This window comes from Nansenia antarctica (assembly GCF_963989245.1).
Source record: "Nansenia antarctica genome assembly, contig: SUPER_18_unloc_1, whole genome shotgun sequence".
Lineage (NCBI taxonomy): Eukaryota > Metazoa > Chordata > Actinopteri > Argentiniformes > Microstomatidae > Nansenia > Nansenia antarctica.
Window position 1 is genome coordinate 1,684,448 of NW_027663467.1, and position 72,089 is coordinate 1,756,536.

The window sequence follows — 72,089 nt, forward strand, 5'->3', positions numbered from 1 at the left end:
TAATCGCAATTCGATTTTTTTCCCCAAATCGTGCAGCCCTAGTCGCGGCTCAACGAGATAGGCTCTGGTGAGTGGAGGGAGGCGCTCCTGGCCCAGATAAGTTTTCAAAAAACCGTCCTGAACTCTGCGGGGGAGAGGCATCTCTTCCAGGAAACAAGGGAGAAGAGGAAATACTCTGTGGAAGAACAAAAAAAAAAACTCATGTCCATCTTGGAGGCTAATGTCAGTGTCCCTCAGATCATTCAGCCTGGTGGTCTTGTATATAGGTCCAGGGAAGAGCAGCAAATCACAATTAGCGACTGCAGAGCCAAAATGCTCTTTAAATTAAAAGAGGCAGAGCAGAAGGGGAAAATACAGCAGGCTATGTCATGGCTGGAGGAGTTCGGTAGAAGGCCTGAGCTGTTGGTTGGCAGGAGGGTCATGCACCTGTGCAAGGAGGATGGGAAGGTAGAGTGGTTTCCAGCAACAGTCTGTGGACTTAAAGAGCCTCAAGCAGAGGAAGTCATTAACACTCTGTTCAACATCAAGTATGATGTTTGTGAGGAACACTGGTGTTTTCCTCTTTTAAAGGATATTAAAAACCACGATTTGTACTTTCTCTGATCACTCCCCACCCTCCAACACCCCGTCCCATTGAATACATGTTTTGTTACCTACCTTTAGTGCCTGGACCTGGATTATTTATGCAATTTCTTGGTCATAACTATTCCTCTCTTTTTGAATTATGCATAGTTGTATGCATAGCATTTATACACAAAAACCTAACACAGCATTTACAAAAGACAACAAAAACATTACGGGGGCCATGTTAGATTTAGTCTGCCCTCTTGGATATGAATTGTGTGATAAATGTTTATATTTGCTATTAATATTGGTCTTAAAATTCTCAAAAACATGATATATAGGTTTATTTAATAAAAATGAACAGTTTAAAAGATACATTTGAATTTCATAATTGGTGTATCCAGTGTCTTAACGACAGCCATATTGGATTTAATCCGCCATCTTGGATATTAATTGTGCGATAAAAAATGTCATTTGCTATTAATATTGGTCTTAAAATTCTGATATATAGGTTTGTGTAATAAAAATTAATAGTTTAAAAGATAAAGTTGAATTTCATAATTTGTGTGTTCCATTACTGCACAGCAGTGACCACTTGTTAGGTCAAGATTCTATTGAGATAAATTCCTGGAATTCACATGTGTATGTAAAGAGGTAAACCTTGATAACTTTTGAACCGTACATGATAGACATGGGGTTTGGACCATTGTTTTTCTCATGAAATTCTCTGTGAGATGGACATATTTATTTTAATCTAAAGTGAAAGCAAAATTATATGTGTGAACACCCTACATTTGGACAATAAGAGACACAACGGAGCTGTGGTCGCGTGGTCTAATTACCAGGCAATATGCACGGGGCAAAAATAATCTATTGCCTCCCAAATCACCACGAACAGAACGGCGGAGGTACGGGTAAACAGGGCACATATTTTTTTTAATGTTGCCACCCTCTATTTTTCGGTGAAATTACGTCTTTGTATTGAGCGCCAGTGCGTGTTGCATACGCTACACGCGCGAAAAAAGAACACTCCGCCACTAATGTGAAAAATCCTGGAGGAAACACTGAACAATGCAATGCAAGACTTGGCTACGAACACGTTTTACTTACATTTCTGCGTTTTCACCAATGTGGAGATACCGGCGCTGCTCCAAACGGCCCTGTCGGACGTCTTATCATCCAGAAATCACATCTCATTCCTACAAGCGAGCTGCCTCGACGGACTAGAATGAAAGTTGTTATCAACACGGTGTCGTCTTTTGATGACGTCATCACCGGGTCCTTCCGGAGCTGTGTTCTGGAACTCCGCCCACTTAAAAGCGCCCACGTTAAACTTGTTTAAGCATTTAGAAATAATACTACATTATGGATGAAGTCACCCAAATTATATGCTACTACATCTGGAAATAAACATGTAGGTAATCCTACTCTATGACTGTATTATTTGTGCATTCATTCATTCATTCATTCATTCATTCATTCATTCATTGAAGGGTTTATAATTCTTCTAGTATCCTAATGACCATGATGAAAGACTGCTGCACTGCATAGGGGACATATCATGGATTGTAAACCTATAATCTTCCAAGGCTAAACATGGTTGTAGTAATCATGTTAGAATATGTGTTAGAATACTTCGTATGACACCCCTCAAGTTTGAAAATCACTTGACTCATATTCTAGAAGTGTTTCTGAGTACTGAGTCATATGAATCAAGTGTTTATGAATCAAGTGTTTATGAATCAAGTCAATATGAATCAAGTCAATATGAATCAAGTGGATATGAATCAAGTCAATATGAATCAAGTGGATATGAATCAAGTGCATATGAATCAAGTCAATATGAATCAAGTAGACATGAATCAAGTGTTTATGAATCAAGTCAATATGAATCAAGTCAATATGAATCAAGTGGATATAAATCAAGTGGATATGAATCAAGTCAATATGAATCAAGTCAATATGAATCAAGTGGATATGAATCAAGTCAACATGAATCAAGTGGATATGAATCAAGTCAATATGAATCAAGTCAATATGAATCAAGTGTTTATGAATCAAGTGGATATGAATCAAGTCAATATGAATCAAGTCGATATGAATCAAGTGGATATGAATCAAGTCAATATGAATCAAGTGGATATGAATCAAGTGGATATGAATCAAGTGCATATGAATCAAGTCAATATGAATCAAGTAGACATGAATCAAGTCAATATGAATCAAGTGGATATGAATCAAGTCAATATGAATCAAGTGGATATGAATCAAGTAGATATGAATCAAGTCAATATGAATCAAGTGGATATGAATCAAGTGGATATGAATCAAGTGGATATGAATCAAGTGGATATGAATCAAGTCAATATGAATCAAGTGGATATGAATCAAGTGGATATGAATCAATTGAATATGAATCAAGTCAATATTAATCAAGTGGATATGAATCAAGTGGACATGAATCAAGTGAGTTTCAACCTTGAGGGGTGTGATACAAAGTATTCTTGGTCCTTTCCTGCGTCCCAACAGTTAAAAGTGCCACCTCTAGATTGCATAGGGAACCCATAATGGACTGTACACCAACATATTTCCAAGGCTATAAACATGATTACTACCACTGTACTCAGCAACACTTGTAGAATATGGATCAAGTGAGTTTCAGCCATGAGGGGTGACACACAGCTGTGTCTTGTCATGTCAATTCTACTAATTAACCACTAATAAAGACACACGTGAGTTGCTAGGCTCACAAGCATTGACCCCTAAGGACACACAATGTGATGAAACTAAGTCTCCTCAGGTTATTAACACTAGAACAGCCATGAGGGGTCATGACCCCCCTGTGAGGAAAGAAAAATGTGATATCTTTGCACTTTGATCACATTTCAGGACCCTCCTTTCATGACTTGTCCGAGATATGTGCGTTCTACCACCCAGTATCCTTACATTTTCAAAATCACATCAGGATAAGCTAGTATAAAGCTATTTTGCAGTTTTTCTGTGTAGGAGGCAGGCTAGTTTACAAGCGGCCAACTAGTGGTGGTTGTGTGAAAGTAGCAGGTTAGCATTGTAAAGAGGGGGTCATTTAGGAGGTAAAAAGGCACGGCTGTTCTAGAAGCTGGTAGAGGAGCAAGAGAAGCGAGACCCAAAGCAAAGCTCTGGCTCAGTTCTGAGGGGGGCTGAGTTGTCACTTCCCCAGCAGACAGCATCTGGTACTAATAACACAACAAGGAAGACAACAGGTTAGCACTTCTGGACATTGGGGATTTGATTTGATTTGTATTTGTCCCAAACACAATAAACATATCAAAACATAACAACATTTCTGTCTCAAAGCTATGTATCTGTGTATTTTTTCAGTTTTTTTGTGCCATCCCACCGTTTTGCTCCATGGATATGATTTTGTTTGTGGTTGCTCTGATCTTATTGACATAAAGCAGTGACAAGTGAATGCAGTATAGTATAAAAGGTTCAAACAACATCACTTTATTAGCACACAACACACGTGTCAAATATGTCACCTAATGGCTAGATATTTGGGGAATTGTAGTCCTAGATTTAGTGGACTACAAAAACACGTACACAGCTGAACTGAACAGAAATACAAACATAACACTGAGACTACAAACTATGAGTAAAAAAGTAAGTTATGTTAAAACTATTGTTTGTTACATTGAGGCTCTTCAACCTTTACACTTTCATAACATCAAAAATAAGAAAATCACATTTAAAAAAAAACATCATTAATGAATGAATGAATGAATGGTCTTTATTGTCATTGCTATAGTACAGGTACCAAACAACGACATTTGGGAGGGGGGGCTCCCCTGGTGCTAGGAAAGAAAAAAAGAACAAAAAAAACAAGAAGGGAAAGGAGCTGGTTTACATAAATAAAGGCTATGTACACTAACCACTATACTATACTGTACAGATAAAACACTGTGCTGTACTCTATGCTATGCTATACCTATTCTAACATTTCCTATTTCTCTGCAACCTTATGTACCCTAGGGTTGTCATATTGCACATAGTGTTATTGCACATTCATTTAAAGTGTTGCAGTTTGCAGGCTTGAAATGTACACATTTGTGCCTCAGCACTACACCTGATTTTTCAATCCAGCAGCTGCCATCAATCCGTCCAGACTGTCCAGGGCCCAGAACCTAGGTCTTTGCTGTGTTCAGGGCCTGGATGGCCCTGGGGTAGAAGCTGAGCTTCAGTCTGTTTGTCCTTGCGGCCATGGTCCTGTACCGCCTGTTCGACGGGCAGCCGGGCAAAGTGTTCGTACCCAGGGTGGGTACGAATGTGTGTGTGTGTGTGGAGGGGGGGATAAATCTGTGCTATGTACAGGCTAATTATTAATTATTAAGTAACCGTGAAGGGTTGGGCTTCTACTCTGCCTTTCAAAGAACATTTAACTATACTGTGCGTACGTAATCAGGTACCGATCCGGTCGAACCCCAAGGGTAACAACATAATGAAGGAGATGAAACGTTTAAACCCAGTAGTGTCATTTTATATTCAACACTTTACACGTACATGGACATTAGGCCTACAGGGGAGGCTCGTGGAGGTAGAAATCGGAAGGACGGGCTCATTGTATAAATGCATGGATTACAATGAGCCGGACCTCCACCAGCCTCCCCTGGTGCATCAGATGATCACAATATATGTCAAGACAACACGTCACCCTGAGATTCTCTCTCACAGTATTTACAATAAGATGCGACAGAAGATTCTCAAATGACAAATACGCAGCAGTTGCAGTATACACAGAATGGCTTGAAATCCTCAAATATAACCGCAGCTCGTCCACACATAAAAAAATAGATTGAAGGTTTATTTTTAGTAGTATTTATTTCATTCAATGATAGGTCTATACTAAAAAAGAAACCTTAAAACTCTTGGGGGTTTTGCATGGAGCAGCTTCGTTATTTTGGAGTTCTATTAGCCTAGATTTTGGTCGACACCTGTTCTGAGCTGGTCAGCGGTCACACACACTTTCATTGAAGACCTCAGATAGTGTGACACACATCCAGGCTGATTTCATAATTCACTCTTCGGATTGAAGATACACATAAAAACACATTACAGGGAGACCTTAAATGGCCTTTCTATTCAGAATGTCATGTGAAAAACCTACGCTAAGCTAACACTGTCAACTACAGTGTGTAAGTGTGTAAACATGCATTTCATGTGAAGTATGTCGACTGCAGTGCGTGACTTTATACAAAGGTCTCGTTAACCCAGATGAGTTGACCTGTACAACAGGGCCGGTTCTAGGCATAGGCGAAATATGCGTTCGCCTAGGGCGCCAAATGCCTGGCTAAGGAACACCCGGCTACTACAGCCTGCAGACACCCCATCAACAACAACAAGCACAACTCTACAGCCTGCAGACATCCTATCAACATCAACTGGAATATATCCTGAGGTATGTGAGTCTATCATGGCAGCACCTACAGATCCTGCTGCTACAGATCCTGTAATTTTAATTTATAAAAATACATATTTTTGTCTTGAAACCATTGTTGTCCATATTTTTACTGTTTAATGTGTGGGTGGTGATGAGGCAGTAGCCTACTGGTGGGTTAATGTGATGGTGGCGCCCCTAAAATGTTGCCGGGGGGGCATCAAATCATACTCTCACCTAGAGCCGGACCTGGTTGTGAGAGACGCCACTGCAGTCTTCCCAAGGTAAAATAGACACTTAAAGTACAGTAGCCTACCCAGCAAGCACCGACGGACCTGGACGAATTCGGACCAGCCCGATAACGGCCAGACCACGTAATATCACAACTAGTTAGTATCTGGCCCAGAATATCACCCTATTTCAACTAAAATATATTTTTATTTTTTTATATTTGTCGGGAGAAAATACCCAAATGTGAAATCCCAGCAACAACCCGTCAACTCTGGTGTGGTCATCTCTGTTGTGACAGACAGACATCAAAGTGGTTTTGATTTTTTAAAAAAGGGCCGATTGCGTCACAGTGATGAGCGTGACGTCACGGGAAAAGCACCCTGGCCTTACCCCCTCCGTCCACTCTCCCCTCCATAAGGGGAATGATTTTCTCTCATTTTGCGTGTCTGTCTGTACGCACAGAGCCACACAATAAAACCCGCTATCAATTGGAGATCACCTGCTCTTGTCTTCACTGGTAACATAAGCAGTTATGGAACTAAGTAGGAATTAGAAGGGTAAAAGAGAACTGATAAAATATGAATAAAACATTAATAGAATGTAATAAAGATAATTAAAAAAAATATATAATAATACATTATGACATCACAAAGACATGTGACAGGTATCTTGAGCATGATTTGTCCAAAACAAACCCAACCAATTGTAACTCTGTCAATGACAATAAAGTTCAATCTAATCTAATGTAATCTAATCTAAATGAAAGAGCGGATGAATAGATGAGAGAGGAAGTACGAAACAATTAGGAGGTTATTCTGTGTGGGTTATACTGAGTGGTTAGTCGAATGTATCGATTGCAAGTCGCTTTGGAATAAGGCGTCTGCTACATTGTGACATAAAACCAGTAGTGAGATTAACTGTAGTGTTTTCTTTAATTAAATGAATTACACGTCAGCATATTGTGTTACATGAAACACGTAGTTGGTTAATATAATGTGATGTACAACATCTCAGTCTTCCAGCTGAAACGTTAGGAGGATTTATTGCAAACATAACAACATACCAGTATTCAGTCACACTCGGCTTCTAAACACCAAGGCCACATCTGGGTGGAAGGGGCGGTGACATGATGCAGGAGGGGACAAGGACATCTCAACTCCTACGACCTCGATTCCTCCTTCACTCTCCAGGAGGGAGAGGATGGGAGGAGAGGAGGGGAGGAGAGGAAAGGAGGAGACTCCTGTCTCCTTTAAACACCTCCCACACTGGGAGCAGTCGTGTTAACTAGTGTGTGTATTCTCTGGTGTCTCTTTAGGTGTCCTGCCTGACTGAAACTCTTCCCACACTGGGAGCAGAGATATGGCTTCTCTCCTGTGTGTATTCTCTGATGTCTCTTTAGGGATCCTGCCTGACTGAAACTCTTCCCACACTGGGAGCAGTCGTGTTAACTAGTGTGTATTCTCTGGTGTCTCTTTAGGTTTCCTGCCTGACTGAAACTCTGCCCACACTGGGAGCAGTAGAACGGCTTCTCTCCTGTGTGTATTCTCTGGTGTCTCTTTAGTTCATCTGCCCGACTGAAACTCTTCCCACACTGGGAGCAGGAATATGGCCTCTCTCCTGTGTGTATTCTCTGGTGTGTCTTTAGGTTTCTTGCCTCACTGAAACTCTTCCCACACTGGGAGCAGCAGAACAGCTTCTCTCCTGTGTGTATTCTCTGGTGTGTCTTTAGGTTTCCTGCCACACTGAAACTCTGCCCACACTGGGAGCAGCAGAACGGCTTCTCTCCTGTGTGTATTCTCTGGTGTGTCTTTAGGTTTCCTGCCACACTGAAACTCTTCCCACACTGGGAGCAGCAGAACGGCTTCTCTCCTGTGTGTATTCTCTGGTGTCTCTTTAGGGATCCTGCCTCACTGAAACTCTTCCCACACTGGGAGCAGCAGAACGGCTTCTCTCCTGTGTGTATTCTCTGGTGTCTCTTTAGATCGCTCATATGACCAAATCTCTTTCCACACTGAAGACAAGAGTGAGTCTTCTGTCCTCCTTGAGTCTGTGGTTGTGATTTAAGGTGAGTTGGACAAATGAAACTCTCACTGCAATCTAAACAGTGGTGATTCTTCTGTCTTGAGCTCCTCCTCCTCCGTCTGTGTTGTTTATGGCTTCCTGATGCGGTGGAGCTGGGCTCCATGTCTGAGTCTGGGTTGGAGCTCTCTCCTGTAAGAATAGGAACATATACAGGATTACAAACAACATGAGAACAAGTGCTGCTTCCATAGACTCAGCAGTGCCAGAAGTAACACCACATCTCTGGAGTCTGCACACGCTGTGGGAACATGAAGTGTTCAGAGAGTTACAGAGATATTACAACAAATGGATACCGTATCAATGTTTTATCATTAACAATTGATTTAAAGTAGTGGTCACCAACCCGTCGATCGCGATCGACTGGTAGATCTTTGAGACTTTCCCTGTAGATCTTTGATTTGAAAAAAAAAAAAAAAAAAAAAAAAAAAACGTTTTTATTTTTTATTTTTTATAAATACACAAAGAGCCTATGTTTTGCACGCGCCTCTCTCTCTCTCTCTCTCTCCCTCTCTCTCTCTCTCTCTCTCTCTCTCTCTCTAGCAAACTGTTGTGTCGCAAATGCTGCATGAAAGTGACCAATCAGATAAGAGAATAGTACTGCTACGTGACTCGCAAAAAAAACATTTGTCAAAATGGTTTTCCAGGATTCTACAACAACGGTGGATTTCTTCACTCTTTTGCACTTAAAGGAGAAAACGAGGGGTGTGGATATTTACAATGAGTTAAAAAAATATGTCGGTGAAAATGACATACCCATTCATAAACTAGTGGCGATTACTACTGACGGGGCCCCAGCAATGCGCGGTGCGCGCAATGGATTTATTGGACTGTGTCGTAATGACCCTGATTTTCCCTCCTTCGTCAATTATCACTGTGTGATCCATCAGCAGGCCTTGGCTGGTAAGGTGTTGGACTTTTCCCATGTAATGACACTGGTGGTGAAATTAGTCAACTCGATTCGAGCGAAAGCGCTTCAGCACCGCTTATTCAAAGCGTTATTGGACGAGCCCGACGCTGCTTACGGAGACCTGCTTCTCCATTGCTGATGTGCGGTGGTTGAGTCGCGGCAAAGTGCTGCAGCGATTTGTCGACTCCCCGAGATCAAGACGTTCCTGTCGACAAGGCAAGTGGTAGTAAATATTTTCATAGGCAAAGGACTTAAATTGGTGTGGAAAGTCAGATCTTTACCTTTTCTTTTTACTGTTTCCCCCTGCTTTTATATTCATTCTGTGCATGTATATGTTTTTATATATGTTTTTATTCACTTTATGTTCTTATTCCTGTTGTAAAGCACTTTGAGCTGCATTTCTTGTATGAAAGGTGCTATATAAATAAAGCTTTACTTACTTAGGCCTACTTACTTACAAGGAACGAGGAGCACAAGGAACTGGCAGATGATGCGTGGCTACTGGACCTGGGGTTCCTGACAGACATAACCGCAAAACTGAACGCACTCAACTACGAGCTGCAGGGGAAAGACCGACACCTTCCCCACATGATAAGCACAGTAAATGGGTTCAAGGCCAAGCTCGGTGTTTGGACCACACACACCTAAAGAATGGGAGGCTGACACACTTTCCCAACCTGGAGAAAATGGCACAGGCCTTGGAAGACAATGATGCTTTTCACCCTGAGCAGTACTGTGCTCCCCTGGACAAACTGGCAACAGAGTTCAATCGGCGTTTTGGTGAGTTAGATGTCATGGGAGATATTGCTGCATTTGTCTCAAACCCATTTGTGCCCATTGATATAGAGCAGGTAGCAGCCAAATTCCAGCAAGTATTTACTTTGCCAAGTGGAGTTGACATGGAGATGGTTGATTTACAAAATGACATAGAGCTGAAAGCCTGGTCAAGGGACAGTGACTTTTGGGGACTTGTCAGCAGAGAGAAGTTTCCTCTTCTCACTGCATGTGCACTAAGAGTGAGTGCCTACTTTGGATCCACATATCTCTGTGAAATGTCATTTTCACAGATGAAAATAATCAAATCAAAGTACAGGAGCCGCCTTACTGACAGACACCTCACAGACTGTCTCAGACTGGCAGTCAGTAGCTATGAGCCAAACTACAAAGCACTTGTAGACAGTATCCAGTCACAACCATCACACTGACTTGACTGAGTAACATGACTGTTTCGAAGTGATGCTGCATAAGATGACTGCACTTAGCACTGACTGAGACACAAGTACACATTACAGTTCTACTTTATAAAATGCTATACTTGTAAATATGTTTGTCAATGTTAATAATATGAGAAAGTACACATTAGTTTTACTTTTGTTTTGATGTGAAAAGTGATGCTGCATAAGATGACTGCACTTAGCACTGACTGAGAAAGTACACATTACAGTTCTACTTTATAAAATGCTAATTGTAAATATGTTTGTCAATGTTAATAAGTAAGAATAATAATTAAGTTAGTCAAGTGTCAAAATGTCAAGAATGTCAGCTAACGTTACTATGAACAAAATGATTTTATCATACATTCCTCCATTCCATCATTCCATGCCTTTATTTTTTTGTGTTGTAATGAAATGACATAATCAAACTTTGAATTGAATTTCAGTTATGTACAATTCTTAAAGCAAGACAGCTGCCTGATATGCTTGATACAGTCTTTTTTGTTGTTGTTGCATCAATTTTAATGTTGGACCAATGCATTGCATCTAATTAAAATACAGGCAAATAAACGTCATTAAGTTTAAAGTACTATCTTGGCTGTCTTTTTCTCTCAACGCTTCAATAGGTAGATCTTGCCTTCACCAAGGCCGAGGTCAGGGATCTTGGGCTTAAAAAGGTTGGTGACCACTGATTTAAAGCATATTCTCTCAAACGGAGACAGAATCCAAGTTTAACGTTTCAGTTTAAGAGTATTCACGTTGTACCTAGTTTAACTGTCACTCACTGTCTTGCTCAACAGTTGTAATTCCATGATCAGTCATAGAAGTTAGAGAAATTGTAACAACTTTAGTTTGACTGAATCAACAACTGCTATGGAGGAAATCGTGGGGAAAATAAAAATGAAAACAAATGTCTGATTGCATACACCGCTAAATATCTGCCAGCGCCCTTTGAACTATTCATTAATCTGGTCTGGCTTTCACCAAATACTAGGGATGTCCCGATCCCACTTTTTCACTACCGATACCGATACCGATACCTGGGCTTCGGGTATCTGCGATACCGATACCGATCCGATATTTGTATTATTTTTTTTACCCCTGAATAATAACAAATACCTCCCCAGTATATAGTCCACACCAACAACAGTTAAATTAAAGACTGCCAGCCTTTATTAAAGCAACAAATGCGACGTGTTGTGGATTGGAACTACGGATCATAAGCTTTCAAATGATGTGTCATACATTGAAATCCGAAAAATATGAAGTTAGAGTCATTTGAATGTTGTTAGACGTCAGGCACATATAGGGTTAACCTCTTTGTAATGAAACCGGAGCTGTAACCATTATGCGCATTTTAAGCGCATATAGGACTCACGTGAAGCATTTCTGCGACACGCGTTTCTGTTCACTGTTTTCATTCCCTCATCGCTTATACACATAAGTTTGACTGCGCATGACAGTAGTTCAGCAGTAGTCGCACTGGTGCGATTGAATGTATTTCCAAGTCGCACAGAAATATATTCACTCGCAAATGCGACCAAAACAGTCGCCCTGGTCATGCACGTGAGTGACACACCAGATCGGGCACGCGGATCGGAGCCTTTTTTTTTCTGGTGCGATCCGCGATCCAGCATTCAGGACCAATATCGCGGCGATATCCGATATCAGTAGCGGATCGGGACATCCCTACCAAATACAGAACATGAACTCACCATCCTCACCATCTGTGTCCACCAATCCATCTTCTCCTTGCTCTTCTTTCATCATGACATCTTCATCCTCCACTTCCTCTTCTTCTTCTCCTTCCTCTCCTTTCACAACTTCATATTCTCTTCCCTCTTCTTTCACCATCACATCTTTAATCTCTTCCTCCTCTTCTTCTTCTTTCACCATCACATCTTTCTTTTCTTCCTCCTCTCCTCTAACCTCCTCCTCCTCTTTCACCATCACATCTACCATCTCTTCATCCTCTCCTCCTTCTTCCTCTACTTCTTCTTTCACCATCACTTCTTTCTCCTCCACTCCCTCCCCTCCTTCCTCCTCTTTCACGACCACGTTGACTTCCAGTGTTTGACTGCAGTATTCCAGCTTCACGGCCACCATCTTTGGACCCCACGTTGTGCTTTTCTGGACTGAAGAACCACAGCAGGAACTCTGTGGACTTGGGTTCAGAAACAGTAGCTGTGAGGTGGAGCTGTGTATAGAAAACAAATGAAGCACAAACAGTCACAGATACATTTCAAATTTTGTTGAGTAATTTCACCAATATAGATACAAATATATAGATATACATTATACCTATATACAGTAAAACTAACAAACGTATATATTTATATATTTGTGCCCATTTACACTAATCAAGAAGCTGAAGAACAAATAATAAAATAGAGCGTTTTCCATCGTGCACATACCTATTCAGATAGGGCCACTCTATTGGTTTAATTGATTAATCAGCTGTGCACTGTGTGTTCCAACAGTTTACCGCACAGCTGATTAATCAATTAAACCAATAGAGTGAGACAGGATATGTTCATGCAAGGTGCCTTTCAGGAAGTAGTGGAGATCGTGCACCTAGCCTATTCAAAGCTTCACACACCAATGCCACGGTGTCATTATCACTCTGCCTGCTAGACATTTATTGTCCACTTGATGGCGCAGTGGAGCAAATGAAGCAACACGAAGCTTCGGCCCATGTGTGAAGCAATTAGGCGGTGGGCCGAAGCTGTCTATCTGCTTTCGTTTGTGAAATGATCGATCTACAACTACAGACTAGTTGATTTTTTCATATAAGCTAAATAGTTTTTTTTTTGGAACATGTTTCCGTCAGTTGGTAGACGTTGGTCGATCAACGTTTTATGAAAAGTAAACTTACGATCCATAAGTTAATAAGGAGAATGATTGGGGCTACTATGCCGCTAACCAATCAAAACCCGTTAAAGCGTCACCTGACTTGACGTCTGCCAATGATATTCCTTCAAAATACGGAACTAGGAAGTAAACAACGTATTATCTGGAAAGACGAGAAGACTGAGTTGTTTCGGATAACTTTACTGTCAAGTAATGTTTCAGGTAAGATTTGCACGTCATACTAATTCATATCACATATTAATGAACAAGTCCATGTCATGTTGTGTCAATACAAACATGTTCTAATATGCTATTTTAGTGGAAAATCCAACCAAACGTCACCCGCGATTGTGAAGCTAATGAATTAACAAGCTATCTAACTTTAAAGGGTACAATAGCTAAGTTAACAATGTCAACTATGTCTATTCTCAATCATTTCAGTAATAATTGTGCCAAATTGGGACCAGTAACATTAACTTGTGTGTGAGTATGTTACAGTATATGTGTGTGCAAGCATGTTTTTGATATTGTCAATCGTCTCACTTTTACGAGGTGAGCTGGTAAGACAAAACCCAAGACTAAATGTATCTTCACTTGCCTTGCCTATAATTGACGAGACTAGACAAAGATTCAAGTGTTTAGAGAACATTTATAACACTAGTGTGTTTTCGCAGTGCAAACATGGTAGGTTGTTAGATTTGCATGTGCATCTCCCTTTCACACATTTTGTTTTTTTGTAGGAGCAGTATACAAGCTCTAAAACTGAAATATTTGTCCCGTCTGCATATTATGCACTGGGCGGGAAGAAGATGTGGTTTTTTATTTAGGCTGAACGTAGTGGTAGTCTTTGAGCGGAGAAGTCTAGGCTTTGGTGGTGTATCATTTTCAGTTTGACCTTCTGCTTCTACTACATTGTAAGGGAGGGGGGGGGGAAGGGAGAGAGAGGGAGACATATGATACTCTATGCATTGTAATAGTAATGCTTCCAAAGTTATAGCCTAGTTTATTTACAACTCTCCTAATCTGTTTCCCCAGGTAACCCCAGATGCTCAGCCCTGGACTGCACTGCACATCTTCTGGACCTGACCTGACAGGACTGACCCTGACCCATTGATGCCTTGTTCATATCTTGTTCATGTCATATCTTAGCTTGTTTATATCATATTGTTAATAATGTTCATGTCATATCATGTCATATTAATCTTAGCTTGTTTATATCATATTGTTCTTATAAATAACTTATATTGCTATAAAACACACCTGCAGCCTCCTGTACTGATTTTTCCCTTCTCTTGCGGGCTCTTTCAATGTTTCGTATGTTGGCATACTGCATATAGCATTATGGTAGCCAATATTGTGGTTATAGTGGTTCTCCAGCTGCAAAGCCACAGAGAGTCGTGAGATCGGCCCAGAAGATCATCGGCGCCCCCCTCCCCTCTCTGGAAGAGCTGTACAACACACGCTGCCTCAGGAAGGCCTCCAAGATCTCCAGAGACCCATCCCACCCTGGGAACGAACACTTTGTTCGGCTGCCCTCGGGCAGGCGGTTCAGGACCATGTCCGCAAGGACAAATAGACTGAAGCTCAGCTTCTACCCTGAACACAGCAAATACCTAGGTTCTAGGCCCTGGACAATCTAGACAATTTGATGGCAGCTACTAGATTGTAATCAAGTGCAATACTGAAACACAACTGTGAACATTTCAAACCTGCAAACTGCGACATTTTAAATGAATGTGCAATAATACTATGTGCAATATGACAACCCTCGGGTACATAAGGTTCAGAGATAGGAAATGTTAGGATATGTATAGCATAGCATAGAGTACAGCACAGTGTTTTATTTGTATAGTATAGTATAGTGGATAGTGTATATAGCCTTTATTTATGTAAACCAGCTCTTTTCCCTTCTTGTTTTTAGTATTTTTTTTCCTAGCACCAGGGGAGCCCCCCCTCCCAAATATATATAATACCTATAGTTATATTTAAAAAAAATACAGCCCTTTCTGCAATTTGGCTTTCTGCAGTGTGAAGATTCACCCACTGTAGAGAACAATGTACACATTTGGTCCAACTTGCATCTGAAAATGCTATAATATTGTCCGTTCGGTTTGTTAAATGCATACAACACTCCATAATTCATCACATCTCGTTATTTCCCCGCGGTTGCTAGGGTTAACATCCAGTCAGTTGCTAGGGTTAACAGCCATTGTTTACATTTCGGGGTCCTAATGAAGCCGTACTCGAATTCTGATTGGTTTATCAACTAGAGCGACCAGCGATGTGCCTGAACAGACAGACTATTAAAAAATAAGTTTGTGAAAATCTCCGACATAATACAGCTGCAAACAAAATTGTTATAGACTTAAGAGAATTACTTAGTATCGTATGTAAGAGATCGTTTACTCTGTAGATGGAAAAAGATAAACTTCGCGAAAAACGCATTCGGCCCACCACCTAAATTGGATGGAAAGCTTCAACAGTTCATGAAGCTTCATCTCGCCATCACTAGAAACAATGCAATGCAAGACTAGGCTACGAACACGTGTTACTTACATTTCTGCGTTTTCACCAATGTGGAGATACCGGCGCTGCTCCAAACGGCCCTGTCGGACGTCTTATCATCCAGAAATCACATCTCATTCCTACAAGCGAGCTGCCTCGACGGACTAGAATGAAAGTTGTTATCAACACGGTGTCGTCTTTTGATGACGTCATCGCCGGGTCCTTCCGGAGCTGTGTTCTGGAACTCCGCCCACTTAAAAGCGCCCACGCTAAACTTGTTTAAGCATTTAGAAATAATACTACATATGGATGAAGTCACCCAAATTATATGCTACTACATCTGGAAATAAACATGTCAATAAAGATGTAATCCTACTCTATGACTCTATTATTTGTGCTTTGAAGGGTTTATAATTCTTCTAGTATCCTAATGACCATGATGAAAGACTGCTGCACTGCATAGGGGACATATCATGGATTGTAAACCTATAATCTTCCAAGGCTAAACATGGTTGTAGTAATCATGTTAGAATATGTGTTAGAATACTTCGTATGACACCCCTCAAGTTTGAAAATCACTTGACTCATAATAGAAGTGTTTCTGAGTACTGAGTAATATGAATCAAGTGTTTATGAATCAAGTGGATATGAATCAAGTCAATATGAATCAAGTGTTTATGAATCAAGTGTTTATGAATCAAGTCAATATGAATCAAGTCAATGTGAATCAAGTGGATATGAATAAAGTCAATATGAATCAAGTGGATATGAATCAAGTGCATATGAATCAAGTCAATATGAATCAAGAAGACATGAATCAAGTGTTTATGAATCAAGTGGATATGAATCAAGTCAATATGAATCAAGTGGATATAAATCAAGTGGATATGAATCAAGTCAATATGAATCAAGTCAATATGAATCAAGTGGATATGAATCAAGTCAATATGAATCAAGTCAATATGAATCAAGTCGATATGAATCAAGTGGATATGAATCAAGTCAATATGAATCAAGTGGATTTGAATCAAGTGGATATGAATCAAGTGCATATGAATCAAGTCAATGTGAATCAAGTAGACATGAATCAAGTCAATATGAATCAAGTGGATATGAATCAAGTGGATATGAATCAAGTCAATATGAATCAAGTGGATATGAATCAAGTAGATATGAATCAAGTCAATATGAATCAAGTGGATATGAATCAAGTGGATATGAATCAATTGAATATGAATCAAGTGGATATGAATCAAGTCAATATGAATCAAGTGGATATGAATCAAGTGGACATGAATCAAGTGAGTTTCAACCTTGAGGGGTGTGATACAAAGTATTCTTGGTCCTTTCCTGCGTCCCAACAGTTAAAAGTGCCACCTCTAGATTGCATAGGGAACCCATAATGGACTGTACACCAACATATTTCCAAGGCTATAAACATGATCCCTACCACTGTACTCAGCAACACTTGTAGAATATGGATCAAGTGAGTTTCAGCCATGAGGGGTGACACACAGCTGTGTCTTGTCATGTCAATTCTACTAATTAACCACTAATAAAGACACATGTGAGTTGCTAGGCTCACAAGAATTGACCCCTAAGGACACACAATGTGATGAAACTAAGTCTCCTCAGGTTATTAACACTAGAACAGCCATGAGGGGTCATGACCCCCCTGTGAGGAAAGAAAAATGTGATATCTTTGCACTTTGATCACATTTCAGGACCCTCCTTTCATGACTTGTCCGAGATATGTGCGTTCTACCACCCAGTATCCTTACATTTTCAAAATCACATCAGGATAAGCTAGTATAAAGCTATTTTGCAGTTTTTCTGTGTAGGAGGCAGGCTAGTTTACAAGCGGCCAACTAGTGGTGGTTGTGTGAAAGTAGCAGGTTAGCATTGTAAAGAGGGGTCATTTAGGAGGTAAAAAGGCACGGCTGTTCTAGAAGCTGGTAGAGGAGCAAGAGAAGCGAGACCCAAAGCAAAGCTCTGGCTCAGTTCTGAGGGGGGCTGAGGGGTCACTTCCCCAGCAGACAGCATCTGGTACTAATAACACAACAAGGAAGACAACAGGTTAGCACTTCTGGACATTTGGGATTTGATTTGATTTGTATTTGTCCCAAACACAATAAACATATCAAAACATAACAACATTTCTGTCTCAAAGCTATGTATCTGTGTATTTTTTCAGTTTTTGTGTGCCATCCCACCGTTTTGCTCCATGGATATGATTTTGTTTGTGGTTGCTCTTATCTTATTGACATAAAGCAGTGACAAGTGAATGCAGGAGTATAAAAGGTTCAAACAACATCACTTTATTACCACACAACACACGTGTCAAATATGTCACCTAATGGCTAGATATTTGGGGAATTGTAGTCCTAGATTTAGTGGACTACAAAAACACGTACACAGCTGAACTGAACAGAAATACAAACATAACACTGAGACTACAAACTATGAGTAAAAGTAAGTTATGTTAAAACTATTGTTTGTTACATTGAGGCTCTTCAACCTTTAAACTTTCATAACATCAAAAATAAGAAAATCACATTTAAAAAAACAAACATCATTAAACAATCTGTACACGCAGGCTAGAGGCCAATCTAACAAATGTGGGGGAGGAACAGTGTTGGAGTACGTCCAGGCGTATGTCCAGAAAATAAGCTGTTCTAATAGAAAACTGAGAAGTGATAGGATCTATATCTTAAGAACATATCTGAGAGTGGTGGCCTGGGGTAGGAGTCAAACCCAAACCCAACTGAAGGTACAGCAAGAAAAGGTCAAATCTCTGGACCGTTACAATGTAGCTGATGGATCTCCCTGTCTCTCTATTAGTGAGTGTAGCTGATGGATCTCCCTATCTCTCTATTAGTGAGTGTAGCTGATGGATCTCCCTATCTCTCTATTAGTGCCGTGTTGCAACAGTACAGGTACACACATTGATTTCATTGAGTACGCGTTAGTATTTTTCGCACAACAGAGACTGAAATTCACTTTCTCTCCAGCAGGGGGCATCAGCAGCACTGGAAGCAACCATCCCTCTCATATCTACAGCAGTCACAGAACAGCAACGATAACAAAAAAGGACCGTTTTCATTGTGTGACGGTCGGGATTATTTCCGCCGCCTTGTAGGGGTTACAAAGTACTTAGTCTGGGGAGGACTGAGTGGGACAGGATCTAGGTCCCCCACACCCAATACCTATGGCCTCAATGTTCAGGTGAGTGAGCAAGTTGTTTACTGTTTAGTAGCGTGGGCTAACGTCAACCTCTTAGACGGGGTAAAGTGGGCTTTAGTAGGTGGCCGTGAACTGACCTGACACCACCCCCTACTTTACCTAGGTCTAGCTAAACAGGTGAGGCGCCCCTACCCCCAGGTAAGTAAATGAAATGGGAAATTACAGCTGTTATTCCCTTCAAATGTTTACTCAAGAATAAACACAGAGCTTATGGAAAATTATCCAAACACAAAACGGTTAACATTTGGGTCAAGAAATTCAATATGGTATGGTTTCATTAATACACTGGTCACTAGCAAGAAATCACATGAAAGGCAAATCAATGCATACAATACATCTGTTCTAATTCACCATCCAACCCTGAATGCTTGAAATTTACACTTAATAAACCATTCCCTTTAAATGCAACATTATCAACTTAACTGAATGCAGATAAACTCAAAACAGGCATTTCACTCTTACTTTCACATTGACATTTAACCAGTGGTGTAGTCTAGTTTTTTCTAGTGGGTATACTGTGATTTTGCCCTCCCAGTCAGAGCGACACCTGTCCCGTAGCGACACCCCATAAGCACCACCACACTCACTTATGCATACAGTATGCATCTACACCGGTGTTTGCTGCCTTGGGGGGGGTGGCATGGACTGTATTTGTACATCAAGCTGCCTCACGCTACAGAAACAGGAGATAGGCTCCTGCCCCCTAAGGGCCGTTAGGCTCGAGAACCATCGGTTCTCAAGGCTACTTATGTGGTCTTGACTACATGTCCACTTTCTCACCTGGTTCTTGCTCTCTCTCTGGTGTGCCGACACCATCCTGCTCTCTCTCCTTCTCTCCCTCTCTATCCTCCTCTCTCCCTTTTGCTGTCAACCAAAAGGCAAACATAACAACCAGAGTATTTATAATCTAATAAGAGGTATACATTGAATTCATATCAAATCATAACATCATTCTAATTGAATATTGGGTTGCTGTGGGCAATGCAGTCAGATACTGTCTTTACTTACTCTCACCTGTAAGAAAATCGTATGTCCAACTACAAAAAACAGACATTTCCAATGAGTGAGGGTTTGTTCCAATGCTTCAATCCACTGTCCATGTACTGTAAATAACTTACGGTACATGTGGGAAGACAGTACATGTGGGAAAACTAGGGTTAGGGTTCTGAGTCAGGACCTGCTCTCTGTAAAACACACACACACACACACAGCTAGTTATAAATCATACACTCCCACAAAATTCATGCAGTACGATCATTCATGTCCACAGATTTAAAAAATTGTGTTTGAGAGACAATAGTTTCTCACACACGCACGCACACACACACAGTCCCTCCAGGCTGCTGTTCCATTGCTGCTCCAGGGAGGCCAGCCTGCCCTTCTGCAGTGCCAGTAGACGGTCCACACACTGCAGGTGAGAGCGCCGGGCCTGGGCCCTCTGCTGCTCCGCCTCACTCAGGTCACACACCAAACACTACAACACACACGGGGACAGAGAGAGAGGGGGAGAAAGAGCGAGCGAGAGAGAGAGGAATACATAGAGATAGAGGGGGGGGAGAAAGGGAGAGACAGAGAAAGGGGGGCGAGGGAGAGAGAGAGAGAGGAAGGGGGGAGAGGGAGAGAGAGAAAGAGAGACACAGGGAGAGAGAGGGGGGGGAGAGAGAGAGGGGGGAGGAGAGGGAGAAAGATAGCAACAACTTGCTTTAACATTAGGAGAACTTTGCTCGTTATATTCAGCAAACAGACAACATAGCCCACCTCATTCATTCGTTTCGGGGTACAAGAAAAGGTGTTGTTTTTACCTGTGAGTTTACAAGATGAGTTTGTGTGTCGTCTCCTAGCAACATCGCATGGATAAACAGAAGCAGGAGCTGCGCGAACTTTAAAAACAAAAAAGCCGAAGGAAAAATACGATGTGAAAACGCCATATGTGCATTTAGATCATCGTTTCTCAACGGGGGCGTTCAGACAACATCGGGGGGGCGCTGGAGCAAATATTTTTAAAAGGGGGGCGTTGAGGTGTTCTTGGGGGGCGTTCACGCATAAAGTATTTTCTCATGAAAAACAGCTGTGTTATTACGGGCACATTCGTAAATGCACGAACGGTCAGTTCGCTCGGACAAACCGTGTTTTCAGTCAGAGCGCCCATCTCTGAGCGCTCTGAACTTGGCCGGGCTCTGTGACGCAGACACATGTAGCGCAGCGCCCAAAAAAATAAAAGTGAGTGTCATCAAGAAGATGGAGAAGCTAAAAACTCAGCTAGCAAAGGCAGAGCTTTTGATAGTTTCCAATGTGTCTGGGTAAGCTGCATTGTAGAAGAATCTTGACAGTTCATGTACAGTGCAGAAATTGCAATACTATGCTACGATAGAAAGAACCCCGGTTCATCCCATCTGTAACATCATGTTGACCAATGCCCAACTTCTATGAGTGTTTTCCTTGTAGGCTATGCTTGAGTGACATATGTTTCAGTTTGTGGGCTCATTGTAATTGTTGCGTTCGCTTCGCTCGCTTCCTTTCAATACAGCTTATTTAATTTAGTTAAATTAGTGCTAATACCATACCACCATACCAGAACATCACAGCAGGAACAACCTATCTCAAAAAAGCGATCGTAATAAACCAGTCCTGAAAGTTCTCTGTCGCTTACCAATAATCGAACCTAGAGAAATCAGCTACGAATGTCCCCTCCCCTCGCAGGTTCATCACAGTATATTACATAAATGTATTACTGTTAAGTGTTGTTGTGGATGTTATCCCTAGTGCCATTCTGAGGTTAGCATTGCGAAGTGTTTGCAAACTAAAATATTCGATCGCTTTTTTGTGATATGTTGCTCCTCTTGTGATGTCCTGGAAACGAACGCATCAGCTGCAGCGTCTTTTGTATTGATCAGCTGTCATCAGTGTTATTACGGATACGTTCGTAAATGCACGAACGGTCAGTTCGCTCGGACAAAACCGTGTTTTCAGCTGCGCAGAGCTCTGAACTTTGGAACTTTATGTTTTGATATGTTTTGATATGAGAAATTCGAAGTGGTCAGTTTATGAAAATAATACCATAGAATACTAAATAAAATACTAAAATAATAGCCCCCTAGCGTTTGCCGCCATATTGTGACACCACCCCCCCCCCCAAAGTCCAATAAAAAATGAATCAATATTAGCATCATAAAACAGCAATTTGGAGAAATGCAACACCAGCACACTTAAAAAAACGAACAATGTTAGTTGTAATGTACAGTTCTGCAGCCTACTGTTTGTTCTGCATCGGACATGTGTGAAATTGCTGCTGTTCCGTAGCAGTCTGTTTGTATTCTCTGATGTTGTCTGAGTTTGTTTAACACTCAGAAACAGCATTTTTATTCACATTCACATGGCTTTTCTGCTCTCTGGTAAACTAATGATAATGATATTCCAACTGCCCAGTTAAATCCAATCTATTATTTGGCATTCAGTGACATGCTTTTTAAATTATATAACACAGAATATTAGTCAACATTAATGTTTAGCGAAGAAAATAAGCCTACTTTTTTGATGGGGGGGGCGGTAAGAGGCCTGGATAATGGACAGGGGGGCTGGCCCAAAAAAGGTTGAGAACCACTGATTTAGATCAACAAACAATTTCAAAAAAAAAAAAAATTCCAACATAATGTTTCACAATAAAAATAGCATACAGAATTTCACAAATACGAGAAAAAACTAAATACATAAAAGGCAATTTTCATGAAACATTAATTTCAAACAGGAACCGTAAAAATACAGGAGTTTGAACCTTTTATTCCTGTCATATATCTGTAATACTTCATTAATAGTGGTCATCAATAAAACGTCGTTGTTATATGACCGTAAGGTGTTCATATTCTGTTATAATTTGGGAATTAGCTAGTAGTGTGATTGACATTAATATAATCTATTTCAAAATAAGAATAACATCAAACAAGGGCAACAATCAATACATGTTAAAATTCCTGACTGAAACAACTAAATTACTGTGTTGAATTTCAGGTTAGACAAAACACTCAAACCTTTAAAAGTTGACGATTGATTAGTGTGTTACCATGGAATGTGAAAAAAGTTTGTTTACATTACCATGTTCACTCAATTTAGGAAAATGCAATTATTACTTATGATTCACAATTAGTTATTCTTAAGAAATATACTGAGAACAGAATATCAAATTAAAAGTTAATAAAAGTCTGAACATTAAATCTTCACCAGACTGTGTCACAAATGTCATCAACAAATCACTCAATAAGTTCAATTGATCTTTATGCAAGGATAGTTTATGTAATTTTGGAATCAATGTCTTCGTTTTTATATGGTCTCTGATTTGCATAGGAATCAATTACACACTATGTAGATTAGGATGTCACTACCTGACAAACTGATGTACTGTAGCTACTAGCTACTACTATCCTCCATGAGGGATGGTGTGGAAACGACATTGCATGTGTTGGATTTGCACTAAACTTAATGCTTTGTAGTAAAATCAAATAAACAAATTTCCAGCCATTTGCTGTATCATTAGAATTCATTGTTGCAACACAATTATGGAAATGAGATAGATTATTTTTCATTAAGGGATTCTTTTTGGACACTTGGTTATATACCACTTGTGTAGAGTGACTGACATGATGTTGCCCCATTGACTGTGCTTTTTTCTCTCCATCATTCAACTTTGTAGATTTTGGTCAGTCTCCCTGGGCTTCAGGGTCCCATTCCTGAGCAGTTTTGTAATGACAACCTGATCCCCACAGTGTGTAATTGATTCCTATGCAAATCAGAGACCCTATAAAAAGATTTTAATTCCAAAATTACATAAACTATTATAAATAAAATATTTAACAAGATTAAGTTTAACAAGATTAAGTTAAAAAAGGAACATGAGTTCAAACAAAAAGAACATGAAAATGTATTAATACAAAATACAACCCAATAAAACAAGAAATAGGAGAAAGGAAATAAGCGTAAAAGTGCAAGATGAAATAAACACACACTAGCTAAAAGCTAGGCAAAAAAAACACCTTCTCGAAAAAACCCTTCTTGAAACCCATACCGTGTCTATCTCAGTGTCAAGGGCACACTAGTAGTGGTGTGGTTTCAGGCGGGATTTGAACTCACAACCTTCCGATCACAAGTCCAACTCACTATCCACTAGAACACCACTATCCCTCAGATTTGGACTCACTGTCTCCTTGCTCGTCCAGCTTCTCAATGGTGGATTTGGGAAGGGTGGATTTGGGAAGGGTCATCTGTAGGGCACACCACAGGGCAGTGCGGGACTTCCTTGTGGTTGTACAGAGGTCCCTCAGTGCTGTGGCAAGCTGCAGGATTTTGTCTATCACAAAATAAGCAGACAAAACTCATGTCATTTAACACCTTCCTGTTGTAGGCCTTTTTATTAGAACTGAGCAAGCTGCCCATCAATAATACATGAAGGCAAAAAAGATAGTTGTGCAACATTCCCAGGAAAGAATATAGAGGGCGCAATTGAATCACAAATCGTCAATACAATATTGGAAGACATCATTGATAAATGCAGGATGAGCTTAAAAAAACTAAAAGAAGTGGCTCATTTATTACATGGTAGTGTTGAATTACCTCTGTCCTCTCTGAAATGAGCACTACTCTGCCTTTGCCTGTTGGACGTGTTGATTTCCTCTTCGCGTCTGGCTTTGGTAAAGTAAATAGCCTGTCGGTGTCTGTCCAAAGCTGAGCAAATGTTGGCATGGAGGGGGAAGCTGCGCACACGCTCCATTTTACCCAGAAGGCTCACCACCTAAGATGTAATAAAACAATTAATACTACAGGTAAAGGTATGACCGCAAATTAATTTGAAACACTTGCTTTACTTCAGTAGATGGGTGTCAATCTCACACAGCAGCTGTTATGTACATAAATATCCTATTTTGTGTGACTGTAGACAGTTTAAAAGACAATAACTTGAAATCTCACCCTGGCCTGTTCTCTTATCTGGTCCACTATGAGACCGTCGACTCTTGAAGGGTTTGGTGGGATCTTGGGAAGGGTGCAATCAGCTGCAATCAGTTTTCCTGGATAGCTCTTGATAAGGATGACCTCTGTCTAAAACAGAAAACATATAAAGAAAATGTTACACCAAACAGTCAAACCATATATACAAAACATAGTATGCTTAGATATATTATAAGCAAGTAATATACAGTGGTGACATGAGCAGAGATGTACTACTCATTTGGAAATCTGGGATTAGTAGTTCCCTCAGCTGTTCACCAAAGGGTGACCGCTTTGTTGTTTGAATTTAGGCCTAACCCTAATAAATGTTGTCTTCTTTCCACACTCATAAAATTGGGCTCATATTCTCAATGCTCACCTCCTTCCTCTCCTTCTCCAAGACCCTCCATTGCTCATAACACTCCAACAAGTATAAGTGGAGCTGACTCATGGGTCCTCCTCTGTTCTTCATCATCCTTGGGGACCTGATCCCTGTCATCCCAGGATACATACCCTCTCCACCAGACCTCATCAGGGCATCGAAGTACGGGTTGAAACCTGCAAAGTCACTGTTTGGCAACAAGTCACACAGGTCCATGAGGGGAATGGGGCTGCCATAAGGGAATGATGATCTGGAGTTGTAGTTCATCGGCACGTGACAGGAGCTCTGTATATGATCATTTACTGGGTGCAAAAAAGGTTGGGTCTTTCCCGTGCCATTTCCTCCTCCAAATCTCTGAGATCTATTCATGCTCCCAAGTAGGTCGATGTAAGGGTTCTGCAGGAGCCCCTGTTTCTTTTCCCCCTCTCTTATACGAGTGCCTGTCTGGGGCCGTGGCTTCCCGTCAAAGTGCCGCTGGGTACATCCCTCACCCACTAGGCCAGTGTCACGGCCAGGCTCATGACCATGACAAAAACGGGAGACACACACACGATCTTAGTAAGTAATGATAAGAAAATGTTTATTGTAAACTAAATGAGGCCAATAATAAGATGAGGTGTGGTAGTCAGTAAATCAGTGGTGTAATGTGAGTGTAGTGGAAAGTGGTGAGGTGAGTGTTGCATGGTGTGAAACAAGGAACAAACAAAGAATAGAAAATAATGGTGCCTAGAAGGGGGCCTCAATACTGAGGCCTGCATAGATCTTTTATGCCCTGGATCCTGGAACCAGGTGGGGCACAATCAGCTGTCCACCAGCTGACCTGCATTCTGCTGATTAGTAACCCTGTCCAGCAGGAGTACTCTCTGCAGACAGGGAAACAGATGTTTATTACAGGCCAGGACACAATATGGGGCCAGGGCCGTCACACCCCCTCCCATAGAAACAGGGTCCCCAAGGGAACACTGAACAACAGGGAAACACACCACAGTAAAATAATATATAAACGAACAAACCCAGATCACCTGTATTCAGGACCAACCACCATTACTCCAACCTCGGCAACAGGTACCAATGAAGCCATAATTAAGAGGAGCAGGAACAGTAGAAGGGTAAAAACAGGAAATTAGTTAACACAAAAACAATTTTAACAAGGGGCCCTTCATAACTGAAAAATTGCGACAGAAGCTGCGATAATAGCCTACTAGCCCTAAGAAACGCTGCAGCTCTTTCTTAGTGGTAGGTCTGGGGTACTGCTCTATAGCCTGCACCTTAGCCTGGACCAGAGAGACTTTACCATGACCAACCACTCGACCGAGGTACCTCACCGATGCCCTGGCAAACTCACACTTTGCCAGGTTGACGGTGAGGCACGCACCAGCCAAGCGGTCGAACAAGGCACGCACACGCTGAAGATGGGTGGACCACGAGTCAGAATAGATGACGACGTCGTCTAGATATACAGCGCACCCCTCCAAACCACCTACAACCATGTTCATCAGCCGTTGGAATGTGGCTGGAGCATTTCTAAGACCGAAGGGCATGACAGTATACTCATAAAGACCAGAGGGGGTTATAAACGCCGATATTTCACGAGCCCTCTTGGATAAAGGCACCTGCCAAAATCCTTTGAGCAAGTCAAATTTGCTAATAAACTTAGCGGAGGCTACTTGGTCAATACAATCTTCCATCCTGGGAAGAGGATACGAATCTGGCTTTGTCACACTATTCACTTTGCGGAAGTCTGTACAAAACCGCAGTGTGTGATCAGGCTTTGGAACTGTGAGACACGGGGACGCCCAGCTGGACGAGGTAGGCACTGCAATACCAGTCTCAAGCATATACCTGATCTCGGAGTCCACGTGTTTACGTTTGTCAGGACTAACTCTATAAAAACGCTGTCTGATAGGTGAAGCATCCCCTACATCTATATCGTGTTCGATTAAGGGAGTCTGCGTGGGAGTGTCACCAAAAATGGATGGATAATCCTTAACAAGATGCAGCAGTTGGGTACGTTCAACCTCTGTTAAATGCCCCAACGAGCTCCCAAGATCACGAAGGGACTCTGAATTTTTCAATCTTCCAGTCAACAACTCCTGGCCGGGACTGGATAGGCCATCCTCCTCAGGCTCTGCCACCACCTGAGGGGAATCCCCTACTGTACTGGCTACACACGCCGGACGAACAGGAACTGACGCCTGCTCCACAGAATCAGACACACGGTCATAATACGGTTTCAATAAATTAATGTGGCAGAGCTGATTAGGCTTCCTACGCAAAGGTGTAGCAATCAGGTAATTAAGATCAGACACTTGCTTTACTACAGTATGTGGACCAGTAAATTTAGCACAAAAGGGGGAATCAACCATGGGCAAGAGTGCCAGAACCTGATCACCCGGGCTAAACTTCCGTGGCTCAGTTCGGCGGTCATAAAGGCGTTTCATTTTCTTTTGTGCACTAGCTAGTTTTTCTTTTGCCAGCTCACCGGCTTCATAAAGCCTATGCTTAAAGCCGAGCACGTATCCAAGCAAGTTTTTTGGTGGTTCGGACTCTTTCCAATCATCTTGGATAACGGCCAAGGGGCCACGTACTGTGTGTCCGAACACCAGATCATTGGGACTAAAACCCGTACTTTCCTGGCTCACCTCCCTGGCGGCTAACATCATCCAAGGAAGCCCCTCCTCCCAATCTCCGTCCAGCTCAGTACAGTAGGCGCGCAACAAAGATTTCAAAGTTGCATGGAATCGCTCCAATGCGCCCTGGCTCTGCGCGTGATAGGCTGACGCCCTGTTGTGCTTAACGCGCAGCTGTTTCAGGACCTGAGCGAACAGATGGGAAGAGAAATTAGAACCCTGGTCAGACTGGATGATTTTTGGTATGCCAAAGATTGAAATGAACTGAGTCAAGGCACGGACTACAGACTTGGTGGTGATATTGCGTAAGGGATAAGCTGCAGGATACCTGGTAGCCTGGCACATAACTGTCAGCAAATACTTAGCCCCAGTACGAGACGGAGGGAGGGGACCTACACAATCAATAATGAGATGGTCAAACGGTTGACTGGTTGCCTGAATCGGACTCAATGGAGCCGGTGTAATGCTCTGATTCGGCTTTCCTGTCAACTGACATGTATGACATGTTTTTACATAGGCTGCCACATCCCTCTTAAGGCGAGGCCAAACGAAGTAACGGAGGATGCGATCATAGGTCTTAGAAACTCCTAGGTGTCCACCCTCATCATGTGACACCTGCAGAACCAAGCTGCGATACTTGGAGGGCACAACAATTTGGTAAATGGGGTCTCCCACAAACTCAACGCCATGGGGAACCCACTTCCTCACCAATACCTCATTGTGAATGAAATAGGCATGGGCGCTGTTCCTCACCCCCCCAGCAGGGAGAGCTCCCTCAAACAGCTCTTTCAGACTTGGATCTGCCCGCTGCTCTCTCACCAGTTCACTGTGAGGGACAGACAGGGGAAAATCAGACAGTGATATCACATGCTCCACATCATCCACCATTTTGTCAGGGTCAGGCGTGGCACGGCTCATGGCACGAGTTACGGCACACGCAGTGAACACCTCAGGAAACTCCCGTTCACTTTCATCAGGCTTGCTTTTAAATACTGGCACAGACGTAACCACCACAGGTGGCGCCACATCTGCCCACACTCGTGCACCAACCAAGCCATTACCCATGATCATGGTCACCCCCTCACAGGGCAACGCTGGGCGCACACCCACAGTCATCTCACCCTGAAACAAATCAGATGAAAGAATTATTCTGTGCAGAGGAACATGCAATACAGCCAAACCCATACCACGAATGGGAATGGAGTCACCTGTGTCAGAGGCATCAGAAAATGGCAAAGCAGAAGCTAAAATAAACGAATCAAATGCCCCAGTATCCCGTAAAATGTTTACTGGGACCTTCTCATCCCCACCGACGAGGGACACCAAACCATCTGTAAGGAATGGCAAGTAAGATTCAAGGTCAGAGGATTGTGGAGACTCAACATGTGTAGAGCGCACCTGGGACAGCGAATCACAGGCTTGGGCAGCAGACTTAACCCGCTGCACCACCGGCGCCGCGCAACCAGCCCCTTTAGCCCCATCCCCATGAGACACTGGAGCCCAAGGCTTACCTCTAGACTTTAAAGCATAGCATTCAGATTTAACATGCCCCTTTTTATGGCAGTGACTGCACACTTTCTCATAACTCCTTGAACTATTCTGATTCTCATAACTCCTTGAACTATTCTGATTCTCATAACTCCTTGAACTATTCTGACCTCTACGACCAAAATCAGTTGCAACTGACTGACCAGCAGGTGGCATATCAAAACCAAAGGTACTCCTCTGAAACCCAGACTCTGGCACATAAGCGCGAGACTCACCAAACATGCGCGGCTCTCCAAACTTACCCCTGCTATGAGTCAATGTAAAATCATCTGCCAACGCAGCAGCTTCAGCAGGAGTAGTCACCTGCTTTTCACTAATATAAGTGGCTATTTTCTGGGGAATAGCATTTTTAAATTGCTCCAGTACAATCAGATCACACAAATCATCAAAATCATCTACATCAGACGCCTTGCACCAGCGATTGAAATGCAAAACTAATTCTCTTGTAAACTCAAGATGTGTCTGACTCTTGTTTCTCCTCCAATTCCTAAATTTCTGTCTGTAGGCCTCCGGAACCTGTTCATAAGATTTAAGCACTGCAGACTTCACTTTCTCATAAATCAGAGAATCCTCACGGCTCAGGGACGAATATGCCAACTGTGCTCGACCTGTAAAAACACATTGTAACATGAGGGTGCGTTCAGCATCTGGCCAACCACGAGTGTCAGCGACGCGCTCAAACAACGAAAAAAACAAGTCAGGATCCCTTTCATTAAATTTAGGTAAAAGTTTCAAGTTTCCTGCTATATCAAATAAGCCTCTATTTGCTCCCCTGGAAGCAAAAGAACCCCCACTACTTAAGACTTCACTACTGATTTTACCGTCTTCAATCAAATTCAACCTATGTCTCTCTAACTCCACAGTTTGCATTTGGATTTCACATTTCATTTTCTCAAGTGCAAATTCCTGGTCTAATCTCAGTTTGAGCAATTCTTTTTCCTGGTCAAATGTAAAAGGGTGCTTAGCAACAGGCGAAGATGAACCCTTGACAGGCTGTGGCAAAATTGCCATCTCGACCAGTTTCGACTCTAAACATGCCCTAAGCTCATGTTTCTTTTGTTCTACCACCGCTACATCATAATGTTTTGCAACCAATAACAATTGAGCTTTAGTAAAACGGTACAATAAGTCATAGGATGGAGCTGCTATAAACCCCTCTACTCCAGACATTTTTATTTTATTAAATCACAATATTAAGTACAGGACAATGTAGGCCTATGGACCCAAGATGGCGTATACACTGACAACTCAGCGCGCATCAGAGGAAATTGACAACCTCGCAACGGAGCATGCCCCTATCTGACTGCCTACCCCAGGACCTGACTGAGTAAGCTCAACCCTAGTCTTCATGCGTTTAGCGGGAGGATCTTTAAACACTAACTCGTCAGCCCGGTTAGACCCCCAGCAAGCTGGTCGCCCACCTGACAGCTAAGAATGTGTCCCCGAGACAATTGCTCTAGCCGCCGTACCGCAACACTACAGAAAAACGCTCAGCCAGACTCAAAGGAGAGAGACCGTAAACCTACCAGGGCAGCCCCGTAGCCTACATGTGCGCAACTGACAGCCAATTGTATACACCCTCTTGCCCCAATAGAAAAAAACCTATCTAAGCACCATTACAAACAAAACGATCGCGCAGATCAATTAACAATAGGCTATTATATACAAAAATGCGATAAGTGTGTCTCCAAAATGCTTAATATGCCACTCAAGACTTTCAAAAAAAAAACACCCGCAGGCGATAATTTTGAACTGGTGGGGAATCGACTACGACACCAGTTTGCAGTTCATTCACCAAAATCTCTGCCTAGGCTACTAACAGAGACACGCGCTTATTAACTTAACAAGGCACCCCCTGCCAATCAAGGCAACAAGCCATGGGAGTCGCACCACAAGTAATGAACCACAATGTTTTAACCATCAATTAAGCAAAAAAGTCAAACGACCGGGTAGAATTCAATAGAAAAAAAGCAATATTTACTTACCAAAAGGTGATCAAAATAATGCTAGAAAAACGAAAACGGACGAAGCCCCCAATTTGTCACGGCCAGGCTCATGACCATGACAAAAACGGGAGACACACACACGATCTTAGTAAGTAATGATAAGAAAATGTTTATTGTAAACTAAATGAGGCCAATAATAAGATGAGGTGTGGTAGTCAGTAAATCAGTGGTGTAATGTGAGTGTAGTGGAAAGTGGTGAGGTGAGTGTTGCATGGTGTGAAACAAGGAACAAACAAAGAATAGAAAATAATGGTGCCTAGAAGGGGGCCTCAATACTGAGGCCTGCATAGATCTTTTATGCCCTGGATCCTGGAACCAGGTGGGGCACAATCAGCTGTCCACCAGCTGACCTGCATTCTGCTGATTAGTAACCCTGTCCAGCAGGAGTACTCTCTGCAGACAGGGAAACAGATGTTTATTACAGGCCAGGACACAATATGGGGCCAGGGCCGTCACACCAGCCATATGCATCCTGTTCTTGTCCAGCTGCATTTCAAAGTCACCATCCCCAGCTCCCCTCCTCAGCCCATCCATGCCTGTCACAACCTGGTTCTGTCCTGTCCGGCTCTGGAGGGTCGGCCCATCCTCCTGACTGTAATCTGGAATACATGATGCACCTCTCTGCATTTGCTGGGAGTGCTGCGGTACAAATTCTGACACAGAGTGTGACAGCATTTTGGACGGCCCAGATGATACAACGTTTCCTCTTGGCTGCTTGAGTTTATTTTGCATCTGGTTCTGTTGGCTGTGATGGGGAGCATACTGACTCAGGCTCAGGTTCATGGAGTGGGAGTAGGGTCCTTTCTGGGTGGCCATCTTATTTGGATAAGAACTTCGAGGATTCAAAGATGCAATGAGTGCTTTTGGTTGCTGAAAGTATTCAACATGTTGTGGACCAAACCCAGATGTATCTCTAGAACCAAAGTCACTCTGCAATGGGTGTTTCCTTAACCCTCCATCAGTCTCTCTTTGCACTGCTCCAAGCTCCCCTCCCAGCTCCTTTTTGAACTGTATGGTTTGAGTGCTGTGCGCTGGTATTCTGGAGCTGGTAAAATTCCTCTGTTCAGTCATGCTGTCCTCATATTGCATCTGCACTGTCTGTCTGCTCTGGGGCTCCCTGCCACATGAGTTGTCCTGCTGCTCACCCACCATTAAAGCCTGGATTCTGCTGGCCAGCTTGTTGACATCTTGCATGGTACGGTTTGGTCCTGGCTTGGTCCTTCTGGGCTTGACACTGCTTTGGCACTGAGGTGCAAACGCATCAATGTGATCAGAGAAAGCATTCAATGAACCACTGAACCCTCCAACCTTTTCATTTGCATTGTACTCCTCGTGTTTATTCTGTCTAGGCTTTGGCAGGTAGGAGTTCCCCACATTGGGCACAATGGGCAGGTCTGGAAGACCTGGCGGCTTCTGCACTTGTTTGGTCTGTAGGGAGTAGGCGTCCATATCTCCATTGCAGGAAGAAAAGAGCCACTGCTCACTGTTGTCAACGCCATTGAAACGCTGATAACACTCTTCAGAATCTCTGTTCATTGACTGTCCTTGTGCTTTATCGAAAGGCTCAGAATAAACATCGTTTGGCGGAAAGGCAGAGTGGGGCTGGATTTTTGACTCAGACTGGAAGTAATGTGGATAATCCATTGAATTAGGAGACCAGATAGATTTCAAATCGGATGGTGTCCTGGAAGGGGAATTGAGAATGTAAAGGTTAACATATGGCTCTTTTCCATTGACCAGACCGGGACGGCACAGGACGGCACACTTTTGTATCTTACCCGTACCGTATTTTCAGAAACGCTTCTCCATTATACTCAACAGACCTGGAGCGAGCCGGGACAGTAGGAGTAGGAGTTAAGCGTCATAAGAGCACTTCACTTTAATAAGTGCCGCTATACAGCTCAACGGGGGTAAATGCGACATTAATTATGTCAAAATGCAGCACTATCCTGCACAGATCAGCCTTAAAACATGTAACGTTAGATATCTAAAGTTAGACAGGGAGCGATGTATTTCTATGGAAAGGCTGTGCTTGACGCTTCCATTGGACTGACGCCGGGGCGCTCATACAATCTCTGCGTTTGTTGCAGAGGAACAGGGTGACTGGCACCCTGTGACAAACGCGCAGATATGAGTGCTCCGGTGTCTTGTTCGGTAGTCTTAATTTATACAGCATATGGATGTTACGTGACTGTTACTTGCTGTTTTAATAATTTTATTTAGCCTATATAGCACAAGTCATGCATTGAATGTAACCTCAAGTGCTGAACAGTATTAAGTAAACCACAATACATGTGTGAGTGTCCGCATCATCGTTATCGATAATTGAATCGTTTATCTTTATTAATAAATAATTACAGAAAAAGTAAATGACATTTGCCTAAAGCGAAATCTGTTGTGGTATTTAAAAATGGCGGTTAGCGGTGAACTGGAATATCAACCTGGGATGACGTTATTGTGACGATTTCCATTGACCAATCAACGGTCTGCAGCATCACAAATCGTAGCAGATAGTAAATGTAGCTAAAATCAGTACGGGACGGTAGTGGAGAAGCGCAATAGTACCAGGCATGAAAATGGGTCAGGGGTGAAAAAGGTGAGAAGGATACCTGCTAGGGGGTCCCAGGGTTATGCTCCTCCCAAGTTTTTGGTGGAAAAATGAGCTTCCAAATGCTCATATCTGATTTCTTTTAGATTTACTCTAGTGGTGGTCACATGCAGAATTACAATATTGCACAAAAACAAAAGTATGAATGTATAATTAAGTGCAAATAAAGTATCTTTACATGTCCACATATGCTGTATAAGAGACGGGACTGACAACTTCTCTCATGAAATGCGCAGCAGCGCAGCTTTAATGTAGGGTTAGCGACTTCCATCACCAGTTGAGCGACTTGAGTCCTTCTCTTCTTTCTCTCAGCAAACACGTTGCTGTACGTTGCACTCTATTACGACCGACACCAGTGTGAGTAACTTTACCTGACCAACAGCCCAAGGCACCTCGCGCTAGGGATGCACCGAAAGTTCGGCCACCGAATGTATTCGGCCGAATAATAGCAAAAAAACCACATTCGGTATTGGGCCGAATGTGTGAAAAGACCACCGAATAGTAGTAGTTTACCGCCAAATAGTAGCAGGGTTGTTCCTGCATAGAGAATTATGAGGCGGCCGTCTCCGTCATATTTCTTGCCGCCTCCAGCTCTCAACAAAACTCAGTCGTATTTGACAGTCGTATTTTCTACAAGCGTTGCACTCTGTGTATTTATGTCATTTCTAACTGCAATTATGGCATTGCGCCGACATGGTGGCGGGGGCGCTATTTAACCCTAACCCTGGTGGCGCTGTACTGCAAATAAGCTTAGCTTTCGTGTTTACTAGCGAAATAGCTGTGCACACAAGACAAAACAGAGAACCGGCGCTTGCTGTTTCATTATCCAGAATGACAAGTTGAGCCTACTAGCGTTAGTCAGTGCTACTTTTAATGTATTATTTGCAAAATTATCAGTTTTGAAGTCTATCAGGGTTTTCAATCGCTGAAAAGTTCTATTGATCAGACAGTCAACAATAGGTTTTAGACTGACATGGTACTACTGCCATTAACAAGGACTAACAAACTTTCTCTGTCATAACACCTCATTTTGTGCCAGGAAAAAACCTGAGTAGATGACAGATTTTTTGATGAAACGATCAAAAGTCAGGGCTTGACATTAAGCTTTTTCAGGTACTTGTCCTTCGGACAAGTGAACTTATCTTTTACTTGTCCGAGAGCTCAAGTTACTTGTCCAAATCCAAAGATTTTGAAAAAGCAATAATATTAATAATAATATATTATACTCTCACCGGCCACTTCATTAGGTACACCTTTTCAACTGCTTGTTAACGCAGATATCTAATCAGCCAATCATGTGGCAGCAACTCAATGCATTTAGGCATGTAGACATGGTCAAGACGATCTGCTGAAGTTCAAACCAAGCATCAGAATGGGAAATAAAGGTGATTTAAGTGACTTTGAACCTGGCATGGTTGTTGGTGCCAGACGGGCTGTTGCGTGATATTATAGTGTCAAGATGGACCAAAATCTGAGGAATGTTTCCAGCACCTTGTTGAATCTATGCCACGAAGAATTATGGCAGTTCTGAAGGCAAAAGAGGGGGTCCAACCCCAAGGTGTGCCTAATGAAGTGGCCAGTGAGTATGTGTATGCAAATAACACATTTGACTACTATTGATTTGATAATGATGTATCCTTAATTTTCAAATGTATTCATTAAACAATATTTTGTAATTATTTTAAATTATTACGATGGGGTAATCAGTGATTACCCTAACCCTTTTAGATTAAGATTGGCCACAAAAGGGATGAATATCTAGGAATATTTTTTTTTTTTTTTTTAACTATAGTCCCTCCCCAATGGAAGCAATCTTATTTGCTAGCTTTTGGATAGTATCCTATATTCAAATTGAGAAATCTATCATTAGTGTCATTCTGAAGTTCGCATTGCGATGTGCTGGTCTTAAAACTTCAAACCTAAAATATAGAACTACATGAAAATAAGCGGCATTGAGAAGAAGCGAATATGCGTTCACGCGAATGGCACTAGTGACAGGAGACCCACAACGTAGGCTACACTATGGCTGCGTTCGTAAACTCGCTCTGGAATCTGATCAGCACTCATGGAATGCCTTTTGTCCAATCAAATTACTTGGTCTCTTTATGACGTTGAACGCAGTGTGTGCTCTGGCGCTCTGAGCGAATTTACGAACTATGACGATAACGAACTACGAGAGACTGAAATAGCCTCAGCGAGAATTAGGCGAGGCATCGCTTTGCTTGTAATATTTTTTTTTACTATTCAGATCGGAAGGAGGAATTAATGTTTTGCAGATATTAATACATATTGATTTCTTTTTTTGTTTTGACTTGTCCATCGGACAACTGCAGGAGGAAGTCCACTTGTCCGAACATAAAATGTACTTGTCCCGGACAAGCGGACAAGCCTTAATGTCGAGCCCTGAAAGTGCAATGCTGTTCTTATATATTTATTTTCAGTTATTGTGCTTTGTTGGTATAGCCCGGGGGTCGGCAAACTGCGGCTCTTTAGCGCCGCCCTAGTGGCTCCCTGGAGCTTTTTAAAAAATGTATGTTTTTTTTATTTTATTTTTTTATATGGTTTCTGTAGGAGGACAAACATGACACAAACATTCTTAACGTTTTCCAATGCTGTAAAAATGTGCAGAATAAATATTACATTTCAACATTTCTGTCAACGAAGATTTGCGTCATAGCTGTGGTGCAATTGTTATTGTGTACAGGCCACCGTAGTCACGGTGCCAGGCAGGTGGCTGTTGCGAACGAACCGGCGGGTGTGTGACGGGCCATGGATCCCAAAGGGAAAAAGAGAAAGATCGCTGAGGAGAACAGAGGATTTAACAGTTCTTGGACCGAATCATTTGCTTTCATTGCCAATGCGGAAGGATTGCCTGCATGTTTGCTCTGTAATGAGAAGTTGTCAAATAACAAAAAAAGTAATTTGGAAAGACATTTCCAGGGAAGGCATGCTACATTTGCAGCCGAGTACCCAGTTGGGAGTCAAAGAAAAAGTGCGATTGCATTACTTCTGGAGAAATTAGAAGAGCGCAAAGATCGATTTAAGAAGTGGATTGCATCTCCAAACTCCACTACTGCTGCTAGTTTTGTTGCAACCCGGGAGATAATAAAGCGTGGAAAACCGTTCACAGATGGTGACTACATGAAGGACTCATTCATTAAAATAGCAGAGCACCTATTTTCAGACTTCAAAAACAAAACCGAGATAATACAGAAAATTAAAGACATGCCTCTCTCCGCAAAGACAGTGAAGGAAAGGGCCATTCAAATGGCAGGCAACATCACCAATCAGCAAATCAAGGACATTAATTCAGCTCCAGCATACTCAATTGCCTGTGATAAGTCGTGTGATGTGATCGATATTGAACAGACAGCGCTGTTATGCAGTATGTGAATTCTGATGGGCCGCAAGAAGAAATGATCGAATTAATACCACTGAAAGGCCAAACACGGGGGGAGGACATATGTGAGGCTGTGCTGAAGTGTTTAAATGACAATGGAATAAACACCAACCACCTGATTTCAGTGGCTACAGATGGGGCGCCCAGTATGAGAGGATCACAAAAGGGGTTTGTGACTTTACTACAGAAAGCGTTGGGTCGAAATCTGCTTGCATTTCACTGCATCTTGCACCAAGAAGCACTGTGTGCACAAACATTCCCGCCGGAGTGTATGGAGGTGATGAAACTTGTCATCGAGATGGTGAACAAGATAATTGCAAAAGCATTAAACCACCGTCAGTTCCGTGCATTGCTAGATGAAGTTGACAGCGAATATTCCGATCTCCTGCTACACAACAAAGTCCGATGGCTGTCCAGGGGTGAGGTTTTGCGTCGCTTTGTTGCTTGTTTAGAACACGTGAAAACATTCCTGAAAAGCAAAGACCTGAACTGCCCGCAACTGGAAGATACCGAGTGGCTGGACAAACTGCACTTTATGGTGGATATGACAAGTCACCTAAACATGCTGAATAAAAGTCTCCAGGGGCGGGGAAACACTGCACTGCAAATGCTGGAAGCTGTTTTGTCATTCGAGCGCAAACTGACTGTATTCGCCAGAGATGTACAGCGAGGCACGCTCTCTCACTTCCCCTCCCTGAGAGAGTTCAAAGAAGCCCATCACGATCACACACTCAACGGTGATTATTTACAAGGTGCTATCGTTGATATGCAAACTGCATTTGGGAGCAGATTTAGCGAGTTCCGAAAGGAAAAAATGTCACTATCTTTCCCTGTCACACCCCTGGAGATTGACCCGTCCTTATTGAACACATTCCCAGGAGTAAATCAAGCTGACCTTGAAATGGAAATGGCCGATATAGCTGACAAAGATTTATGGGTGTTCAAAAGTCTGACAGCCGAGCTTGAAGACGTCACTCGCCAGAAAGCCCAGCTTGCCCAAAGCCACAAATGGAGCGAAATTGAAAGCCTCCCAACTAGGGCTGCAACGATTAGTCGACATAATCGACGACGCCGATTATAAAAACTCGTCGACATGGAATTTTAGTGTCGACTAATCGTATAAAATAAAAAAATTAAAAAGTTTATTTATTTTTATTTTTACGGGAGCCATGCAAGAATCAGCTGGGTAAGTTTTAGCTAACGTTGTTAGCCAACTGGCTAACGTTATATTGTTAGGGTCGTAATGTTTATGTTAGCTTTACTGTTACATGTTGGAAAACAACGTCTCATGGACAGGGCTGTACATGCTATGAGCATTTGTGCTATTAATTTATTTGCCCTGTGGCACGCGTGTGACAGACAGAGGCGCTTGTATGTAACGTTACGTAGCAGGGGTTTTCCATGTTGAAGCCAGGAGAACGCGAGATGAAATGAAGTGAGGGGTGGTCGCTATTAAAATACCAGGTAGTCATGGTGGATGATCATGAATGATGCTTAATAAGTGAATGCTATTTCAATTATGTTGAGTCCACCAGCGAGCTGTCTGTAAGATAAACAGCGCCAAGCGTAGCCTACTAACGTGAGCTGTCTGTAGTCTAGCCAGCAATGCTAGCTAGCCAATCAACTAGCTCTGTGAGCAGCTGTAGCTTGGCGTAACATTAGGTTAGATAGCTAGTTAAGCCGGATTTATGCTTCTGCGTCACCATTTACGCGCAGCGAAAAGCCACGCGACTAATCGAAAAAATAATCGACAGATTAGTCGACTACCAAAATAATCGTTAGTTGCAGTCCTACTCCCAACACCCGAGAAACTTGTGTTTGAAACATGGAATGCTCTTCCTGACAGTTATAGGAACATGAAGAAATATGCATTTGGAGTATTATCCATCTTTGGATCAACATACCTGTGCGAGCAGATATTCTCAAACATGAACTACATCAAATCCAAATACCGCACCCGCCTCACAGATGAGAGCTTGCAGTCCTGCGTGAAGATTAAAGTTACATCTTACATGCCCGATGTTGAGAAGCTGTCCAGTGAGGTCCGAAAACAGAAGTCACATTAAACGGGTAAGAACACACTCCTGTCATAGGCACATATTTAGTAACAAAGTGGCTGTTTTTATAAAGTGATTTCAGATTTTTGTCAGTATATATTTGGAATGACACACAGGGATATTATTGTGTTTTGTTGCTCAGGTCCGAGGATGGCTGCGTTGTGTTGTGCGTGTCAAAAGAGAAGAGGATGCTGCTGTGTTTTACCCTTGACTAGTAGTTCTGTTCACTTCACTTCACTTCAGTTGACTTCACTGACTTACTTGGCATTGGCAGAAAACTAAAGAGAAGAGGATAATGCACAGAAATCGAACTTAAACTGTATTATTTAAATGTAATATACTTTACCTTTTCAAAAGGCTGCTGTTTTATTGTTTATAATTGCAGGCTGCGTTTTATTGCACTGTTTGCCCAGATAAGGGGGAAAAGAGAAGAGGATTGTATTGTATTCGACTTATATGTTGTATTCGTATTGTATTATTGAGGGTTGAAGAGGACTGCATTTTATTCCATGGGGAGGTCTGAAATTACAGGAGGCCTATTATACACGTTCCATTTTGTTGTTGTTTTTTCGAATCCTCAAAATAAAAATCACATCGAAAATGTGATTTCTTTATTGTAATTCTATAATTTCATCAATGCAACGAAACATAATACATTAATATTGTAATGGAAGTTAAACTTAAAGCACCGTCGTACAGCAGAGTACAGTGCGTCATTCTCTCCAGGGTGCGCTGCAGCGAAAATAAACATTTAATCATGAATGCTCATTATGTATTTGTCGCCTACCTAGTAATTTTTTTGATAGTAGGCTAATATAACTAATATAGACACTTACAGCATGTGTTGCCTTCATTATAAGGCTTATATAAGGCTTTAATTTTTTTGCGGCTCCAGACAGATTCATTTTTTGTTTTTTTGGTCCAATATGGCTCTTTCAACATTTTGGGTTGCCGACCCCTGGGTCACCAACAAGCGGCCCGCGGGCCAAATGCGGCCCACCAAAGCTTCCCATCGGGCCCGTGGAATATTTGTGTTTTTTTCATATTAATGAATTCAGAAAATGTGAGGACGGAAATACCGTTTCGAACATATAGGCTGCGTTCGTAAATTCGTCGGAGCGCACAGTGGATTCAATGTCATCATGGAACCAGGTAATTTGATTGGACTAGAGGCAGTCACGTGAACGCTCTGACTCTCTCAGAGAGAATTTACGAACGCGGCCATGGCATAGATTCATATGGTTCTACCAATGCAGGAGGATTCAGACCTAACTCATTCACAAATCTTCATCCTTGCTTCTAAATAGCCGTATAGTATACTAGTATATAATAGTATAGTATAGTAGCAAAGCTGAAACTAATTCCCGTCTTTTAAATGGAATGCGGCAGACGTAGCGCCTATTCGCATGCAAGAATGGGGACAAACTCATAGCTCTCATTTAACATTTCGTGGTTTTTCTCCACATGCTCTTGTTTAACATTTCGTGTTATAGGCAATTTTTTCACATGCACATTACAGTGACTTAAATAACAACTAACTTCTCAGTCAAAAAATGAATGAGGTAAATGGCTTGTTATGCTTGTAGAACCCAGACAGCCCGGAGAGATGCACTAGTTGCCTCTCGTTCAGATAACGTTCTGCTAATAATTCCATTGGCATGTCCATATCCAGCTTTCAAGTTTGCAATTATTCTGTGACGGGTCTCAGGATATGACTTCTCATGGTATGATTCTCTGAAAGCTGCAAGACTTGTATAATTGTAACGGCGAAGATTGTATCGTTTTTCAACAGCTACCGTTTCAGTGCAGATGAGGCATACAGGTTTTGCGTTACTAAATGTTGGCAAGATGAATGCGTACTTGTCAGTCCATTCCTCATTAAAGCTGCGGTTTTCCACATCAATTTTACGCTTCAGGTTCTCTCTTTGAGAGTGACACTTTGCTTGATTGATAACTGAAAATTATTACAATGAAGTGAAGCCAAAATATCTTGATCGCCCCCTGGTGGCTGGCTGCAGTATAGGTGTCAGGAGTCTGTTAACACTGATAAGCCATTAATAACATACATTTTGTAAGAAAGTGAAAATATTAAACAATAATATGCTAATTATGCCGAAATAAAATAAATGAATATATATAAGTCCGGCCCCCACAGTGTAAGCTTCGAAAAATTCTGGCCCTTGGACAAATGTAGTTGGTGACCTGTCTGCTGGAATGTTCAATAAAAGTAAAAAAAAATAAATAAATCTTTGAAAAGCATGGATAAAAAGGAAAATGTATTTAGTTTATACAATGGTACAAAAATAAATGAAAAACTGCCGGTATGTATTTGGCCAATGTTTCCTTAAATTCGGCTTCGGCCAAGAATTTAAAATTCGGTGCATCCCTACCTCGCACTCATAGCTACGCTGTATTGGCTCCCTTCACCAAGGAGTTTCACGCGTGCGCACATGATAGTTTCAGCCCTTCACACGCACAGCCCTTCACACGCACGCACATGTTCTTCTTTTTTTGTGGGTCTGCTCCGCCCAAAAAACCCTTCAATTTCTCATTGGATCTACACGGTTCAGGTAGGTCACCAATTTTGGATTAAAAACTGCGAATTTCTCCGTAAGGTGAGTGATTTTCATGCCTGCATAGTACACTTCTAAGGAGGTAAATTACAATTGGATTCATCTAATCTATTGATTCAATGTACTTCTGATAATTTTTCATTTAAATTGTATTTCAAGTAATTTGAATATGACGTAACTCACTCTTCAGTATAGTAGCTTTCCATTGGATCAGCCTCTTCCAAGATATTTGACACTAGCCCATAGAGATCAGCTTGACTTCCACAGTCATTTCCATCGGTGAGGTTCCTACTGTTATAACAGTTAAAACATATTTTACATTTTTAAAATATTGTTTACCTATAATTCAAATTGCACATTTTCACATTAAAAAGTTCAGGCCTTTGGATAGTTTTTCCAGATTATTAGAAGTTCAAGTGATCCTCAATTGTTAGTCAAGGCAGGAGATGGAACATGCGGTGGGTAATGCTGCTGCTACCACCAAGTATCTGAGTGCTTAAAGTGCACACTCGTTGCTATTAAGTCTTCATAAATGTCTCTATGATTTCAGAACAAACTGACTCTTTTTTATTACTTATTACAATAACTTCCCAATAATTTCCCAGAATATCACTATCTCTCACAAGAAACTCTGTCACCTGCCTGCTTTTAACATTGTTCTGAATGCAATCAATTACCGTAATTGGTATGGATCATCATGAGCAGACCAGGGTGTGTAGGTGTTGTGAGGCTCCTCTGGCAGTTGGAAGTCAGGTAGTGGAATAAAAGGCTGCGACAGCCTTCCATTGTCCCCTGTTCCACAGATCTGTAAGATAATGAAGCAAAAACGTATTAAACCCTTAACAAAGGGTAAGTGAAATATACAGTAGGTGATAAGTTGAACAGACAATACATTTTGCCTACTTCAACAGACAATTATCCATAATCTCAAATAATTTATTACAATAAATGAGTGGTCCTCAATACTGTTCCTATGTATTTTTGTTTAAACATATTAGATTGTGTGAACACGTTTATGTTTTTCTTAGTGTAACGATGGTCAAACAGCCAAACTTCTTTCATTTAATTCGTTTATTTGACCTGCAGAGAAGACATATAGAACACAATTCTTCTCTGGTCTGCTTGTGAATCCATTGAGATGGCGGCCATGTTCTACCACCACCGTCTATGTACATTTCACATCAGGACAATTTGTTCACAGAAAGAACACAAACTTCCCTCAAACATTACAAATAACAATTACAAACAACATGTGGAGCGACATACCTGCAGAGAAGACATATAGAACACAATTCTTCTCTGGTCTGCTTGTGAATCTGCATGTTCAAAACAACATACAATAAATGTTCTGTTTCACATCATCACAATACATCACATCATCACAATACATGTAAAAACAAACAGCACAGTACTACACCAACACCTTCACCCTACATTACAAGATTCTCCATACAAACAACAAAACACGAGGAGCATTTTACATAGCGCACATACCCATTGAGATGGCGGCCATGTTCTAGTTCCACCGTAAGTACGGCAACAAGAGAAGGACAAAAGAACACGCAGACCTGCAGTACACCCAAACTCCAAAGGGGGGCTCCAACAACAACCAGGGCTGCTCAAGCACGGCGAAACTCATCTATATTCACCACAACTAAACATACATTCCCAACTCTGTTACACCCACCTCCCCTGAATTTCGCCAACCTTGAGCAGCAACTATACATTTAAACACTACTTTTTACTTTTTACACTATTACATAGGGCCGCCAAAGGACAGGACAGCCAACTTGAAAAGTATCCTATAAGGATGAAGTGGAAAGAGAGGTAACCTATCTCTCCAACCAACTACTGGCGGTAGGATGCGTTCTACACCCCACAAGACCCTTTTTTTTTTTTCTTCTGTGTATTACTAGCCTTCAAGAGGCCACAACCTCTTATGAAACAATCAGAATAACGAACAAACCTATATGTCATAGGATGTCAGTGTGCACAGTGTATACATGCACTGAACTGAGCTTCGGCTTATCTAACTGTGGGAAGCCTGAAACACTGACCTACAAACAGCTCGAATGTTTGACTTAGTGTCTTGGATAATGTCTTGTCCTGACATAGTATAAATCAATCTGTCAACTGGTTTGATAAGGCGACCAAACTTGGACTTGACCTGTGTGACTGTACTAGGATGTTCGCACTGTGTAACAGAAGCTAGAGTGTCAGTACGCTGTGTGTCACTAGCATCATCTATCTGATTCGTGTTACCAGAAACATCAGTACAATCATCAGCGCTAACCACAAATCTAGAATCAGAGTTAATGGACTGATCTACCATTTGCTCCTCAGCCATCTGCTCGGGAACCCTCTGAGGGGCAAACGAGACTGAAGACACTACAGTGTTAGTAGCCTCTGTCCGTGAGTGGTCAGGGAATGGTAACTGGGTGACCCACTCCAGGGTTCTTCCCTTGGGATCCTTGGGCTCTGGAACAGTCAAGGGAACATCCCTCTCCCGAACAGCTCTACCCCCATACTCCATGTCTTCAACCTCCCCTCCCTCACTCCCAGGACAGGAATCCACTCTCTCCGACTCGAACGCGGTTCCTCTACTCACTTCCCCAGGCAAGGAATCCTGTTCCACTTCCGACACGGACATGTCACTTGGCTCATTTGATGTATGAACAGCAGACAGGGATGAAACTGGGTCAGAGATCACACTCGTATCATACACCGGCAGAAAGTTCACCAACAACAATAGATTACGGTGGACTACCTTCTCTCGTCCAGTGACAGTGTCTTGTATCCTATATGTGTGAGTCTCAGAGTTCCTATCCACCACAGTATATACAGTAGACTCCCAACGGTCAGCCACCTTTCTCTTTCCTCTCTCTCTCTTGTTCGCCAACAGCACACGGTCTCCGACGTCAATGGTGGGCCCTTTCACTCGTCTGTTGTAGAGCTCTGTGTGACGGTGCTGTTCTTTTATGACATGTTCCTGGGCTATGACCATAGCTTCTCTCAGATCCTTCGTGAGAGACATCACATACTTGTCGTAGCTGACCACAGCTGGATCATTCAGGACTGTCCGGAAGAGTATATCGACAGGGAGACGAGGAGTACGCCCAAACATCAGATAAAAAGGTGCATAGCCAGTTGACTCATGCGCTGTGCTATTGTACATGAACGTCAGAGTTTGCAAACGCCTCGGCCAGTTGATTTTTGCCTCTGGTTCAAGCGCTCGGATCATGTTACCGAGAGTTCTATTGAAACGTTCCACACTACCGTTACCCATCGGGTGATACGGGGTTGTGTGCGACTTTCTGACACCGGAGACTCTGAGCAGCTCACTCACTAGTTGACTCTCGAAGCTAGCTCCCTGGTCGCTGTGGATACGTTCTGGGAACCCAAAGACGCAGAAGAACTTGTCCCATAGAACTCTCGCCACCTGTTTGGCTGACTGATCTTTGCAGGGGAATGCCTGGGCCATTCTTGTAAAATGGTCAGTAACAACTAACACATCAACTGACTTGTTCCTTGAGTCCTCCGCTGACCAGAAATCAATGCAAACCAGCTGAAGTGGCCTGGTTGATGTGATACTCTGCAAAGGCGCCCTCGCAGCAGGTTCAACAGTCTTACTGACAATACACCGCTGGCAGTTACGGACGTAGTCTCTTACGTCTCTGTCGAGGTTGAGCCAGAAGAACCTCTGTCTGGCCAAGCCAAGACTCCTGAACTGACCTTGATGGCCGGCATGGTCATGAACACCTCTCAGAACTTCAACTTTCTTAGACTCAGGAACCACATACTGGCGGCGTTTTGACTTCACGACTTGATCCCTCGAGACTCTGTAGAGTATCCCATTGCTCACAACAAGTTTCTCCCAGTGCTTCAGGTACCTCATGACTGTGACTGATTCCTTATCTCTCTCTCTCCTGGAGGGTCTCCGATGTCTCTCCACATAGTACAAGACTCGAGAGAGAGTTCTGTCTCTGAGCTGTTCATCCCGGAGTTCCTTCTCACTGTAAGCAGGAAGTGAGTCCTGACCACCTGGGACTAACTGAGGCAAATGGTGCAAGACTGCTACAGCACGCGTTCTTGCTCCGACCTCCCACAGATCGTCATATGACTGTAGAACAACAGACACTTCATCCATCTCCATAGACTGAGCGTGGACATGCAGAGGTGATGGGACACTTTGAGCGTAACTCTCTGCCTGGCGTGGAGTGTCACCACTATCATTGGACGACCGGAAGGCGTCCTGTACAGAAGCACTCGACACATCCTGGACTTCGGAGAGGAGATTCTTGTAGGGCTCTTCAAGTAATCTGTGACTGACTCTCTGCTTGACGAAAGGCACACGACTCAAGGCATCAGCGACAACATTCTGTGGGCCTGGCACGTACTTGATGTCGAAGTTATAGCTCGCTAACTTAGCCACCCATCGTTGCTCGCAGCAGTCCAGCTTGGGCTTCGTCATGATATGAGTCAATGGATTATTGTCCGTCCAAACAGTGAAATCATGCCCCTTCAACCAATGGCTAAACTTGTCACAGACACTCCACTTCAAGGCTAGGAATTCCAACCGATGGGCTGGGTAGTTTCTCTGAGACTGAGAGAGGGACTTGCTGGCGAATGCGATTGGCCTCGCTCGGTCTTCACCCTCTTGGATCTGCGACAGGACAGCACCGATGCCATCAAGGGACGCGTCCGTTGACAGCATGAAGGGACGGCTGAAATCAGGGTGAGCCAGGACAGCCGTCTCAACCAGCGCCGTTTTCAGCTTCTGGAAAGCCTGCTCCGTTTCGGGGGTCCAGTCAGTAACCTTCAACTTCCTGCTTTGTGACCTTTGTTTGGACTGTTTCACCTTCCCTTTTCTCTTCTGGCCCGTCAACAGAGAGAAGAGAGGCTTTGCAATAGCGGAGAAGCTAGGCACAAAGTGCTGGTAATAATTGATCATCCCCAAGAAAGATCTGATTCGTTTCTGTGAGGGGGTTACACCGTCCGCTTCCATCAGGTCAGCACTTGTCATCTTTGCGATGCTCTCAACTTTGCTGGGATCAGTCAACACACCGTTGTCATTAATTATGTGACCGAGGAATTTGACGGATTTCCGGAGAAAAAAACACTTCTTGGGGGCCAATTTCAGGTTATGACCACGCAGTCTACTGAACACCATCTCCAAGCGTTCCAGAGCTGTCCTCTCATCAGGGGCGTACACCAATAAATCATCCAGGTAAACCAGTAAGCTCAGATAGTTCTGGTCTCCGAAAATGCTAGTCATCATACGCATGAAGCTCCCAGGACTATTACAGAGGCCCTGCGGGAGGCGATTATACTCATACAAGCCCATAGGTGTTGTAAAGGCAGAGTACTTTCTGTCATCCTCGTGTAGTGGCATGTTATAAAACCCTGAGGTTAGATCCATAGTACTAAACAAGGAGTTACCTCCAAGTGCAGCTAAGCAGTCGGCCTGGTGAGGGAGAGGGTGAGCATCCTTCAGGGTCCTCTTGTTCAGCCAGCGAAAGTCTGTACAGATACGGAGATCTCCGTTCTTTTTCCATACAAGAACCAACGGAGATGCATATTCACTGGTTGACTTCCTGATTATATCTTTCTCCTCCATCTCACTCAGTACTTGGCGCAACTTCTGATACTGACTGGGGGGCACTCGTCTGAATGGGAGCCGGAATGGCCTGTGATCTGAGAGGTGAATGCGATGTATGAAGCCCTTTGCCTCTCCACAATCCAGGTGATGGCGTGAGAAGATGTCCTTGTAGCGCACAACCAGGTCAGCCATCTTGCTTCTACACTGTTCAGACACGTCACAGGAGTGTATGTCGAGCCCACTCAATCCCATGTACTTCAGTTCCTCATCAACAGTGCGGGCCGCATTTTCACTGGACGGGGTTACTTGACAGCAACTGAGTAGTGGGACCTCAGCAGGTCCGGTCTCATCCATGTCCTCGAGCGCAATGCAGGAGAAGACGTCGGCCAATTTAGCATTGCGTCTTACCAAGACGGGCCTGTCGGACGAGTTGATCAGCTTCAATGGAACCCATCCGTCTCCCCACAAAGGAGTAACAACTCTGGCCACCAGAACCCCTCTTGGAGCTGAGCGACACGATGTGGGCTCTGTCATCACAGCGCTACCAGGAGACACAATAGTGGACTTGGGTAGCTTGCCCCACATCAGGTACTCCCGACCAGGCTCAAGACACACGGCTGAGTTGCACCTGACTGTGCCTATCTTGTCAGGTATGACGTCACCTCGCCAACGGTTCAGACCAGCGAGCATCGAGAGAAACTGTTCAGATTCTGGATCGCCAGCAGGACAGGGCGTAGACACAGCCTTCCAGTAGCCATCACATTGCTTATACTGCCGGAGGATATATTTAATAACATTGGTGCCTAGTATCAACTCATCATGCTGGCCTTCAACTACCAGAGTGGGAACCATAATCCTACAGCCATACACCTCCATTTCCACGTTGAAAGCTGACTCAGGCTTGACACGGCGACCACCACAGCCAACAAGCACCACATTTGAACTGAACTGGTTATGCTCTGTAGCAACTCCAACCTCTCTAAGCTTTCCCTCTGCCGTCTTACTCATTGTACAAGCCATAGACCCACTGTCTAGCATAGCATTTAGAGTCACTGTATTACCAACTGTCACAGGTGTGTAGAAAAGGCTGTCACTACCACTAATTGTATGCGTATTCTGATAAACAATATCTTCAGAGTTATCACTTGAGCTTTTGAGAGCTATATACACTGTCTCAGCACTAGATTCGTCCTCACAATGGGAGTTTACTTGGCGACCTATACTTTCTCCCTCTGAATACAGGCCACCTAGTTTCCCTGAGGCTGAGGTGCTCGGGACGACCTGGTGGGACACTCAACTTTTGTGTGACCTGGGGCTAAACAGACAAAGCACAGCCTCTCTGACATGCAGTGTGAGATGGTAGTGTGTCTACTGTCATCACAGACTCGGCAGGCCTTCTCACGGGCGCCACCCTGGTATCTTCCGCCACGAGGAGCACTGTCACGCTGCTGCACTTTCCCCATCATCTGCTCCAGCCTCTCCATAATGCGAGCAAGAATCCTGTCTTCAGATTGCTGAGTGTTCTGGGCCACAGCAGTCGCGGAGGAGGGGCACGGAAGCTGGCCTAAAGCATGGTCCTGGGAAGGAATGAGGGTAGAAGGCGGACACTGTGTGTGGTACACTGGACCATGGGCAGGAGCAGGGGGGTACTGGGTGGAACACTGCTCAGACACAGACTGAATCGAAGGCTCTGGATGAGACTGCACAGTGTGGAGGGCGGTGGCATGGCTCTTCAATGGCACAGAACTACCGGTCCTGCCAGAGGCTCTCAGCTCTCTCTGATAATTATCAATCTTCAACTGTATGTCTCGTGAGCTCCACTCCTCAATAGCCTTGCATTCCAGAATACGGGATAGTCCAGAGTCCGGGCAATGCCTGACAAACATCCGTGCTACCTCTTCACCCACGTTCTCCATCCTCCTACCTTGTCTGCGAAGGCCCTCACCAGCTACATCAGCTGCTTTGTTGATCCTCAACCAGTAGTCTACAGGGTTCTCATTGGGTCTGGGTAGAGTGGCATAGAAATCTGACAACGGGAGGCATGATGACACATCACTGAAGTACTTGAGAAGGATATCATAGATGAGATCAGGGTTCTGCTTCACATCAAGTGTCTGATCGCTACGCAAACCAACCCTCACGACATCCTTTGCCTTACCCATCAGCCTTGCCAGTATCTCCTCAGCCTGTTCATGCATTGGACATTTCTGCTTTCTCAGATAAGCTTTAGACATGTCAATCCAGTCCTGGACTGAACACTTATCAGAACTATCACCTCGGAACATTGGTGGTTCCCTGTCTGATTTTACATTCACAGTAACGCGCGGAACCTCCTGTCTAACAACATTAGGATCAGTTACAGGATCTGGAGGCGATGTGCAGTTGAGGTGTGCACTGCTCATACTACTTGAGTGAACTACACCAGCTGAAATTAACTTGGTTACAATGGACTCGCCAATCTGAGCACCTAGCTGACCCATCATGTCTGAAAGGTGATGAAGAGCTTCAGTGTCATTAACACTGGGTGTGGATGTGGGAGGAGCCTCCCCTGTAAACTGTCCGACAGCAGCACAACCTGGGTCCTGACCTGACCCTGTGCCTCTACCACTGTCAATAAACAACTGGGAACACCCCACCTCCCTACTATTGACAGCACTGTCAATGTCAATGTCACTGTCGATGTCTATGACAGCACTGTCTGCTCTGCTCTGACATGCCCCCCATGCACCCCTCCCCATAGGCAACACTGGACTGGCAAAAATCTCATCATTAAAACCTGGCCTCTGAGCCATAGTGGTACAGACTTGCGTTGTGTAATATTACTGAATGAAAAAATAATAATAATAATAATGTTTAAAAAAAAATATAAAGTTACAGCAGGACATAAAAACCAAAACAATCAAAGCACTTTTTAAACTGATATAATCACAGACCTCAGACTGAATGACCATTTACTATAATACTCTGACCACACTTGATCTATCACACTAAGACCTGGCATCCACGCAGCATCCACGGAGATCGGCGTTCAGCTGATCTTGAGATCGACGTGTCACGGCACCAGTGTAACGATGGTCAAACAGCCAAACTTCTTTCATTTAATTCGTTTATTTGACCTGCAGAGAAGACATATAGAACACAATTCTTCTCTGGTCTGCTTGTGAATCCATTGAGATGGCGGCCATGTTCTACCACCACCGTCTATGTACATTTCACATCAGGACAATTTGTTCACAGAAAGAACACAAACTTCCCTCAAACATTACAAATAACAATTACAAACAACATGTGGAGCGACATACCTGCAGAGAAGACATATAGAACACAATTCTTCTCTGGTCTGCTTGTGAATCTGCATGTTCAAAACAACATACAATAAATGTTCTGTTTCACATCATCACAATACATCACATCATCACAATACATGTAAAAACAAACAGCACAGTACTACACCAACACCTTCACCCTACATTACAAGATTCTCCATACAAACAACAAAACACGAGGAGCATTTTACATAGCGCACATACCCATTGAGATGGCGGCCATGTTCTAGTTCCACCGTAAGTACGGCAACAAGAGAAGGACAAAAGAACACGCAGACCTGCAGTACACCCAAACTCCAAAGGGGGGCTCCAACAACAACCAGGGCTGCTCAAGCACGGCGAAACTCATCTATATTCACCACAACTAAACATACATTCCCAACTCTGTTACATTAGCACAATGCACTTTGATGTTATGCTGAGTATTATATATGTAGGCTATTTTGTCATTTGATTGAATGTAACATGTTAATATTGTTACATCATGTTTAATTGAGGAGTGATTTTTTAAATAGTTTTCTAACTCTACCTTGATAAAAAAAAACATTTTACATAAGTCAATTTGGATAGGACCTAACACTTCCATTAGGCCTATCATTCTGTCCCTCACATTGACGTTCATATTGAAAGCCTATTGAAGACATCTCACCTGATGCTCGGATGACGAATCTGAACCAGATGAGACGCTTTGAAATCCATCAGACGCCATTCTCTCTCCCCTTGGACTTGCATTGATTCCACTTCCTAGTGCATTATTGACCTGGAAATAAATGTATATGAACAGATATTAAAATGTAACTACATATTATGGCATGCTAATAAAAACAGGCAAGTTAGTCCAGGGATATGGATACCCCGCTTTAACCAAATGACCAAATGTTAGTCGCAATAGCCCTGGTACGCTAACCCTTAAATGACCTTAAGTAACCCTTAAATGAACCCACACGTGATCTGCAAACGGGGCAAGATAATCCCGAGTAGAACAACATTTCAGAAAGTTCTGACAAAACAGTCATGTCACAAGACAGGCATGTAATATAGCTATATTATCTAGCTTTGATATGTTGCTTTGATCAGATCACTGAAATACAACTTCAAGTTCAATGAGTGCTCACCACAGTTCAGCTACCGAAATTCGATGTTCACATTTCAGGAACTAGACATACCCATCGCTAGCAAGTACAGATAGTTGGCCTTGAACTTGGCCTTGCCAACCAGGGCCACTACTAAGTTTGCTTTACACATTTTACAAACCATATTTACTTCAGAAGTTGAACAAAAACAACACAACGTTTCTACTAAAATGTGTTGATGATCATTTTCAGGTGGTCAGTCACACTTAATCCTACACAATACCAGTTACAGACAGATCTGGCTAGCTAGCTGTCCAGTGCTGTCATGGCATTTGCTGTCGGTGGCAATGTCAGTGTAGCTAGCTGCTTACCTCCATCAATTCGCTGACAGGCTCTTGTCTGACGTTGTTTTTTTAACAAGGATTTTACAGATTAAATAATCACAATTGATCACACGGATGAATAAAATAGCTCAAACTGTCTGACGCGGCAGAGCGCAATGACGGAGCAGACGAAATGGCGAGGAGCTTCTGATTTGATCTCGAGCTTGGCGGCTTGTTGAAATGACGACGGATCTCAGCCGATTGTCGACTACTATCTAAAATACTTGCTAATAGATTATTAGATAAAACACTTTGGGTCACTTATCCATCCGGACCAAGTGGGCTTTATTTATTAGACGTAGAAATTCTTCTGATAATGTGAGGCGCCTTATAAAGTCAAGTGCACCTTCGTCATGTCATCATGGACCGGGGAGGGGAGGAGTAGCTGAGCGGCAAGAGTTTGGATTTTGACGAGTTTTATTTTCATTTATTTTAATTTGAGTGTATATTTAACTAATATATATTGTGCCTCAGCAATAAAAAAAAAAGTGAAAAGCTGTTTAATGTTGTCGACCGTGTTATTATTATAGATATATATATAATGTCATTTTTAAAAAATCAAAAGGACCGAATTAAGTACCGTTTCGGTGCCGGTACCGTTTTTAAAGTATCGGTTAGGTACCGGTACCGGATAAAACCCAAACGATACCAGAGGTGTCAAGTAACGAAGTACAAATACTTCGTTACCTTACTTAAGTAGAAATGTTGGGTATCTATACTTTACTGGAGTAATTATTTTTCAGCCGACTTTTTACTTCTACTCCTTACATTTTCAAGCAATTATCTGTACTTTCTACTCCTTACATTTTAAAAATAGCCTCGTTACTTGCTTTTCATCGTTAAAAAAAACACACACAAAAAAAAACTATCCAGATAAGTCGCGCCATCCGGATAGAGTGAATTTGATTGTGGTTGGATGAGAAGTATAAACATTATACCATGCCGACACCCTATTGGTTTGTACGAGATGCATTCCATCTGCTGCACATGACACAAATCACACTCCAGCAAGGAAAGCAGTATGTAGCCAAAGATGTCTGTGACCGTGCCAGAGACTCAAAATAACAGCGAAATGTCCCAACCAAGCACCAGCATCAACCAGGTTGATAGCCAGGAAGATCAGCCAACCCTTCTCCATCCCTGGCCGTACCTGGAAGAATTTTTTGAAATGGTTGGATGCAAAAACAACTCCTTTCGAATGCGCTGCAAGCTCTGCGCACCCAAGTACCACGAGCTAATGGCCTTCAAAAACTCACCGTCTAATTTGAAAAAGCATATTGAGGTAAGCTGAAAGTTTGTTATTATCAGTCGACATTTTGTAGTAACCTAGTAACGTACTAATGGTAAATTTGCAATGTTTGCTATGGCTAAGAACATGCCATGGTTTGCTTGCTAGCAGTAGGCTATGATTCAATGTTTCATTTGTAATCCTTCATGTGTTGAGGTCGGAGTTTTACCGTGTTTGTTGCTGTAAAGAGTTAATTATGTTCCCACGGGAGAAGAAATGTGCGCGGTGTGTGCCATTAACAATGGTGGTCCTAAAACAGCTTTAAGTGGCAATATTCTGGTCTGCTCAACATAATTGCATAGACCAGTGAAACTGCTCCCTAACTTGTAGTCTGACCTCCATTCATGAACTTCCAGCGTGACATTTAATACAGCGGAAGTCCTAGATAGTCTCAGCTTGTGGTTTGAGAGAAATAATATGAATCTCAATCTGTGCCTGTGCATTCATTTTCTCCACAGAAGAAACACCCCACTCGTCTAGAGAGGTACACGCAACAGCCCTCAAAAGGAAGTCATCCACTGAAGGTTCTTTGACCCCACCGTCCAAACAAACCAAGCTGTGGGAGGCTCGAAGAGTGTCCCAGGCAAGTGTGGATGAAGTAGTCCTCAAATTCATTGTCCAAGGCTTGCACCCACCACACATTGTTCAGCAACAGGGCTTCATTGAGCTTGTGCAACATCTTCAGCCAAATACAAATGTCATGACGCGTAATACTGTTGTTAACAAAGTCACAAAGGCCCCTGTTGAAATGAAAAGAAAACTGAAAGCTGCCCTTAGTGAAATTGAGTTCATAGCAACAACAACAGACTGCTGGATGGCACACCGTCGCGGTTTCATTGGTGTCACTGCGCACTGGTTTAACCCCCAGACCATGCAGAGATCCTGTGCTGCCCTGGCATGCAAGCAACTTAAAGGGTCACATACCTTTTCTGCCCTGGCTGGTGCCCTAAATGATATTCACACAGAATTCAATGTCAGAGAGAAGATCGTTCGCACTACAACTGACAACGGATCAAACTTCCTGAAAGCCTTCAGAGTTTATGGGCAGACTGACGAGAACAACAATGCTGAACCTGTAGGAGAGGGTGATGAAGAGGATGATGGTGGCCAAAATGATGATAACGATGAAGAAGAGGAAAGCCTTGAGGGTGTTGAATTTGTTGATGCCGGAGCCCTGTTGGAAGAAGATGACTACTTAGAATCGGACCTTGACCTTGATGGTCCTTGATGGTCTTTTAATGGCCACACACGGCAGTTTTACACTCTGATCACACACATGCAAGTTTTTTAGGTGAACACACACACAAACACAAGCACATGCACTATCTTCGGCGGGTCGCCAGGTGGAAATTGTCCTCTGCCTTTGTAACCCAGAATACCAGCTACCCAAGCACCATCGCTGCGCCTGCCACCTCCTCAATTTAGTGTCCACAGTTGATGCTTCAAAAGCAGAGGTCAACCCACTGTACAAGCGCGTGTCAAGGTCCACATTTGCCAAATGCTCTAGCCTGTGGAATAAAAGTTCAAGATCAACCACCGCATCTGAAGTAATTGAAGACCACTGCAAACTCCAACTCGTAAGGCCTGTTGCTACAAGGTGGAATTCACTCTTCTCAGCCGTAGAAAGAATAGTGAGAATAACACGAGAACAAGGCGAGGGAGCCCTTGCAGCTGTCTGCAGTGAACTAGATACACCCAAGTAAGTGCTTGTTTTTCTGCCTTACAGTTAATGAAGTGATTAACAATAGATTAAGTCACAGTTGTATACTTGGAATACTGTAGAACACGTATGCACTATGCCAATATGCAGTCCCCATATTTACTATGAATGTGATTTGTAGCAACACAACTTCATTTCTAAAAGTCTCAGATGACAATATTTTTCCTTTTTAATGATCAGTTCCTCCAGTTGAAGGTGCTACATCAAGTAGACTTAATGTTCCATGTTGTGTTTTTCTCTTCTTCTTTGTACAGGTTTACTCCAGTGGAACTTGCATTTCTTGCAGAATATGCGAAGACAATGAGCCCAGTTGCAAAGGCACTGGATGTTCTTCAGGGAGAAACCAGTGTGCAGATGGGATGGTTGGTCCCCACCAAAGGACCAAGCTACAGCACCTTCAAGTCGCCTCCAAGTTCTGTGAGCCTTTGATTGCTGCACTTCTTTCAGGCCTTGAGAAACGCTTCGGAGAGATGCTTGCAGATCCAGAACTGATAGCCGCAGCCATTCTAGTTCCCAAATTTAAGACCTGTTGGACAAGTGACGAAAATATCCTCAAACTTGGTAAGTGTCTCACTTCCGCTTAATATGTGTAATTTCTATGAAGACAGTGAAATTAGTTTGAAATTACATTTAATGACACACACACACAACACTATCCAATACACAGTTACAATACTGCCATATAGTCTAAATTGTCATGATTTTAGTTTTTTATTCCACAGGCCTTCACTATATCAGAAGCCACTTGGACTGTCAGGCCGAGAAATACTTCAGTGAGGGCTCCCAATCGTCTGAGGAAGAGGACTTCTTTTCCTCCTTGAAGAAGACCGGCCCTCTTGAAACGTCCCAGCAGTTGGATGCGTACCTGGGGTGCCCAGGAGACACAGTAGAGGTACTGAAGACCTTCCCAGCTGTGTGCCAGCTATCACTCAAATTTAATACGGGACTCCCTGCCTCAACAGCCTGTGAAAGACTGTTTAGTGTCGCAGGGCTGATCTTCAGGCCAAAAAAGAGCATGCATTGGCTCAAAGAACTTTGAGAACCTGCTGCTTTTGCGGCTGAACAAAGCTTATTGGTAACTCTGATGCTGATGTAGATTGTGTGTATGTGTGTGTTTTTTCAGGAAATATTGAATCACTACTTTGTTATGGTTTGTATGGTTTTGCCCTCACAGTTCCAATAAAGGCTATTGACTTTTGACTTTTGACGTTTGACTTTTGACGTTTGATTTTTGACGTTTGACTTTTTGCACCATTACAATACTTAGGCAACTAGTCATCATATCTTCCGTGTTCACATGTTAATGCTCAGTAGTACACATATATGGTTCTTTAATGTATTTGCATTGTACTAAAATGTGTTCATTTTCAATGGGCATAAATGCGTCTGAAACAAGTGCATCCCAAATTTTTCAACATTAACATTTTAATAATAACATAATAGTCATTATGGCCTTTAGAAAAAAATATTTGGGGGGGAGGTGGGGTAGTGCACTATAGGCTCCTGTGGCGTGGCCTAAGCTTTTGTCCTTAATGGCATTTTTTTTCCCCTTACATTACTTTTACTTTTATACTTTAAGTAGTTTTGAAACCAGTACTTTTATACTTTTACTTGAGTAAAAAGCTTGAGTTGATACTTCAACTTCTACAGAAGTCTTTTTAAACCATAGTATCTATACTTCTACTTGAGTAATGAATGTGAATACTTTTGACACCTCTGAACGATACCCAACCCTACTTATAAACATTATGTTGGTTTATGCGAAATTGTAACAGTCCAACAGAACAGCGGCCATCTCGTCTCGCTCGACGCTGTGAACGCGTTTGACAGGATAGTTAATGGAGGTCCGTGTTTCAAACATTGAACTTGAAGGCTTTTGGGTTTTGGGCCAAACATGTCTGAGATGGACTGAGATCCTTTATGAAGACCCGGAGGCAGCGGTGAACACAGACGGTCTAATATCATCTATCTATGTTACACTTCGTGACGTTAGAATTATAAGGTTCTATCTCCATTTTTGTCAAAATTAAGTTTTTTACATCATCTGATCCATTAGGTGTTTATTAATGCCTGTGTGGTGTTATTTTTAAAATGTTGACATTTTTGAGTTAGTAATTAATAAAATACAAAGGTTCCATCTCACAGAACATAATGGAATGTAAAAACTTTGACGCTCAATATCTCTGAACTGCCCTAAACGGAGAGGCACTCGGCGGGGCTCGGCGCTGTCACCAGGCCTCTTCTGTCCAGCCCTCGAACCCCTCGCAGTAATGATTCGTAACAACCCGAATATTCCAGGAATTATAATAAATGAGTCCACGCATAAACTTATGTTATATGCGGATGACATATTATGGCTAGTCGCAATAGCCCCTGTACGTTAATTTAACCCTTAAATGAACCTACACGTGATCTGCAAACGGGGCAAGATAATCCCGAGTAGAACAACATTTCAGAAAGTTCTGACAAAACAGTCATTAGTCACCAGACAGACATGTAATATAGCTATATTATCTAGCTTTGATATGTTGCTTTGATCAGATCACTGCACTGAAATACAACTTCAAGTTCACCACAGTTCAGCCGCCGAAATTCGATGTTCACATTTCAGGAACTAGACATACCCATCGCTAGCGAGTACAGATAGTTGAATTTGACCGTGACCAACCAGGGCCACGACTAAGTTCGCTTTACACATTTTACAAACCACATTTACTTCAGAAGTTGAACAAAAACAAAACAACGTTTCTACTAAAATGTGTTGATGATCATTTTCAGGTGGTCAGTCACACTTAATCCTACACAATACAGCCAGATACAGCTAGCTAGCTGTCATGGCATTTGCTTACCTCCATCAATTCTCTGACAGGCTCTTCTTACGGATTTTACAGATTAAATAATCACAATTGATCACACAGATGAATAAAATAGCTAAAACTGTCTAACGCCAGAGCGCAATGACAGAGCAGAAGAAATGGTGAGGTGTCTTCCTTCGTTGACGCTCGAGATCGACGGCAAATCAACACCCGCGAAGTATTTATCTATTCTGTCCCAACTCTTCATTGGTCAATGTGAAGTGTTTGTATCCAATGGGCATCTAATGGGGGTGGGCAATATCCAAACGTCTTAGCAACTGGATATTCATTGGTCAATGTCAAACGTCTTAGCAACTGGATATTCATTGGTCAATGTGAAGTGTTTGTATCCAATGGGCATCTAATGGGGAATATCCAAAGGTAACTGGATATAACTGGATATAAGCGGGATATAACTGGATATAAACTGGATATAACTGGATATAACAGGTAAAGGCAACTGGATATTTTCAATTCATCACAGTAACGCATCATCGGTACTTTCCCCTCCCGTAATGTCCATGCCCCTTTTTGGGTGATAGAAGAGTAGAAGTTTGACTGGCGGTCAATTATGGAAGCATAATTATAGCTGACATAAATCAAATGCCAATGCAATATGAGATTGCAATTATATGTTCCACTTTTGCATGCATTCTTTCAGACAATATTCAAAAAGAATGCATGCAAAAGTGGAACATGCAATTGCAATCTCATATTGCATTGGCATTTGATTTATGTCAGCTATATGCTTCCATATTAGTCTGCCTCCAGAGCAGTCATACGTCATCTCCCTGTCATCAGAACGATCACGTCCCCTGTTGGGTGGTAGAAGTGTAGAAGTTTGACTGGCGGTCAATGAAAATTTGTGGTCTTTGCTTTAATCCGATAACATAAGAAAGCCGTATTGCTTTTTAGATATTAGATGCACAAATCCGATGGCCAGTTAAGCAAACTATTATATAGTGTGGTTTCCGATCAATGATCGACGTCGTTATATGGAGAAAAGTAATGAAATAGGCAGTGTGTGTCCTTTCAGTCTGCCTCCATCCATGTGGATGAACGACCCGACCCAATGGCCTGAGGTGTCATATCCTAACATATACAATTACCTTATTCAATCTCCAGGTAATGCATTTCTGACATCTTTCACTTTTGCTGTCATTAAGATTTTATTTTTCTGTTTTGGTAGTCTGTACAATGTGACACTTGCCCTCTTCCACCGGCCCTAGTTTAGGACCTAGCTTGCTGTTCATTATTTTGAGGATAACTCATAGCTAGCTAGCTATAACGTCTTTATATATATATATATATATATATATATATATATATATATATATATATATATATATACCAGTGGAGGCTGGTGACTTCCAGAATTGAGGAGGCCAATTTTTTTCCGCTTGCTCGCTTCACTCGCAATGGAATGTTCCCTGTTCTTCTTATCTGTCTTTGTGCTGGCCAAAGGCATACTATTTGGAGTGTAAGCTACAATCAGAAAGTTCTGATTGATGGAATTCATTGTGCAGAGCTTAGCCTATGTGCCTGCCTGAAGAAATGACATTGCTGTAAGTCTATGAGCCTGCCTGAAGAAATGACATTGCTGTAAGTCTATGAGCCTGCCTGATAATTAAGTTGAGAAATGACATTTGGATGTAATATAAATGCCCAGTGAACATGTGTCAAAGGCAGGAATTTGATAATTATGTGGTTAAAAAACAAATTTTAGCCTACATTTTTCATTCTTCTTCTTCTACAGCTTCAACATGTAATCATCAATTTAATCACGTTTAGCATGTAAAAAAGATACGTAACAGTTTCTTTATCAAATGTAGTTTTATTCAATATAATATAAATATTTATTTGTTTAAATGTTGTGAGGACAGTACTGGTTCCAGCTGGCTTCATCTGCTGAGAAACACAGACATGCAATGGAGTGTTATTACTACTGAGAACTAGTGGTGTAACACTGGTAGAGACATCTGATTAGTTCAACTCACCTCTGGTTTAGCTGAGGGGCGGCATGCTCTCTCCAGGACTCCACTCCACAGGTTTGTCCCAATATTAAAGTTATATCAGCAAGCCAACTTGCTGGATTTCAACTTGCAGGATTTCAACAATTTAAAAAAACTTAACTCAACCCATCCTCCTCTCCCACTGGATTCGGACCCATGCCACCACCACAAGCACCTGTTGCATGTACCTCTCTCACATCCATTTTGCCTGACAAAATGTCAATCATTCAGCCCTGGACTCATTTCTAATATTTATCCTGCAGAACAGCACTCATACACGCGTGTGGCGGAAAAAAGGTACTACGACGGAGGAGAGGCCTCCTGTTCCCACCCATTTTCAGTGATGGGCCAATCACATATTGCCATGAAAAAATTTGCATTACATTGACTTCTATGAGAAACCACTTTCCAACAGGAGGCCTGGACTTTTCGACAGGAGGCCTGGCCTCCTTCAATAGAAACGGATAGGGATTCTGGCCTGTAGGTGCTTTACAATTGCAATATTGGGTTTTAGCCATGGAAAATATTTATGAACAAAACGGAAATAATATTAATAAATAATATTAATATAAAACCATTTAAAATATTTTTTGGGTTAAATAAATAAAAAATAAAAAATATAATTACGGTATTGCTTTTTTAAATCTCTCTCTCTTCTCTCAAATTATTGGGGAGGCCAGGCCTCCTCCACCTCTATGGAGGAGCCTCCACTGAAATATACCATTATGGTATTGTAGATAGTATATCTACTTTAAGTAAAATAATGAAGTGCATCCAGTTAGCTCTTTAGCTGGCATGTGTGCAGCAGACTAGCTCATCTCATCACCTCTGAGCTAGCTAGCTTGCTAGTTCTTTGACACTATTATTCACACCATGAAACTATAATCAGACGTTTTCTAGTCACAATAATAACGACTAATTTGAACCAACTTTCTCTGTCAGAACACAGTAATTATATTTGCTAACATTTCAACTTGCTTACTTTCTTCTGCAAAGCTTTCACCCTGCAAAAACTCTCTCGCGTCGCACGCGCACACTCGCGCAAAAACAAAAACAAAACAAAACAAAACAAAACCATTCTCCAGCGCGGCACGAAGCTGTGTGTGGAGGTCTGACCCGCCCACCCCAAGGCTCTGTAGGGGAAATACTGAGAGCATTCTGAACGACTGGTAATGCGATAACAAACATGTCAGAAAGTTTGAAGTAAGTGCTTCGTAACACAGACGGGGTGAATTTTATGAATAAAAGTGTGAAAGTTCTGTCACAAAACGCCGTTACGTATCCTCACGCATTTTTAAGTGGGTATACGCAAATCCTTGGCCTTTCCTAGTGGGTATACGGCGTAGTCCTGCGTATCACGTAGACTACACCACTGCATTTAACAACATCTCAGTCTGAATGAGCAGTCCTTTTCTTCCAGTGTGGGTTTGTGTATGCGTGTGTGTGTGTGTGCGTGTTCTGCAGGTGTTAGTTACCAGCGCCATTGCTGTACAGTTCAGTTCAGTTCAGTGGGCGTTGTTAACAGTTGTGTGTGTGCACTTCCAGTGCGGGGTGTGTGTGTGTGTGTGTGTGTGTGCGCGTGCGAGCGTTAGTCCGTTCAGTTCACAGTTCTGTTCGTCTGCGCACGGTATGCGTGGTTGGCCAGTGTTAATGGCAAGGTGTGGTGCAGAGATTACCCATACAGCAGAGATCGCACATCAAGGATGTCTGATGGCTGGCAGGGCAAACTTCGAGAAACCTCGCTGAACTCACGCGTCACTGGCGCACGCTTCTCCTCTGTGCAGGGCAACGAACATCAACAACGAGTAGCTCCTTTTCTCTCGCAGTTCACATACGGGGTGGGGGAGGGGTGAGCATAACTTTTAGCTAGCACTCCACACCTCTCGATACTGACGACGTTCAGGCTTGCTCTTCCTAAATAAAACCCTCGCAAATTAACGTATCCCTATTAGCGACCTAGACGATCTAGATAACAGCACTAGACCCACACTTGAATGCTTTTCCAGCCATCTTCATCCATGTAGCCTATCTGTGCATCGCCATGTAGCTCCAGCTAATAGCAAACGTCAATTTCAGTTCAATGAAGCCCGACTTCGGCACTCGCACTATCAAAGGAAACGAAAAACTCAAACGTAACCGCGTTACTGATTCAAAGCGTGTCACTTTGTATGACCACTCGGTAATATCTTCTCATCAAAACTTTTATACTTGTAAACAGCCCACACTGTTACCGCTCCGTCCACGTTGCTCGTTCCAACTCACTGTTTCTCTTTCAAGCACACCTGCGCGTTCATGTGAGCTCGTCTTAAAGGCGCAGCATATATTTGTACCCGCTACATTTGCAGCTTAAATCTCAACACTGTTTGTTTGTTTTATTTAAAATTCTTTATTAGGATAATAAGATTAATCTTATCGTCGTCGCGATGGCGTCCTCTGTGGACCCTTAAGATGTGTCATCTCGTTTTAGAGAGGGTCCCTTATATCACAATCATAACAAGAGTGTCAAAATAATAAAGAGTACAATTATGACAAAGACAAGAGACAAACAACAACAACAACAACAACAACAACATTACTTAATGAAAAACATTGAAAACATTACAACCACAACATGCCCAAAGTGGCCAATAATTATAAACTAAGGGAAGGTGGATCTACATCTATACTCTAGACAGCTGAATATAAAATATTAAGTGACAACTTCAGAGATAACAAGAACAATCAGTCACAAAGTAAGAAGTCAGTGCATGCTTAAATCTACCAACATATGTGATGGATCTAATGTTAACTGGTAAATTATTCCAATCAGCTGGGGCTTTAAAGTTAAAGGCTCTTTTGCCAATTATTTTCTTACCTTGAGGAAATGGAACTGAGAGGAGTGCCTCGACTGGTAATTTGATGTTAAAGGAACAAGATACTGTTTTAAATAGGGGGGATCATTTAGATGAATACATTTAAATATAAATTGAAGCCTGTGTCTTCTTACATACGGAGATGGGAATTTAATTGTCTTAGATGTCGTTAGATCCCACAAAAAAGGTGGTGGAATCGCCTCTTTCTTCCGATACAGTCTTAACTGCAAACAGACATCCTTCTGGGAATTTCTATCATTTGAATATCTTTCAGTTGTTTTTAAATGTTCCACTCGAATTCTTTTTATAATTTTATACAGACCACACCAATACTCTACTAGCTTCTTTAATCAAATCAAATCAAATCAAATTGTATTTGTATAGCGCATTTCTTACAAGATGCAACTCAATGCGCTTCACACAATGAAAATGTTCAGTCAATCAGTCAATCAATCAATCAATGCTGACAGAGCCGCGAGCAGGCAAAAGTAAAAACCTGTACACTATGTAGCCAGGAAAAATTCCCTTGCAGCCCTCTACCAATAGAGCGACTACTAGCCAGTTTGCCTACCAGTAACCAGCGGTGGGCCCCCACACCCCCCCCCAGGGAGCCCCCGCCGCCCCACGCACCCAGCCCGCCCCACCACCAACACAATGTCTCCCTTAGTATCAAAAGGCGACATTGAATAAGTAGGTTTTGAGGTCACGCTTAAAAATGTCCTGAGTTTTAGACAACCTCAGGCCCTCAGGTAGGGTGTTCCACAATCTAGGAGCATATATGCTAAAAGCTGATCCTCCAAATCTCTTTGTCCTAGCCTCTGGCACTATTAAAAGTTCCGTGCCACTAGACCGTAGGGGTCTAGCTGGTGTGTATCTTATGAGCATGTCCACCATGTAATTGGGTGCATCACAGTGGAGTGATTTATAGACTAGTAAAAGGATCTTAAAGTCTATTCTATGACTGACAGGGAGCCAGTGTAGTGATCTCAAGACAGGTGTAATGTGCGCTCTTCGTTTGGTCCTAGTAAGGACACGAGCAGCAGCATTTTGAACCATTTGTAGTCTATTAATCATTTTTTGGGGGAGACCTGTCAGGAGAGCATTACAGTAATCTAGCCTACTAGTAACAAACGCATGCATACATTTTTCAGTGTCTGCCTGGGAGAGAAATGATTGTACCTTAGTGATGTTTCTTAGATGGTAGAAGGATGTTTTAATAGTATTATTAATACGAGTTTCAAAATTTAGATCTGGGACAATTATGACACCAAAGGCCGGTTTCACAGACAAGGCTTAAGCCTAATCCTAGACTAAAAAGCATATTCAATGGAGATTTTCATGGAAAGTGTGGTTTAGTCCAGGACTAGGCTTAAGCCTTGTCTGTGAAACCCGCCCCAAGATTCCTAGCCTGACACTTAGTGTTAAGAGCTAGTGTTTTCAAGTGTGCAGATAATTTCTCTCTCCCAGTTTTCTCGCCAATGATCAATACCTCTGTTTTTTCTTGATTGAGTTGGAGAAAGTTTTGTGTCATCCAAATATTAATATCGGCAATACAATCTATCAGGTGGTCGATCATCTTGTAGTCGTTGGGAGTTACTGAGATATAAAGCTGAGTGTCGTCAGCATAGCTGTGGTAGTTAACGCTATGCTTCTTGATAACAGAACTGAGGGGTAGCATGTATAGGCTAAAAAGCAACGGTCCTAAAATGGACCCCTGGGGAACTCCACAGGTTGTGCTATAATTTTTTGACTTATGGTCACCAAGGGCTACAAAGTAGTCTCGGTCAGTCAGGTAAGTCCTGAACCAGTTTAAGACCGGACCTGAGAGGCCAACCCAGTTTTCAAGTCTCTCAATAAGTATGGAATGGTCTACCGTATCAAAGGCTGCACTTAAGTCTAAGAGTACAAGAATCAAGAGTTTTTTCGAGTCTGCATTTATCCTAAGGTCATTAGTTACCTTAAGCAAAGCGGTTTCTGTGCTGTGGTATGATCAGAAACCTGACTGAAGTGGGTCATACCTATTATTTAAGACTAAAAATTCATGAAGCTGTCTATACGCTGCCTTTTCTCAAATGTTGCTTAGAAAAGTGAGATTGGATATTGGTCTACAGTTTTTTGGATCAGAAGGATCTAGGTTACTTTTCTTCAGGGTGGGTCTAACCAGGGCAGTTTTAAGCGCCGCTGGAAATATCCCTTTAAGTAGGGAGTGATTTACAATGCCTAGTATGTCATCAGACACAGATTCAAAAATGTCCTTAAAAAAGGTGGTAGGAATAGGGTCAAGAGGACACGTAGACGGTTTAAGCTGTGACACAATTTTACCTAATGTTTCCGTACTAATCATGGTTAACATGCTCATAGTCATGTTCTGTGGTGGCGGATCTGTAGTGTTACACAAACCTAGTCTTTCCTGAGTAATACACATTCTAATATTTGTTATCTTATCCCTGAAGTGGGCTGCAAATTCCTCGCATTTGGTGACAGAGGCTGCGCCGTCTAGAGTTCTAGGAGCAGGGTTTACAAGGCAATCAATTGTCGAGAACAAGACCCTGGGGTTATTCTTGTTTGTAGATATTATATTTGAGAAGTGATTTTTTCTAGCATTTCGCATTGCCAAGTTAAAGGCAGATAGATGTTCTTTAAAAATATTCTGATCAATCTGTAATTTGCTCTTTCTCCATCTGCGCTCAGCTTTCCTACATGTTCTCTTTAGGAGATTTATTTCACTGTTTCGCCATGGTGCTCTCCTCTTGGCTCCAACCTTTTTTAGTTTGGTAGGAGCCAGGGAGTCTAGGGCCATTTTTACTTTATTGTTAAAGGTAATTACTAAGTCGTTTTCACATAACGTGGGAGTTGTGTGATTACTGTTCATCAAAGCTTTGAAATTCTCAGCCACTGCAGGGGTAAGATAACGTTTTTTAACAACACGTTCAGCATTGCTTTCAGCTTTACATGTGACAATGGTAAAGAAAATACAGAAATGGTCAGAGAGGGCCAGGTCGCTGATACCTGATATTGAGACCTCAAGACCCTTTGTAATCACAAGATCAAGGGTATGGCCATGATTGTGAGTGGATTCATTGACATGTTGGATAAAATCCATAGATTTCAAGAGGTCAATAAAATCCCTAGCCCTCAAGTCAGCCTCATTATCAACATGAAAGTTAAAATCACCAGTGATAATAATCCTATCATAGTTGGGATGGATAATGGATAGGAACTCAGAGAAGTCAGGTAGGAAGGTAGGGGCTGGTTTCGGCGGCCTGTATACAGTTACCGTTAGAATAGGTGGTTGGCATGCCATAACTGTGGCATGATATTCAAAAGAGGAGAATATATCAAAGGATATGCTCCTGCAGTTTAGGTTATTTGAAGCTATGGTAGCTGTTCCTCCCCCATTTTTTCCATTTCTGATTGATTGGAAAAAACTGTAGTTGGGGGGAGATGCCTCAATAAGGGCTGCTGCTCCATTTGTATCTAGCCAGGTTTCTGTGAGTAGCATACAGTCGAGTTTTCTATCACAAATGAGCTCATTTATGATAAATGTTTTTTTGTTCGATAGGGACCTGATATTCAAAATTGCCATGGAGATGTCATTTTAACACTGGGACTGACTCGAGGGAATACTTAATGAAATGGGTAATACATTTCTCAAATTTGCGCCATGTATTACCTTATTTGTGGTGGTGGGAGTCCGATGGGAGACAATAGTCTGGATGGCATGTTTGGTGTTAGAGGAATGGATCGGACTCATCCCACATCAGCGTTGACAGGGCACCGGCCAGGTCCAGGGCTGGGCAGCGAGGTCCATGGACATGGACAGCAGGCGGGCACCATACCTGTTTGGGTGAAACCTATCTCTCGCAAACAGCTCACTACGGTTAAAGAACGTGGTGAAATTGTCTATAAATGGGATTTGCATACGACAGCAGTATCCCTGTAGCCAAAGGTGAAGACTTCGAATTCTACTGTATTTGGTGTCGCCATACCTGGGACTCGGGAAGGGGCCCGAGATGATGCAGGTCTTACCTGTGCCCTTGACGGTGGTGATGAGGGCTCGGAAGTCGTCCTTCAGCTCCTCCGACCTCTCCCGTCCGATGTCGTTGGCACCCACGTGGATGATGACGGAGGTGGCCTGGGGGGCATCTTCCACCAGCATCGGGACGACCTCGGCGACGTCCCTCACCGTGGCACCTGGGATGCAGTGGGTTCTGGCCTTCGGGACTGCAACATGGCGGACCATGGACGAGCCTATTACAAGCACAGAGGGGGGGGGGGGGGGGAGAAGAGCGGGTGCGGGGGGGGGGAGGAGACACGAACTGTAGTTTCCTCTGCTGGCGGCGTGATGGACCTGTAGGGGGCACAGGGTGGGAGAGGGGGAGAGAGAGAGGGAGGGGGGGGGTGGTGGTGCAGGCCCTGGCTCTCTTCGGCTTCGGTGTGGACTGGTGGCTCTGCAGCGCCTCGTAGCTGTTCCGCAGCAGGAGGGCCTCATGGGGGTTGGTGCCAGGGGAGTTGATGGTACGACTCCTCTTCCTGACGGTGGTCCAAGTCCCTGGTGATGTAGGGACAGAGTGAGTTTCACCTGGGATTGGGCTTACAGGTGGAGGTGGAGGCTTTGATGTTGTGGTTTGTGTGCTTTCTATGTCTGTAATTATTGTTTTATGTAATGTGTCATAAAGTGAACTAAGATGCGACTCCCCTTGTCTGATCTGGTGGGGAGTTGAGATTCGTCCCTTCATCTCCTCAACCTGGTAGCTAAGCTCCAGGCAGCGCTGGCAGGCCATGAAAGAGAAAAGTGGTGTTATTTGCAGAGAGAGAGAAAAACTATTTGATTATGGAAAAACTATTTGATTATGGTGAGCTAGGAGTATTACAGAGATATGTGATATAAGAATATATAAGGTTGTTAGTAGTTCGGGGAGGTATCCCGATAGAAAAAAGCCAGTTTAAAAAGTGTAAAGGTGGCTAGCTGGTTAGCCGCGGTAGCTAACTAATAACGCTGGTAATCCCGGCGTCGGATTCAGAGGAACGAGGTCCCGATGTTATATGGGATAGGAAAGCTATTAATTTACAAAAAATGCTTTCTCAATAGAGTTCCGTATAGATAGCAATTTTTAAGATTCTAGCGCTGTCGAACTGCAACAGCAAAAACAAACACTCACTTAATGAACTTACAGAGCTTCTCTCCATCATTACTACTGAATTTAATGGTCTGATCATTGCTGGTGATTTCAATATTCATGTAGATAACTCAGAGGACAACAAAGCCAAAGAACTCTCTGTTCTGTTAGATGTTTTTGAACTTCAACAACATGTGAACCTCCCTACTCATAATCGAGGTCACACTGGACCTTATCATCACCAAAGGCCTAGATATTTCAAATGTTGTTGTAACTGACATTGCCCTGTCTTACCATTGTTGCATATTCTTTGACGTATCTATCTTTCCTGTTATTCAAACTATGTCTAAAACTATTTCCAAACGATATCAATGAAAAGACCAGTGCACTGTTCACACAGGCCTTTTCCCTAGCGCCCCCCCAAACTTCTATTCCAACCTCAGTAAATGACCTTCTACACGATTTCAACTTAAAAATCACAAAAACCATTGATGATATTGCACCCATTAGATCCAAATGCATCTCTGGTAAGCAAAAAGCTCCCTGGAGAACTGCCCCATCCGTAAAGACCCAAAAAAGAGAATGTTGTAAAGCAGAGCGCAGATGGAGAAAAACAAACCTTCAAGTCCACTATGATATCTATAAAGAGAATCTTCAGAACTATAACTTAGAAATAAGAAGTGACAGGCAATCATTTTTATCTAAGATCATAAACAATAACATCAATAATGCCCTGATCCTTTTCAGAACTGTTGACAGACTAACAAATCCCCCAACACCCATTGCTCAGGAATTTCACTCGACTAGTAAATGCAATGAGCTTGCATCCTTTTTTAACAATAAAATAGAAACCATTAGACAAGGCATTAGGTCTTCTGTGTCAGGCATGAAAAACATGTCCCCATTAACAACCCCAAATAGGGCGGACATAACAACCATGTCACAATTGAACACCATTGATTACAAGACCCTAGATAAAATCATGTCACGTCTTAAACCATCCACCTGTGCCCTTGATGTCCTGCCAACAAGCTTTTTAAAAAACATATTTAGCTGCATGGCAGGCGACACATTCACACACCAATGGCGGCAAGCTGCCATGCAAGGCGCTGGCCCGCTCACTGGGAGCAATTTTGGGGTTCAGTGTCTTGCCCAAGGACACTTCGACATGTGGCCAGCCGGGGCTCGAACCGCTGATCTGCCAACCTTGCGACTCTACCTCCTGCGCCACAGCAGATTAGATTAGATTAGATTCAACTTTATTGTCATTGCAGAGTACAAGTACCAGACAACGAAATGCAGTTTAGCATCTGACCAGAAGTGCAAATAAAGGGATATAAAACATGATAGTGACAAGTGATAGGTACAGTATGGCAAGTATGGTAGTTAGAGGTATATACAAGAGATGGATAGCAGTAAGCTATGTACAGTATGGTGTATACAGATGTATAAATTAGCGGCTATATAAAAAAAGAGGTATGTACAAATGTGTGTGTGTGTGTGTGTGGGGGGGTTTGTTCAACAGAGTGTGTGGGGGGGGTTTGTTCAACAGAGTGTGTGTGGGGAGGATTGTTTATCAGAATGAATGAGCTTGTGAAAGAAGCTGTACTGTAGCCTGCTGGTACGGGACTTGAATACTTCCTGAGTCTCTTAGATGGTAGGGGGTCAAACAGACCGTGGCTGGGATGCGGGTGTCCTTTAACGATGCCTACCGCCTTCCACTGTCACCGGTCTGCCTGGAGGGACTCGATGGTCGGGGGGTTTGGTGCCTTTGTTGCGCTGGGCGGTTTTCACCCCCCGTTGCAGGGCCTTTCCGGTCGGACATACTGCAGTTGCCGTACAACACTGTGATGCAGTCGGTTAGGATGCTCTCAATGATGCAGCGAGGGAAATTGGCCAGTATCCTGGGAGACAGCTGGGCTTTCTTCAATCTCCTCAGGAAGTAAAGGCACCTTACACTACGCCTTGTTGACCAGGGAAGAGGAGTTGAGGGTCCAAGAGAGGTCCTCGGGGATGTGGACACCCAGGAACTTGAAGCCGGGGGACATACTCCACCTCCATCTCGTTGATGTACTGTAGATGGGGGGGGGGTGTACACAGTCCCTAGTTTTCCTGAAGTCCACAATGATTTCCTTGGTCTTAATGGTGTTGAGGGCCAGGTTGTTGTCAGCACGCCACACCGCCAGTTCGTGAGCTTAGAATTATAAGGTTCTATCTCCGTTTAGGGTAGTTCAGAGATATTGAGCGTCAAATTTTTTACATTCCATTATGTTTTGTGAGATGGAACCTTTGTATTTTATGAATTACTAACTCAAAAATGTCAACATTTTAAAGATAACACCACACAGGCATTGATAAACACCTAATGGATCAGATTATGTAAAAAACTCAATTTTGACAAAAATGGAGATAGAACCTTATGATTCTAACGTAACGAGTTGCTGGTGTACTCAGGAATACTCAGACTGCCTCTACTTCCAGACCAGGGATATCTTTTCATGACCCACATGTTTGAGGACAAGGGAACTCCACCACCGGCAGTCAGCCATGTCACAGCAACGATAACAACCAGTAATCGAAACCCTTCATGGTGTTACACACCTCATAAAAAGCTGATCTTTTTGGCTACGAGTATAATTGTTAAGTGTCACACAGGGGGCACTTGGAGGATTTCAGTCACTGGTCATTTTCATATTGAATTACAGGACTTAACTTTCTGTTATTATTACTGTACCCTCTTATAAGAGACATGAAACGACAATATTATTGAAATCTGATACGACTTTTAGACACCCAGGCAATAAGTCAAACATGAACATTTCAAATATTATACCGCCCACAGTGTTTCTCTAGCAGGGTCGCTCGAAAGCAGGGTACATTCTTAGGTTAAGAGATGGCTTAGTCTAAACAAATAGTGTCTGACATATTACGCTTTGCTCTACACTGTGATCAGATCTGTCAGAAGGGGAAGTGTACGTGTGTGTGTGTGTATGTGTGCGTGCGTGTTTGTGTGTGTGTGTATGTATGGCGTAGAGGGTGTAGGGTTAGTACAGATGCTGCGAGTATCACTCACACACAAACACACACACACACCACTTCCACCTCAGCTCCACCTGCAGTCCCAGTCCCAGTCCCAGTCCTACTCCTAGTCCCACCTACACCTCAGTCCTAGCTCTAATCCCACCCGCTGCCCAAGTGCCCCCCCCCACCCCCCCTGTGTCCTCCTCCAGACAGGCTTGTTAGCATGTCTACAGCTCTCCAACCGTCAATCAACAGAGTTCATTGGCTCTCATTGAAACCAGCTCCCTATGATGTGATACTTGGTGCTTCCCAGAGGGGAGAGAGGGTAGAGGGTCTCACCGCAGAAGCAGGAAACGACACATGGCTGTAGAATTGCTGAAGGTTTTTCTCGTTTGCACGGCAAAGACTGTGGGCTAGTGGGTAATTATGAATAATGTGTAAATAGCTGAATTTTTTATTATGTATCTTATCTCCTAAGTGTTGAATACCACAACACACAGACACAGACAGACACACACACACAAACACACACACACACACACACACACTCTCTCTAAGAAGCACGTCTGTGTCCAATCAAGATAAGGAAAATAGGAAACACATTGTCTATTGTTGGATGAGCTATTATGTCAACATGTACAAGACACATTCATC

At 42.7% G+C, this 72,089-nt stretch overlaps 1 pseudogene across 1 annotated transcript; it reads right to left on the reverse strand.

Moving 5' to 3' along the window:
* Positions 1 to 24,174: 24,174 nt before the first annotated feature.
* On the reverse strand, positions 24,175 to 52,561 carry LOC308173713 (annotated as a pseudogene). Its single transcript has 13 exons — positions 52,556 to 52,561; positions 42,829 to 42,991; positions 42,370 to 42,474; positions 32,007 to 33,232; positions 30,010 to 30,150; positions 29,285 to 29,325; positions 28,508 to 29,116; positions 28,007 to 28,180; positions 26,567 to 26,770; positions 25,362 to 25,880; positions 24,965 to 25,093; positions 24,611 to 24,788; positions 24,175 to 24,347 (listed from the first exon to the last, which is right to left on the reverse strand). The product of its transcript is annotated as an uncharacterized misc_RNA (transcript).
* Between the last annotated feature and the right edge of the window lie 19,528 nt (positions 52,562 to 72,089).